The 72089-nt window shown below is 45.9% G+C and overlaps 1 protein-coding gene across 1 annotated transcript; it reads left to right on the top strand.

The window, feature by feature from the left end:
• The first annotated feature begins 16550 nt into the window (after window positions 1-16550).
• NAPB (NSF attachment protein beta) lies at window positions 16551-60963 on the top strand. The gene is made up of 11 exons (XM_038757674.1): window positions 16551-16710; window positions 35660-35739; window positions 38534-38650; window positions 39512-39558; window positions 39688-39765; window positions 44395-44450; window positions 44653-44737; window positions 45263-45367; window positions 45727-45795; window positions 46380-46430; window positions 57357-60963. The coding sequence occupies exons 1-11, from the start codon at window positions 16613-16615 to the stop codon at window positions 57465-57467; spliced, it is 897 nt and encodes a 298-aa protein (XP_038613602.1). The 5' UTR covers window positions 16551-16612; the 3' UTR covers window positions 57468-60963.
• The last annotated feature ends 11126 nt before the right edge of the window (window positions 60964-72089 follow it).

Here is a 72089-nt window from a genome sequence, read left to right as displayed (position 1 = left end):
ATTGTATCTAGTGCTTAGTACAGTACTTGGAAAAAGTCAGTGCTCAACAGATATCAAAATTATTGCTATGACTACATTCAGAACCCATTTATGGCTGAAACAACTGCAGCCCAATATCACATTATAATGATAATAATAATAATAATAATAATGGTATTTATTAAAGGCTTATGAGAAGCAGTATTGCCTAGTGGCAAGAGCATGAGCTTGGGAGTCAGAGGTCGTGGGTTCTAATTCTGGCTCATCCACTTGTCTGCTGTGTGACTTTGGGCAAGTCACTTAACTTCTCTGTGCCTCAGTTACCTCATCTGCAAAATGGCGATTGAGACTGTGAGCCCCATGTGGGACAACCTGATTACCTTGTATTTACCCCAGTGCTTGGCACATAGCATTTAACAAATACCATAATTAGTATTATTATTACTTTTACCAGACACTGTACTAAGTGCCAGGGTAAATACAAGAAAATCAGGTTGGACAAGTCCCTGTCCCATGTGGAGCTTACTGTCTAAATCCCCAATTTACAAATGAGGTAACTGAGACCCAGAGTAGTAAAGTGACTTGCCCAAGGTCACACAGCAGACAAGTGGCAGAGCTGGGATTAGAACCCATGACTTCATGACTCCCTGGCCTGTTCTCTATCCTCTATGCATTTATGCCATAAAGCATAATCCAGCAGTTAGTTGCCCTGTAGCAATCAATTAATCAGTCAATTATATTTATTGAGCACTTACTGTGTGCAGGGCAGTGTACTAAGACCTTGGGAGAGTTCAGCACAACAATGTAACAGACACAGTCGCTTCCCACAGCAAGTTTACAGTCTATGCTTAGTACAGTGCTCTGCACAAAGTAAGCGCTCAATAAATATGATTGATTGGTACAGTGCTTTGATCGTTGCCACTGACATTTAGCCAGCTGGACCTGGCCACCTCATGGAATAATAATAATAATAATCATCATCATCATCATCATCATCATCATCATCATCATCATCATGGTATTTGTTAAGTGCTTACTATGTGCCAGGCACTGTTCTAAGCACTGGGGTAGATACAAGGTCATCAGGTTGTCCTACGTGGGGCTCACAGTTTTAATCCCCATATTCAGATGAGGTAACTGAGGCACAGAGAAGTTAAGTGATTTGAAAATCACCCAGCTGACAAGTGGTAGACTGGGATTAGAACACACGACCTCTGACTCCCAAGCCCACGCTCTTTCCACTAATCCACGCTGCTTCTATAATGGAATGTTTCCAGTAATTCTCTGGCCAGAAACCGTCACCCCAGATGACACTGGGCCTAGAACCCAGGTCTCCTGATTCCCAGTGCAGTGCTCTTCCCACTGACCACTGACCTTTTAGACTGTGAGCCCACTGTTGGGTAGGGACTGTCTCTATATGTTGCCAATTTGTACTTCCCAAGTGCTTAGTACAGTGCTCTGCACATAGTAAGCGCTCAATAAATACGATTGATGATGATGACCAACAGCAGAGTTAATGCCTTTAGAACTGCAGTGTGGGACTCTGGGCTCCTGGTGCAACCCAGAAGGCAGGATTGTTTATTGTTTGGAACAGCTGCATGGGCTGCTGAGAAGCAGATGGCCTAATAGATAGAGCTTGGGCCTGGGAGTCAAAAGGACCAAGGTTCTAATACTGGCTCTGCCACTTGTCTGCTGTGACACCTTGCGAAAGTCACTGCACCTCTCTGTGACTCAGTTACTTCATCTGTAAAATGGGGATTAAAACCGTGGGCATCACTTAGGACAGGGACTGTGTCCAACCCAGTTACCTTGTATCTACCGCAGTGCTTAGTATGGCTGGCATAAAATAAGCGCTTAACAAACGCCATTATTGTCATTAATATTAATAACAGTAAACTGACACCGGCCTGAATATGCTTCTGAGGGCTAGGTGGAGATGGGCAAGGGGCCAACTGGGAACTGGCCCAGAGGCCCGGTTCCCACCTGCACAATTTCCCAGTCTCTTCTTTCTCCATAAATATCCCTTCCCCCATGCTTTCCCACCCCCAAGCCAGACAGATTTGTAATTTTCATTCATCTCTTAGCAATGTTGTAGAGAAAGGATGACTGGTATGTGGCTTCCTGGGTAACTTTCTATTTTCCTGAAAAATGTGATCTAGCCTTTCAATCCGGAAAATGGCACATTTCATTCATCCATTCATTAATTCAATCATATTTATTCATTCAATCGTATTTATTGAGCACTTACCGTGTGCAGAGCACTGTACTAAGCGCTTGGGAAGTACAAGTTGCCAACATATAGGGACAGTCCCTACCCAACAGTGGGCTCACAGTCTAGAAGGGGGAGACGGACAACAAAACAAAACATATTAACAAAATAAAATAAATAGAATAGTAAATATGTACAAGTAAAATAGAGTAATAAATCTGTACAGACATATATACAGGTGTTGTGGGGAGGGGAAGGAGGTAGGGTGGGGGAGATGGGGAGGGGGAGGCAGGGGAGAGGAAGGAGGGGGCTCAATCTGGGAAGGCCTCCTGGAGGAGGTGAGCTCTCGGTAGGGCTTTGAAGGGAGGAAGAGAGCTAGCTTGGCAGATGTGCGGAGGGAGGGCATTCCAGGCCAGGGGGAGAACGTGGGCCGGGGGTCGATGGAGGGACAGGCGAGAACGAGGCACAGTGAGGTGGTTAGTGGCAGAGGAGCGTAGGGTGCAGGCTGGGCTGTAGAAGGAAAGAAAGGAGGTGAAGTAGGAGGGGGCGAGGTGATGGAGGGCCTTGAAGCCGAGAGTGAGGAGTTTTTGCCTGATGTGTAGGTTGATTGGTAGCCACTGGAGATTTTTGAGGAGGGGCTTAACATGCCCAGAGTGTTTCTGCACAAAGATGATCCGGGCAGCAGCGTGAAGTATAGATTGAAGTGGGGAGAGACAGGAAGATGGGAGATTAGAGAGGAAGCTGATGCAGTAATCCAGTCGGGATAGGATGAGAGATTGAACCAGCAGGGCAGCAGTTTGGATGGAGAGGAAAGGGCAGATCTTGCCGATGTTGCAGAGGTGAGACCGGAGGTGAGACCGACATTTCATCTCTCGAGCACTGTATCCCATCCTAAAAGCTTCAGGTTTCATAGCTAATTACCGAGTTATGTACACGGAGGCTTCTGGGTTGTAAAATCAGGACAGGTGTTTTTCTTGGTGGCAGCCACAGCAGAAGGAAGCGACAGTGGTGGGGAAGAGCAAGCAGTGCAACACGATGCAGCCTCCCCCACTGTGAGAGTCTCTGCATCAGCCTTCCTCCTGATGCCATTTTTGTCCTTTCATGCCTGTGTGCTCCTTTCCAGCAGTGGGTGACTCAATAATAATAATAATGGCATTTATTAAGCGCCTACTATGTGCACAGCACTGTTCTAAGCACTGGGAAGGTTACAAGGTGATCAGGTTGTCCCACGGGGGGCTCACACTCTTAATCCCCATTTTAGAGACGAGGGAACTGAGGCACAGAGAAGTTAAGTGACTTGCCCAAAGTCACACAGCTGACAATTGGTGGAGCCCGGATTTGAACCCATGACCTATGACTCCAAAGCCTGTGCTCTTTCCACTAAGCCACACTGCTTCTCAAGCACCTAGTTACAGCAGCAGGAGCAGCAGAGGCAGCAGCTAGGCCACCAAGGCAGGGGGCCGGCAACCTACCTGCCTTGTCTTCCCCTTCCCCTCTGCCACTCTGTGCCACTGATGCAAGAGGGAATGACTCCCTGTCACCATTGCTTCCCTGGCCATTCTGGCCATTCTGGCCTCACACAGTTTAGCGCTCCCACGGGCCCTATTTTGGAAGTTGGGATGGTGGCCTCAAATTTAGGCCTGTCCCATTCAGTGGAGATTATCCAGTCCATACTCTCCCAGAGTCCCTGTGGTTCAGCTTGAGTCAGGGATAGGGGACGGGTTGGAAGAGGGCCAGGGAGGCTTTTGAGGGGCAGCCAGGGTAAGGTGGTTTGAGCCCCTGCATGGTGTAGTGGATATAGCATGGGCCTAGGTGTCAGAAGGTCATGAGTTCTACTCCTGGCTCTGGTCTGCCGCTTGTCTGCTGTGTGACTTTGGACAAGTTGCTTCACTTCTCTGTGCCTCAGTTCCCTCATCTGTAAAATGGGAATTAAGACTGTGAGCCCCATGTGGGACAGTGACTGTGTCCAACCCAATTTACTTGTACCCACTCCAGCACTTATTACAATACAAATGCCACAATTATTAGTATTATTATTATTTGTGTGCTAAATTTATGCAATGCTTTGGGATTCCGTTCTCGCCCAGCCTACCTGTGAATGACCTGCTCAATGCTGATCTACTACCACCCAGTCCACATAATGTCAACCTTCTCACTCTTCCTTGATCTCATCTATCAAACCTTCTCACTGTTCCTTGATCTCATCTATCTCGCTGCTGACCTCAGTTGCCTACTTCTTCCCTCTGGCTTGGAACTCCTTCCCCCCTTCTTATCTGATAGACCTCCTCTCTCCGTATCTTCAGAGTCTTATAAAAATCACATCTTGACGCCTTCCTCAACTTAGCCCTTATTTCTCCTACTTCTCCTCCCTTCTGTGTCACTTATGCACTTAGATCTGTACCCTTTAAACGCTTGATATTCACCCCACCCTCAGCCCCAAGACACTTCTCTTGGTAACCTATTTCCCCTCTAGATTCTAAGCTCTTTGTGGGAAGGGAGCGTGCCTGTTTATTGTTATATTGTACCCTCCCAAGAGCTTAGTACAGTGCTTTGCACACAGTAAGTACTCAATATATATGATTGAATGGATGAATGAATACATTTCCCTGTCTGTATTTATTACAGTGTCTGTTTCCCCATCTAGATTGTAAGCTCCTTGTGGAGCAGGGATCATGCCTACCAACTCTATTGTACTCTGCCACTTGCCTGTTGTGTGACACTGGGCAAGTCATTTAAACTTCTCTCTGCCTCAGTTTCCTCAACTGCAAAATGAAGATTCAATACTTGTTCTCCCTCCTAGTTAGACTGTGATCCCCAAGTGGTACAGGGACTGTATTCAGCCTGATAAAGGTGTACCTACCCCAGTGCTTAGAACAGTAAATGCTTAACAAATACCATAAAAAAGTGCTTAGTACAATGCTCTGCACACAGAAAGTGCTCAATAAATACCACTGAATGATTGCTTCAATCTCCTTCTTCTCACCCCTCTCCAGTTCTTTTTTTTATAGTATTTGTTAAGCACTTATTATGTGCTAGGCACTGTACTAAGCGCTGAGGTGAATGCAAGATAATCAGGTTGATAATTCATGTCCCATGTGGGGCTCACAGGCTTAATCCCCATTTTACAGATGAGGTAATGGGTACAGAGAAGTGAGGTGACTTGCAAAAGGTCACACAGCAGACAAGTGGCAGAGCCAGTATTAAAACCAGGTGCTTCTGACTCACAAGCCCGTGCTTTTTCCACTAGACCACCCTGCTCCTTGTCACTCTGCCTCTTGTATCTGCTTCTCCCAGATATCATGTCCCCTTGGGGAATCACAAACCCAGGTAACTCAATTTCCATGGTGTTTGCCTTGGAGTATTCAAGATCCCTGACATCTCCCCAGCGGCCTATAGCAGAGGCCGATTCTACACAGTATGGCTGCAATTACCATGGCCTTTCAACAGGCTCTATAAATAGTTTCCTTCCCGTACCAAGAATCTGGCCTTCCTGGACTCAGTCCATCCCAGGGACTGCTCTGCTTTGGCACAGACTGTGAGTGCTAAGCAAACTGCAGTGCAGACCGGAGAGGAAAATTTTCTACTTCAGTTTGTGACGAAAATGGACACAAACCCTTTTCCCTTGAAAGAGGTCTTCCCTCTCTGCGGGCACTCTGAGGCTGAAGATTACCCATCACTGTGCTTTTAAAACTGCAGTCTTGTTTAACAAAGAGAGCTTCTGCTTTTTGACTTCAGTGGCCCTCTGATACGGCTGCCATTCTTTCTGTTAGGAATAAAGCTATTTTTTAATCATCTGAACTAATCTTCTCTCTCCTGACTCTAATCTGTGCACTTGAATTCAGTATGCTCTACTCTTTGTCAAAGGGCTAGGGTATTTTCCCTTATTTTGCTGATGACCTCGATTTCACAAGGCTCTGGAGTCAGGCTGAGGTGGTCCCGATCAGCAGCCATTCTGGCTGCAAACTCACTAATAATTATAACAGTAATAATAATCGTGGTACTTGATGAGCACTTACTATGTGCCAGATACTGTACTAAGCACTGGGGTGAGTACAAGCAAATGGGGTTGGACACAGTCTCTGTCCCATGTGGGGCTCCCAGTCTCCACCCCCAGATGAGGTAACTGAGGCACAGAGAAGTGAAGTGACTTGCCCAACATCACACAGAAGACAAGTGGTAGAACCGGGATTAAAGAGACAAATCTCCTAGAGAGGACTGAGGATAAAAGGAAGAATCAGATTGAGGATAAAAAAGGGAATCAGCATGGACTAGTCAAAAGAGCACAGGTCTGGGAGTCAGAGAACCTGAGTTCTACTCCCAGCTTCACCCCTTGTATGCTGTGTGACCTTGTGCAAGTCATTTACCTTCTTTGGGCCTCAGTTTCTTCAACTGTGAAATGTGGATTTGTACAGATTCATGTATTTGTACAGATTTATTACTCTATTTTATTTATTTTACTTGTACATATTTACTATTCTATTTATTTTGTTAATGATGTGCATATAGCTATAATTCCATTTATTCTGATGGCTTTGACACCTGTCTACATGTTTTATCTTGTTGTCCGTCTCCCCATTTTAGTCTGTGAGCCCGTTGTTGGGTAGGGACCGTCTCTATATGTTGCTGACTTGTACTTCCCAAGCGCTTAGTACAGTGTTCTGCACACAGTAAGTGCTCAATAAATGTGACTGAATGAATGAATGGATTAAGTCCTACTCCTTCCTACTTCGACTGTGAGCCCGTTGTGGGACAAGGACTATGTTCAACCTGATGAACTTGTATCTACCCCAGTGCATACAATGCTCAACACATAGTAAGCACTTAACAAGTGTAATAATAATAATAACAAAATGAGAGTCCTTGAATCATTTCCAGGCCCAGGAGCCCCTGTGCCTCAACGCTGGCTTCCCATCCTCTCCTGATGCCCTCCCTTGCCTTTGGTTTAACACTGTGACAACATTCTAGACACTAGCTAAAATGAGAGAAAAAGTGTAGCCTAATGGAAAGAGCACAGCTTCTAATCCCAGCTCTACCACTTGTCTGCTGTGTGACCTTAGGCAAGTTACTTCACTTCTTGGTAGCTGAGATTCCTCATTTGTAAAATGGGGATTAAATCCTATTCCCTTCTACTTGAACTACGAACCCCATGTGGGACAGGGACTGTGTCCAACCTGATTATCTTGTATCTTGCTGCCCTTACTCTCTGTCTTTTCACAGCCATCCCTTTCAATCCCTTCCTGCTCCTCTTTTTGTTTTCTCCTTCATTATGAGCAGGGAACATGTCTGCTAATTCTATTGTATTTCACCCTCCCAAGTGCTTAGTCCATTGCTTCACACATAGTAAGTGCTCAATAAATACGACTGATTGATGTGCCCTCCTCTCTCTCTCTCTCTCTTTTTCTCTCTCTCTCTCCCTAGGCCTGCATAATGAGTAAACCAGGTTCCAAGGGAAAGGCATTAATTTCTCAGAAAACCACGATATCTTCATCATCCTGGAACATTGCCTAAGCTAAGGTGAGAGAAGTCACTCTCCCACGCGATACAGTCCAGAAAGCATAATCTCACAAACAGATGTGTTCCAAGACCCATAATGATGGGAAAATGAAATAACTTAACGGCTTCTGAATTAAAGTGGAAGGAGGAAGAAGGGAGCATCTGGCAATTTCAGGTTATTTTGTCTTCGTTTTGAAGATCTCTGCTACCAGTAGAAACAGGGTCACTTCCTCTAGGCTGAAAAATCCTTGTGGGCTGGGAATGTGTCTACAAACTCTGTTATATAGTGTTCTCTCACGTGCTTGGTACAGAGCTCTGTACACAATAAGAGCTCAACAAATACAATTGATTGATTGATTGCTCTGCTGGATTACCTTCTTTTCTGGTCAGAGATGGATAATAATAATAATAATAATAATAATACTGGCATTTATTAAGCACTTACTATGTGCAAAGCACTGTTCTAAGTGCTGGGGAGGATACAAGGTGATCAGGTTGTCCCACGGGGGGCCTCACAGTCTTAATCCCCATTTTACAGATGAGGTAACTGAGGCACAAAGAAGTTAAGTGACTTGCCTAAAGTCACACAACTGACAATTGGTGGAGCCTGGATTTGAACCCATGACGTCTGACTCCAAAGCCCATGCTCTTTCCACTGAGCCACACTGCTTCTCCATCATCCAGAATCCCTAACTTTTCCTTTGTCCCTTGGGAGTCTTTCCATTCTACTCCCCTAATTTAAACAGTCCAAACTTGCTGAAGACATTGTTCTATTTGACCCATTCAGATTTGTTAGGAAGCAAAATTTTGAGGCTCATTAGTGCACTGATGCTTGAGCCTTTGCCTTTGTTGCTGATTTTTTTTCTCAACTGATAGCTAATGTTTCCACAGGGAAGCCTCTTTGGTCGATAGGATTGAAAGCTGATGAGAATAATAATGATTGTGGTATTTGTTAAGCAATTGCTATGTGTCAGGCACTGTACTAAGCGCTGGGAGGATGCAAGCAAATCCAGTTGGGCACTGTACCTGTCCCATGTGGGGCTCACAGTCTCAATCCCCATTTTGCAGATGAGGTAACTGAGGCATAGGGAAGTGAAGTAACTTGCCCATGGGCACACAGCAGACAAGTGGTGGAGTAGGGATTAGAACCCATGACCTTCTGACTCTCAGCCCGGGGCTCTATCCACTATGCCATGCTGCAGACTGAGCCCTTTCCTCCCAGACTGAGCCCCTTCCTTCCTCTCCCCCTCGTCCCCCTCTCCATCGCCCCCATCTTACCTCCTTCCCTTCCCCACAGCACCTGTATATATGTATATATGTTTGTACATATTTTTTACTCTATTTATTTATTTATTTTATTTGTACATATCTAGTCTATTTATTTTATTTTGTTAGTATGTTTGGTTTTGTTCTCTGTCTCCCCCTTTTAGACTGTGAGCCCACTGTTGGGTAGGGACTGTCTCTATATGTTGCCAATTTGTACTTCCCAAGTGCTTAGTACAGTGCTCTGCACATAGTAAGCGCTCAATAAATATGGTTGATGATGATGATGATGATGCAATCAGTGGTACTTATTGAGCACATTCTGTGTAGAGTGTACCGCAGTGCTTGGGAGAGTACAATATAACTGAGTTGGTAGACCTGTTCCCTGCCCACAATGAGTTTACAGTCTAGAGAGACTGTAGGGCAAGTGGCAGAGCTGAGATTAGAGCCCATGTCCTTTGCCTCTTTCCCCTAGGCCACACAGCTTTCCAGGATATAGAAAGGAATAACATTGCATTAAGAGGCCTTCATTCTCCCTCACTAGACTGTTAACTTGTTACAGGAAGGGAATGTATCTGCTAATTCTGTTATCTTGTACTCCCCAAGTGCTTAATACAGTGCTCTGCACACAGTAAGTTCTTAATAAATACCAATGATTGATTAATTGATCTGAGCTGAATAGTGAATTGATTTAGCCCTGCAACTGTTTTGCCCTGCAGGGAAGTAGAGCTGAGGAGGGCACACCAGTATATGGAAAGGGCAAGAGTGATTTCTCTGTTCTGAAACACCACTTGGTATTTTCCCTGAGAAGAAATGGACTTGGACCTACCTGAGAAATGGAATCAGTGTGGCCTAGTGGAAAGAGCATGGGCCTGTGAGTCAGGGACCTGTGTTCTTATCCCATCTTCACCACCTGCCTGCTGGGTGACCTTGGGCAAGTCACATAATTTCTCTGAGGCTCAGTTTCCTCAACTGAAAAATGGGACAGGGACTGTTTCCAACCTGATTATCTTGTATCTACCCCAGAATTTTGTACATTAACTAGCATATTGAAAGCTTTTAATGAATACCACAGATAGTAAGTGGAACACAAAGCACTTTCCACCCTCACAGAGAAGGACAACTGTGGGGAAGGAAGGGAATAATATTGAGTGAGTTGCCCCGGATGGGGGAGGTTCCTAGGAACCCATTCCCCAAGATGAAGGCAGTACAGTGGATTGAGTGTAAAGAATTAAGAAGACCTCCAAGACAATACCAAGAGACTTGCTGTAAACAGCTGTAGGCAGGGAACATGTCTACCAACTCTGTTTTATTGTAGTCTCTGAGTAGAGTGCTCTGCATACAGTATGATCTCAATAAATAAGATTGTTTGATTGACTGACTGCCAGCTCTAACTGGAAATTGACATGGGTTACTATATAGGTGGAGTTAACCACCTATATGCCAAGCTGTGTCCTCACCATAGAGACCAAACATGGCTAGAGGCCAAGATAACAAGTTTTACTTAAGCCAAGATGACGAGTTTCACTTAGCAAGGGACTCATTTGAATGGTTATGTCAAGTATATGTAACACACAAGCACACACAAAACCTGCACAGTAGATTGTGTGGGCAAAGAAGGAAGTGATCAACTTCTATCATTTCACCCTTTGAGTGGTACTGGCACTGGCACTGGCATGCTTAGAGAAGCAGCGTGGCTCAGGGGAAAGAGCATGGGCTTGGGAGTCAGAGGTCATGGGTTCTAATCCTGACTCCCCCACATGTCTGCTGTGTGACGTTGGGTAAGTCACTTAACTTCTCTGAGCCTTGGTTCCCTCATCTGTAAAAGGGGGATTAAGACTGTGAGCCCCACCTGGGACAACGTGATCACCTTGTATCCCCCCCAGAGCTTAGAACAGTGTTTTGCACATAGTAAACGCTTAACAAATGCCATCATTATTATTATGATCCTCGGGGGAGAAAATGTGAGCCCAGTCTAGAAAGGGGGGAGAAAGACATCAAAACAAGCAAACAGGCATCACTATAAATAAATAGAATAATAGATATATGCATATATACATAAGTGCTGTGGGACAGGGAAAAGGGGGAAGAGCAAAGGGAGCAAGTCTAGCTGACACGGAAGGGAGGGGGAGCTCAGGAAAAGGGGGACTTAGTCTGGGAAGGCCTCTTTGAGGAGGTGTGCCTTCAGTAGGGCTTGGAAGTGGGGAGAGTGATTGGTGGATTTGACGGGGAAAGGCATTCCAGGCCAGAGGTAGAACGTGGGCCGAGGGTCGACTTCGGGAAAGGCGAGATCAAGGCACAGTGAGAAGGTTAGCACCAGAGGAGTGGAGTGTGCAGGCTGGGATGTAGAAGGAGAGAAGGGAGGTGAGGTAGGAAGGGGAAACTGAAGTTGATCTGCGATGGTGCTGTAAGGTCACAAGTTCTAATTTGATATAGAAATGATTATCATTATTATTATTACTATTATTATTATAAGCATTTCCAGGGATTTGTTTTAGGAATTTGTTGATGAAATCCTTATTTAAATAGTTTCCAGAGGCTTGGAAAAACAGGGTAATTATACTAAACAGTCTAGAATACTTTCCTTCTCTGGCTGAATGAAGTACAGAAGTCAATCACCAAAACGTGGTGAAAATTAACTTTCACAAGTCATTGAGTTTAATAGAAGAAAGACTTGCTATTCATGAATTGTTGGTGGCACACAGAAGGAGGCATTAATTAAGGATCCTGTCAACATCTTAGGGTTTAAATTCCATAACTTACACTGTTAAAATTAAACATCAAATCCAATTCTCCCCATTCAGCTCCAGCACCGTGGAGAAGAGCACATTCCTCCTGTGTTCTCCACTAATATCCTAGGGGATCATTTGTTCATTCATTCATCTGTATTTTCTGAGAACCTACTGTGTGTTACTGTTTGTTTTGGTGTTCATTAAGTCCTTTCTCTGTGTCAAACATTGTGCCGGGGAAGATGTAAGATAATCAAGGGAGACACAGTTAGGGGAGTCATTCATTTGGTTTTATATGAGGTGTTTGGTTATCAGCAGGTTAGCCCCTTGCCCTGTACTGTGAGTAGGAGATAACTGGTGCGTCTGATATTCTTGAGTGCAATCAGTGACCACTCTAGCCACAGTCCCTGCCCTACAAGGGATTTAATATAAATAATAATAATAATGTGTGGTATTTGTTAAGCATTTACTATGTGCCAGGCACTATACTAAGCACAGGAGTAGATACAAGTTTATCAGGCTGGGTACAGTCCCTCTCCCACATGGGGCTCACTGTCTCAATCCCCATTTTACAGATGAGGTAACCTGAGGCACTGAAAAGTGATGTGACTTCTTCAAGCTCACTCAGTAGACCAGTGGCAGAGTCAGGATTGGAACCCATGTCCTTCTGACTCTCAGGCCCATGCTCTATCCACTATGCCATGCTGCTTCTCTGAAGGCAGCTATCTCATCCTCTCTTATTCTCACTGTGCCTTGTTCTCACCTGTCTTGCTGTCAACCCCTGGCCCACATCTTAACTCTGGCCCAGAATGCCCTCCCTCCTCAAATCAGCCAAATAATCACACTTCCCCCCTTCAAAACTCTACTGAAGGTTCACCTCCTCCAGAAGGCCTTCCCAGACTAAGCCCCCTTTTCCTCTGCTCCACATTCATTCAATAGTATTTATTGAGCGCTCACTGTGTGCAGAGCACTGTACTAAGCACTTGGGAAGTACAAGTTGGCAACATATAGAGGCGGTCCTTACCCAACAACAGGCTCACAATCTAGAAGGGGGAGACAGGCAACAAAACAAAACATGTGGTCAGATGTCAAGTCATCAGAATAAATAGAAGTAAAGCTAGATGCACATCATTGACAAAATAAATAGAATAGTAAATACGTACAAGTAAAATAGAGTAATAAAGCTGTACAAACATATATACAGGTGTTGTAGGGAGGGGAAGGAGATGGGGAGGGGGAGAGGGAAAAGGGGGCTCAGCCTGGGAAGGACTCCTGGAGGAGGTGAGCTCTCAGTAGGGCTTTGAAGGAAGAAAGAGAGCTAGCTTTGCGGATGTGCGGAGGGAGGGCATTCCAGGCAAGGGGGAGGACGTGGGCCGGGGGTCGACGGCAGGACAGATGAGAACAAGGCACAGTGAGGAGGTTAGCAGCAGAGGAGCGGAAGGTGAGGGCTGGGCTGTAGAAGGAGAGAAGGGAGGTGAGGTAGGAGGGGGCGAGGTGATTGAGAGCCTTGAAGCCGAGAGTGAGGAGTTTTTGCTTGATGCGTAGGTTGACTGGTAGCCACTGGAGATCCCCTCTCCATCGCCCTGACTCACTCCCTTTGCTCTACAACCCTCCCCGCCCCACAGCACTTGTATATGTGTGTACATATTTATAATTTTATTTATTTATATTAATGATATGTATATATATAATTCTATTTATTTATATTGATGCTATTAATGCCTGTTTACTTGTTTTGGTACCTGTCTCCCTCATCTAGACTGTGAGCTTATTATAGTGCTCTGCATACAGTAAGTACTCAATAAATATGATTGATTGATCAATTAAGTAATCTGCCTGAGATCAAGCTATCCATCAATGATTCATTCATTCAATAGATTATGGGTCTGGGAGTCAGAAGGATCTGGATTCTCATCCCAGCTCTGCCACTTGTCTGCTGTGTGACCTTGGGCAAGTCACTTAATTTCTCTGTGCTTCAGTTACCTCATCTGTAAAATAGAGATTAAGATCATGAGCCCCCTGTGGGACCTGGACTGTGTCCGAACATATTAGCATTTTTCCTGGGAACTTGGTGGCAATAGCCAAGGTGTTTGGAGGATGGATGTTCACATTTTAAATGATGGAAATAAAGGTGCCTGTAATTTACTGAAGGTCTGTCTCCCCCAAAAGACTGTAAAGTCCTAGAGGACAGGTATTAGTCTACCAACTCTGTTGTATTGTACTCTCCCAAGCAGTTAGTGCTATGCACACAGTGAAGCTCTCGGTAAATACTATTGATTGATCAAGTGCCATATCCATACCAGACAGGGGACAAACTAGCTAAAAACCAAACTGCCTGGTATAAAACTGGACAAGTGGCCACCTCATGCCAATCATTCTCCCAAAATTACTACAGTGTGTAGATCACTGAACTGAGACCTACTATGCAGAGCACTTGATAGGTGCTCAATAAATACAGTTGTTGATCCCCACATTGCCCCAGACCTTTTCCCTGGTAGATTGTAATCCTAGATATTCAGCCTTGCATATTCAGCCCCATTCCTCTCTTTTCTATTCTGAGGCCATCAGTCAACCAATCAATCAGTGGTATTGATTGAGCACTTACTATCTGCAGAGCACTGGTCTATGTGCTTGGGAGAGCACCATTCAACAGAACAGTGCTCAGTGCTTAGAACAGTGCTCAGGGCTTAGAACAGTGCTCAGAGCTTAGAACAGTGCTTTGCACATAGTAAGCGCTTAATAAATGCCATTATTATTATTATTATAATTAGCAGACACTTTCCCTGCCCAAAATGAGCTTACAGTCTAGAGGGCCATTCCTGGAGAAGCAAGATGGCCTACTGAAAGGGATACGGGTTCGGGAGACAAGAGACCTGGGTTCTCACCCCTTCTGTGTGTCCTTGGGCAAGTCACTTAACTACTGTGTGCCTCAGTTTCCTCAGTTACCATAATAGTTTACCATATTCATTCATTCATTCAACGTATTTATTAAGCACTTACTGTGTGCAGAGCACTGTACCAAGCGCTTGGGAAGTACAAGTAGGCAACATATAGAGATGGTCCCTACCCACTGTTCTAACCACTGGGATAGATGCAAGGTAATGAGGTTGGACACAGTCCCTGTGCCACACAGGGCTCACGGTCTTACTCCCGATTTTACAGATGAGGTAACTGAGGCACAGAGAAGTTAAATGACTTGTCCAGGGACACACAGCCGACAAGTGGCCGAGCTGGGATTAGAACCCACTCCCTTCCGACTCCCAGGCCGGTGTGCTACCCACTAGGCCGTGCTGCTTCTCCTCTGCGAAGTGAGGATGAAATTCCCACTCCCTCTCCTCCTCAGACGCTGCCTGAGAAGCAGCGTGGCTCAGTGGAAGGAGCACGGGCTTTGGAGTCATTGGTCATGGGTTCAACCTCGTCTCCGCCTATTGTCAGCTGTGTGACTTTGGGAGAGTCGCTGATCTTCTCCGTGCTTCAGTTACCTCATCTGTAAAATGGGGATTAAGATTGTGAGCCCCCTGTGGGACAACCTGATCACCTTGTAACCTCCCCAGCGCTTAGGACAGTGCTTTGCACATAGTAAGCGCTTAATAAATAATAATAATAATAATAATAATAATAATGGCATTTGTTAAGCGCTTACTATGTGCAAAGCACTGTTCTAAGCGCTGGGGGGGGGTACAATGTGATCAAGTTGTCCCACGTGGGGCGCACAGTCTTAATCCCCATTTTTACAATAAATGCCATCATCATTATTATTATTATTAGACTGCGTGGGACCGGAGCTGTGTGACTTTGGGAGAGTCGCTGATCTTCTCCGTGCTTCAGTTACCTCATCTGTAAAATGGGGATTAAGATTGTGAGCCCCCTGGGGGACAACCTGATCACCTTGTAACCTCCCCAGCGCTTAGGACAGTGCTTTGCACATAGTAAGCGCTTAATAAATGCCATCATCATTATTATTACTTTTAGACTGCGTGGGACCGGAGCTGTGTCACGATCGGTTTACATGATGACAATTCCCCCCAGCGCCTAGTGGGATGCCCGGCCCCTAGTCCGCGTTTCACGATACCGTAATTACCATTACTATCGTAATAGTAATTAGTAGTAATAGTAATAGTAGTAAGCGACCTTCCTTATAGTGCCCCCCAACCCCCTTCCCGGTCCTGTCCTGACTGACTACCCCACCCCCCACCCCGGGAAAAAGGCCCTTGTTATCACCAAGTTACATTAACGACAACCTCATTCGCACCTACTCAGCCTTCCTGTCCCGCCATCGACCCCCGGCCCACGTCCTCCCCCGGGCCTGGAATGCCCTCCTTCGGCCCATCCATCAAGCTAGCTCTCTTCCTCCCTTCAAGGCCCTACTGAGAACTCATCTCCTCCAGGAGGCCTTCCCAGACTGAGCCCCTTCCTTCCTCACCCCCTCGTCCCCCCTCCATCCCCCGCATCTTACCTCCTTCTCTTCCCCACAGCAACTGTATATGTGTATATATGTTTGTACATATTTATTACTCTATTTATTTATTTTACTTGTACCTATCTATTCTATTTATTTTATTCTGTTAGTATGTTTGGTTTTGTTCTCTGTCTCCCCCTTCTAGACTGTGAGCCCACTGTTGGGTAGGGACTGTCTCTATATGTTGCCAGCTTGGACTTCCCAAGCGCTTAGTACAGTGCTCTGCACACAGTAAGCGCTCAATAAATACGATTGATTGATTGATTGACTGTTGCCGCGCACGCAGAGCGCCCAGCCCCGGGGGACCTTGGGAAACGTAGTCCCGGCCGTTGGCCCTGCCCAGGCGGGCGCGGCCGGGCTGGACTACGATTCCCGGCGTGCCTTGCGGTGGGGGGGGCGCGAGCGGAGGAGGCGCGTGCCCGAGCCGCTGGGTGGTCGCGGAGGAGGCGCGGGTCCCGCAGAAGAGCGGCGTGGGTCGCCATGGACGGTTCGGGCAAAGAGCGGGAGGCCGTCCAGCTGATGGCGGAGGCCGAGAAGAGAGTGAAGTCGTCCCACTCGTTCTTGAGGGGGCTGTTTGGGTGAGCGCTAGCCTACCGGCCTTTTCTCCGCCCCGATCGATCTGTCTACATCTATTGATCTCCCCGACCCTTCCCCATCTCCGCGCCCTGTTCTGCCTTAGCCCCCTTCCTCCATCCCCTGTCATCTGCCATGTCCCACCGGTGGCACCCCCACCCCTGCTCTGGACATCACCGCTCCCCACCAGATTGCCTCCCGCCCGCGCCCCCCACGCCCCCTCTCCGGTCTCTCTCGCTCTTGTCCTCGTCTCGCCCGCCTCCCCCAGCCCCCCCACCCCGCCTCCTCCTTCCCCCATCCTCCCCCTTTCCTCCTCCTCCTCCCCTGCCTCCACCGCCTCCCCCTGCCTCCTCCTCCGCCTCCCCCTGCCTCCTCCTCCACCTCCCCCGCCTCCTCCTCCTCCCCTGCGTCCACCTCCCCTTGTCTCTTAAGCCTCCCCTTGCCTCTTCCTCCCCCTGCCTCCCTCCCCCTTCCCCTGCCTCCCTCCTCCTCCCCCTGCCTCCCTCCTTCTCCTGCCTCCTCCTCCTCCCTGCCTCCCTCCTCCTTCTCCTGCCTCCTCCTCCCCCTGCCTCCTCCTTTTCCTCCGCCTCCCCTGCCTCCTCCGCCTCCTCCTTTCCCGGCTTTCTTCTCCTTCCTTCTCCTCCCCCCTCCTTCCCCCGCCTCCTCCCCCTCCCCCTGCCTCCCTCCTCCTTCCCTTGCCTTCCTCCTCCTTCCCCTGCCGCCTCCTCCTCCTCCCCCCTTACTTCTTCTCCCCCTCCCCGCCCTCCTCCTCCCTCCCTCCCTCCCACCCTTCTCCTCTTTCCCCCACCTCCTCATCCTCCCCCAACCTACTTCTCCTCCCTCCTCCTCCTGCCTCTTCATCCTCCCCCTGCCTCCTTATCCTGCCCCCCTGCCTCATCCTCCCCCTCCCGCCTCATCCTCCCCCTTCCGTCAACTCATCCTCCCCCCATCAACTCATCCTTCCCCCCCGTCAACTCATCCTCCCCCCACCTCCTCATCCTCCCCATGCCTACTTTTCCCTCTGCCACCTCCTCTCCCCCTGCCACCTCCTCTCCCCCTGCCACCTCCTCTCCCCCTGCCTCTCCTCCTCTCCCCCTGCCTCTCCTCCTGCCTCTCCTCCTCTTCCCCTGCCTCTCCTCTTCTCCCCCTACCTCCTCCTCCTCCTCCTCTCCCCCCCACCGCCTCCTCCTCTTCTCCCTCCTGCCTCCTTCTCCCCCTCCGCCCCCTTGTCCTCCTCCCCATCTTTCTCCCCCCCCCCTCCCCGCCGCTTCCAGTTCCACCACCACATCTCCTGCCACCTCCACTCCCCACTTCCTCATTTTCCCAGGCCTACCCCCCAGATTCCCTTGCCCCTGAAATTGGGTACCTTTGACCCTACCTCCTTCCGTTTTCCCCACCCTGCTTCCTCACTCTTCCCAATCTCTTTTCCCTGGGCCCTGTTTCCCAAAGCCTGACACCCCCAAATGGGGGTCCTTGGTGTCCCTGTAAACCCAGTGATTATTGTACCCATGGCTCCAACCTCCCTCCCTGCTCAGGCTGGGGCAGGGATGGACCTGGGCCTGCCAGAGACCCAGCTGGATGAGATCGAGGGCCTTGTATTCATTCATTAATTCAATCGTATTTATTGAGCGCTTACTGTGTGTAGAGCACTGTACTAAGCGCTTGGGAAGTACAAGGTGGCAGCATAGAGAGACGGTCCCTACCCAACAGTGGGCTCACAGTCTAGAAGGGGAAGACAGACAACGAAACAAAACATGTGGACAGGAATCAAGTCATCAGAATAAATAGAGATAAAGCTAGATGCACATCATTAACAAAATTAATAGAATAGTAAAAATATACAAGTAAAATGAGTAATAAATCTGTACAAACATATACAGGTGCTGTAGGGAAGGGAAGGAGGTAGGGTGGGGGTGATGGGGAGGAGGAGAGGAAAAAGGGGGCTCAGTCTGGGAAGGCCTCCTGGAGAAGGTGAGCTCTCAGTAGGGCTTTGATGGGAAGAAGAGAGCTAGCTTGGCAGATGTGTGGAGGGAGGGCATTCCAGGCCAGGAGGAGGACGTGGGCTGGGGGTCGACGGCAGGACGGGCGAGAACGAGGTACAGTGAGGAGGTTAGGGGCAGAGGAGTGGAGGGTGCGGGCTGGGTTGTAGAAGGAGAGACGGGAGGTGAGGTAGGAGGGGGCGAGGTGATGGACAGCCTTGAAGCCGAGAGTGAGGAGTTTTTGCTTGATGCGTAGGTTGACTGGCAGCCACTGGAGATTTTTGAGGAGGGCAGTAACGTGCCCAGAGCATTTATGCACAAAGATGATCCGGGCAGCAGCGTGAAGTATAGACTGAAGTGGGAAGAGACAGGAGGATGGGAGATTAGAGAGGAGGCTGATGCAGTAATCCAGTCGGGATAGGATGAGAGATTGAACCAGTAAGGTAGAGGTTTGAATGGAGAGGAAAGGGTGGATCTTGGCGATGTTGAGGAGGTGAGGTCGGCAGGTTTTGGTGACAGATTGGATGTGTGGGGTGAATGAGAGAGGGGAGTCAAGGATGACACCAAGGTTGCGGGTGTCTAGACTGTGACCCCGTTGTTGAGTAGGGACCGTCTCTATATGTTGCCAACTTGTACTTCCCAAGTGCTTAGTAGAGTGCTCTAAACACAGTAAGTGCTCGATAAATATGACTGAATGAATGAATAAATGAATGAATGAGGGCCTGGGCCAGCAGGAAGGACAAGAGAGGATATTGGCGTCTGTGACCTGGCAAAGGCTGGGCATCTGGAGGGTGGAGGGTGAAGAGATTGCACCGAACAGATGGGAGCAAAGTGTGTCTGCCTAGGCCTTGGACCTCAGGAGAGGAGGACAGATGTCTTTGTCCTTACCAGCTGTCATTGCTGACTTCACCTGTCCCTGGAGTGTGGAATTTGGGTAGTGCTGTCTTGTGGGCTGTAATATGGGGCCTTGTCTTCTTTGGGGCTATTGAGGGGAGTGGGATTATTTTTAATATTCCAGTGTATAAAACAGTTGCAAAAAAATGACTGTTACACTCCCAAGGCAGGGTATACCAGGAAGAGGCTGTAGTTTTATTTTAATTTTGTAGTCCAGATTTCATGTGCGATTGCAGGGGTTTACTGTTAGGCACTTTGGCTCCTGCTTCTGGGGAATAGCATCAGATGTACAGATGAGAAATCTGTGATTTCTCTTTTGAATACCTTTCGTGTGCTAATCGTACTAGCCAGAACATGTCCTTACATGATCTGGAATAACGTAATCTGGGTCTTCAGTATTTACTGGCTTCCTATCGGTCATTTCCTAATTTCAGGAGCCTACCCGGAAACTAAAAGCATCCTAACCCTCGAATAAGGGTTACCAAATCTTTAAAATAGGATCCTTTAAAAAATTGGGCAGTGGGTAGCAGCATATCACCAAGCCATTGAAGTGTAAATAGTGGAAGAGCTAGGAAGATGGAAAACAGTGCCTGCTGCCGGATGATTTTGGTGCTGTTGACTTTATGAATGATTCAGCTGTTTAGGAGAGGAAAAGGTGAAGTTGAATCCTCTTTCTGGTAAAGGTAGAAAAAATCTTCGAAGTAGGGAAGACTGGTCAACCCATAATTCCAGAAATTCTTTCAAAATGTACACCCTGCAAAATTACTGTGCATGTTCCATGATAAAATTTATCTCTGAACTGAGTCTGCACTCTTGACTGGAGGAAGGCCTATGTAGCATTTACCTTTGCAGATGTTATTTTCTTTTAACCATACGGTAAAACCATCAGCATTATAGTTTGCAGATTGATTTTGTAATTTCAGTACAGCAATATTTCTGCTCATATTTTAGCACTTAGAACAGTGCTTTGTAAATGCCATAAAAATATTTTTAATGTACTGTACGTGTTTTTGTATAAATGCAAGGCTTTGAATATTTCCTGCAGAACGTTTATTGAACTCTGTTTGAATTTTTTTTATTGTACTAAATTCCAGCTATTTGCCAGGCATTGTACTAAGCGCTGGGATAGATACAAGCAAATCAAGTTGGACACAGTCCATGTCCCACATGGGGCTCGCAGTCTTAATCACCATTGTACAGATGAGGTAACTGGGGCACAGCAAAGTTAAGTGATTTACCCAGGGTCACACAGCAGACAAGTGGTGCAAGTGGAATTAGTCCCAGGTATTTCTGAGTCCTTGGCTCATTCTCTATCCACGTGGCCACACTGCTTCTCATGGTGCCTTCCAGAACTTAAAATTGTACTTCCTGACCTATGAATTAGTTTTTATTTAAATAACTTAATTCACTGTGTCCCCGGAGAATAGCTTTAATGCTATGAACACCTTGGGAAATGGCAGTGATTTGTTTCCAGTAGCTGCTATTACATTCCAGGTATTTACAAATACTCTGCAGTGATTATGAAGCAGCGTGGCTTAGTGGAAAGAGCACAGGCTTGGGAGTTAGAGGTCATGGGTTCTAATCCCGGCCCTGCCACTTGTCTGCTGTGTGGCATTGGGCAAACCACTTAATTTCTCTGTACTTCAGTTATCTCATCTATAAAATGGGGATGAAGATTGTGAGCCTCATGTGGGACAACCTGATTACCGTGTATCCACCCCAGTGCTTAGAACAGTGCTTGGCACATAGTGAGGGCTTAACAAATATTAATATTATAATTCTTATGTAAGAAGTTTGATGAGCTTTTTTCCTGATTTCTAGGGAGTCTAGACTCTTTCCCTCATCCGGATTCTAGTCCATGCTTACCTTTTTGCAAGTCTCTGGGAATTTTATGGATTACCTTTGTTAGGATGGAGTCTATTTTTACAACATGAATCACATGCCTCCTGATTGGAAACCAAAATGATTTTTTACTATCTGTGACAGGAAACATGTTGAGAACGTAGAATTCAGTATTTTCAAGCATTTGCTTTAGAACAATCCTGTGATTTTTTTTTTCCCCATGATGTCGGATTTGTTCAAAAACTTTGTTTATATAGTTATAGATTAGCAAAATTTGATTGGATTTAAGTTCACAGAAAATGCCTCAGCAAATGAGGGACTTTTGAGTAGCCCTATTGTTTTTAGGGGAAGATAAATTAGCAGGTGTTTATCCTTTCCCTACCCAAGCCCCAAGCCCCCCATCCATTCATTACTGTACCCCACCTACACACATATCTACACCTTCCCATGTATGCTCATCCATTTTTTCTTTCCCCTCTCCCCACCACACCCCCTACACACACCCTCCCTCTCAATGCTCTTCCCTGACACACCCTTAAGTGGCCTTTGGTGTCAAAGTTGTTGCTTCTGATAGTGAAATGTGCAGTGTGTGTATTGATCAATGCATGTCTGACAAACCCTTCCAAGTCATTTGGTTATGAAGAATACACCTTGCCGCATAATTACATTCGTTACCCACATTGCCCACCACAGTGGTATTTCTTTCTCCTTCAGTGTCTCAGTTGGACCGAAGTCTCTGTTCTAAGACAGTCACTCCTTTTCTAATTACTCTTCTCCAAGCTGAACTATATATTAATCAATCAATCGTATTTATTGAGCACTTACTGTGTGCAGAGCACTGTACTAAGCGCTTGGGAAGAACAAGTCGGCAACACATAGAGACAGTCCCTACCCAACAGCGGGCTCACAGTCTAGAAGGGGGAGACAGAACAAAACCAAACATACTAACAAAATAAAATAAATAGAATAGATATGTACAAGTAAGATAAATAAATAGAGTAATAAATATGTACAAACATATATACATATATTCTGGTGCTGTGGGGAAGGGAAGGAGGTAAGATGGGGGGATGGAGAGGGGGACGAGGGGGAGAGGAAGGAAGGGGCTCAGTCTGGGAAGGCCTCCTGGAGGAGGTGAGCTCTCAGTAGGGCCTTGAAAGGAAGAAGAGAGCTAGCTTTGTGGATGGGCAAAGGGAGGGCATTCCAGGCCCGGGGGATGACGTGGGCCGGGGGTCGATGGCAGGACAGGCGAGAACGAGGAACGGTGAGGAGATTAGCGGCAGAGGAGCGGAGGGTGCAGGGTGGGCTGTAGAAGGAGAGAAGGGAGGTGAGGTAGGAGGGGGCGAGGTGATGGAGAGCCTTGAAGCCGAGGGTGAGGAGTTTCTGCCTGATGCACAGATTGATTGGTAGCCACTGGAGATTTTTGAGGAGGGGAGTAACATGCCCAGAGCGTTTCTGGACAAAGACAATCCGGGCAGCAGCATGAAGTATGGATTGAAGTGGGGAGAGACACGAGGATGGGAGATCAGAGAGAAGGCTGATGCAGTAGTCCAGACGGGATAGGATGAGAGCTTGAACGAGCAGGGTAGCGGTTTGGATGGAGAGGAAAGGGTGGATCTTGGCAGTGTTGCAGAGCTGAGACCGGCAGGTTTTGGTGACGGCTTGGATGTGAGGGGTGAATGAGAGAGCGGAGTCGAGGATGACACCAAGGTTGCGGGCTTGTGAGACGGGAAGGATGGTAGTGCCGTCAACAGAGATGGGAAAGTCAGGAAGAGGGCAGGGTTTGGGAGGGAGGACAAGGAGTTCAGTCTTGGACATGTTTAGTTTTAGGTGGCGGGCAGACATCCAGATGGAGATGTCCTGAAGGCAGGAGGAGATGCGACCCTGGAGAGAGGGGGAGAGAGCAGGGGCTTACTGGAACCAGTAAGGAAAAACAAAGGAAACGTGATACATACTTGTTCTCACGAAGACCACGACCAGACTTTTTTTGAAGTTTAGTGTCCAATCTGAAAAGTAAGGGTGAGAATATACTTGGGCTTTAGGTTCTAGAGTTTGGGATACATTTCTCACTTCCAGTCCCCAAGCCAGTCACTGTTGTCTCCACTGTGTGCCACTTCAGTCTGATGTCTTTGCGTCATGTAGACTTCTCCCTATGGCAACTCCAGGGGGTTGCTAGGAAACCACAGCCTCAGTGATGCCCAAACCCATTACAGGAAGTTGTTCATCTTTTAAAATGTGCATTATCTACCAATATTATTACTGATAGCCAAATACTGTATTTCTTGTTTTGAAAGAATTTAAGGGAGCAATAATTTGGCAACCTCAAAAAAAGTGTGATAAAAGGCCAGGTAGTTAGCTGTCTTGCATAGTCATTAATTCATAATTTATTAGACACTATTTGATGTGTTTTTTGAGAATTGAATTCAGGTGGACACTGAACCCTTTATTGGCCTGAGTTTTGATTTTTAGGAAAGAAATATTTTTGGTATGAGACTTTTGCCTGAATGTATTTGTTCTTTGTACTGCCTTTCCTTAAATTGGGGAAAATTCAAACTCCACATAGGTTTCTTTACAGAATTTTGATTTTTCCAAAGTTCTTTTCTTTTGTCTCTTAAATCAGTAAATTAATTTCTGATTAGTAAATTGGTTACATAATTGTGATTTGACAGTTCAACTTGGGTAAAGAATAGTCAATTAAGGAATAGTTTGTCTTTTATATACAGTGGGACTCTCCATGAAGGACATCATATATAGAAATTTCACTTTTGAGTGTACCCAGTTTCATCCTGTGAGGCACTATCAAGAAATGTTAATGGTTTACCATTTTTAATGAAATTAGCCAAAGGACCAGTGCTTCTTGCATGGGAGTGAAAGTAAAGGGTTGTGCTTTGAGATGAATGGGCATAGTCAGAGGCAGATTAAAGTAAACACCCTGAATCAAAGATGCAGGCCTGAGTGCCGATATTCTAACCTTGAAATGGAGCAGCAGCGATGGCAGGAGGTAGAGAAACAACAGTAACAATAGCACTCTTTGTGACAGTTTGCATTGCCGAGAATTCCCATTGTGGATACCATAGGAGGCTCCTCTGGCTGGAATTGCAGTAACTGTGGAGGCACCAAACTTTTCTTTTCACTTACCTTTCTCGCTGTTGCTGCCAGATTCACTCTGTAGAGGGCTTTCCACCATTTCTAATAGCCCTCCCACCATCCACCCCACATTCCTAGCCATCCCAGCCAATTTTTGCCAGCGTTCAGGCCTTGCCGATGGCTGCCCAATTCCTCACCTCTGCCAGCTCACGTAGATCCCTCAATGGGATTTCCCAGGCAAACTAAGCATTTGAAGTTGGCGACACTTGCACTTTCCATTCATACATTTTTACTCATTGATCTCTCTCTATATAAAGATAATAATGGTGTGTACTGACAGATATTTGAGGGCTGTCATCCCTGGTTTGCCTTTTGAAGAAAAGAGATTTGAAATGTTCTTTGTGATTTAAAAAAAACTATATACTTTGGAAAGCCTGTCAAAACATACTGTTGTAAAATATTCCACAGTCTGTAAATCATAAGCTTCTGAAGCAGATTATTTTGAATTTAAAGCAAGAATATTTGATCTAATCATTTGTAACCCTGGGTGAACTATCCTTTAAGGGGTCATTAAAGGATAATGTGTTCTATTGCAGTGGTATAGCTCTTTCTGTAGCTGTCTTCATTTAATTTGATTTATTTCTATAATTTTAGTTTTTTGGTTTTTTGAGAACTGTAAAACAGACATTATGTAAAGGTTTGAGTGTGACTCTCTGGCCCCCAGATCCATTATCACACTACGGGGAGTCGTGAAGGGAAGTGTAAATCCCCTTGGCCTCCACTTATGTCTGAACTAGACATAATCCCACTTACATCCCAGAACTGCTGCCGGACACCTGCAGGCTGCACCCCTGCATTCTATAACAAAGTCTGAACTAGATCCCTTCTCTTCAGGCCAAGTCAGCTCCCTTCCAGTCTCCCTGTTCAAGCTGGACTGGCCCCAAGATAATGGGAGACATGGCTTTGGACACCACCAGTTGCCTGAGCTATTCAGGAGGCTCGGAGCTGGTGACCCAGAAAATTGACTGATTGACTTACTTCAGCAGTGTAGTCCAATGGATAGAGCACAGGCCTGAGAGTCAGAAGAACCTGGGTTCTAATCCTGGCTCCCCTGTTTGTTGTGTGACCTTGAGGAAGTCACTTAACTTCTCTGTGCCTCAGTTATCTCATCTGTAAAATGGGAATTAAGACTGTGAGTCCCATGTGGGAAAGAGACAGTGTCCAACCTGATTACTTTTTATCTACCCCAGTGCTTAGAATAGTGCTTGACGCAAAGGAAGTGCTTAACTAGTAGTAGTAGTAGTAGTAGTAGTAGTAGTTTGTTTTGCATAGGAGCTGTTGTGTACTAGGTGATTTTCTGATATTTTCTCTCTGAATATCTCCATGAAAACTGATCAAGAGAACTGGTAGAAAGAGTGAGCTCATACTTTTCAATTTCCCTTTTGAATGCAGCCACAGTTTTCCAAATGAGGTGCTTTTAGAGACCAGAGGGGCATTAAGTGGACCTATATCATCTGGCTTCATTGTTAATTAATGTTTATGCAGATCTAGGTCTACTGTAGTAATTCATGTTCACTGTTAAGTACTTAGCAGTGCTTTGTGACAAATGAAAATCTCAGAATCAGCTTCTCATCATCAGGCTCCACAGTTTATTTTTCAGTATGGAAGATAGTCCTAGAATAGAACTGATGATTACTGAGTTCTTGTTCTGGCCCTGGCTCGCTCTGTGGACTCTCTCTTGTTCATGCTATTCCCTGCACCAGGAACCCCCTCCCACTCCCCAATCTACCACCAAGTCCTCACTAGACCACAGCTCTCCCCATTTTCAAAGCCGTCCTAAAATCCGACCCCTCAAGAAAGCCCTTCCAAATAAATTCCCCAAACACCAAGGCATATCAATCCAGTGGTCACCTTTAGCAAGTATGAATTTATACCCATATTCAGTTATTTATTCAGCTATTTCATCCTGACAAATTTATGTGACCCTCTGCAATGTTCTTATTCTCTCTCCTGCTTTCACTATTTGTAAATAATTTATGTCTGCCTGCCTACCCCATTAAGTCCCTTGAGGGCAGGGACTGTGCTTTTTACTTCTGGTGTACTTTCAGGCACTTAGTACAGTTCTCCACATATAGTAGATGCTCAACAAATATGACTGGTCGAGTCTCTTCACCACTCTGACCCCTCAGTCTCATCGCCTACCCCCTTGCCCACTTCCACTCTCTGCCTGAAACTCCCTCCCCTTTTGTAGCTGACAGACCATCGCTATTCCCCATCATCAAAGCCAAAATCACATGTTCTCCAATCCCCGTCCAGTCCCCCATTTCACTACCATATTTGTGTTCCCATTATTATTATTATTATCATCATTATTAATAAGTGCTTGCTACATGCTAAGCACTGGGGTAGATACAGAATAAACAGATTGTACACAATCCCTATCGCATATGGCGATCTCAAACTAAATAAGAAGTGTAGGGTTTAATTCCCATTTTACAGATGAGGGAACTGAGGCACTGAGAAGTTAAGTGACTTGCCCAAGGTCACACAGCAGGCAAGTTTCAGAGCCAGTATTAGAACCCAGGACATCTGACTCCTAGGCCCGTGCTCTTTACACTAAGCCACGGTGTTTCTGATAGGTGTGTACCCCTTAAGGACTTTGCTACTCACCCCACCCCCAAAAGCTCTTATATACATAGCTTTATTCTCTGCCATTTCCTCTTTCTGCATTTTATCTTAATGTCAGTCTGCTCCTCTAGCCTGTTAGCACCTTGTGGGTAAGGATCAGTTATGTCTCCTCCCTTATATCGTACTCTCCCGAATGCCCATAATCTAGGGTCCTTATTACCTCTAGTAGGGTTAGATTTGGCCCCTTTCACTGATACAATTGTGACAGGTGTGCTTCAGAGCCTCTTTCAGGGGTGGGCAATTAATTTGGCTTATGAACCGTTTACCATATTTTTTTAAGTAACTGTGGGCCAGCTGAAATGCAGAGCAGGGAGGGGGATTGAACCCTCCGAAGCAGCTACTTGGATGGACCCCTCACTTCCTCAGCCATGAATCCTTTCTGTCTGCAAGCCAACTGTGTAGGAGAGAAGTGAGGTGAGGTAGGAGTGGGCAGGGTGATGGATTGCTTTAACACTAATGGTGAGGAGGTTTTTTTTGATATGGAGATGGATAGGCAACCATTAGAGATTTTTGAGGAGGGGGTTGATATGTCCTGATTGTTTCTGTAGAAAGATGATCTGGTTAATGGAGTGAAGTGTGGACTGGAGTGGGGAGAGGCAGGAGGTTGGTAGGTCTACAAGGGGTTTGATGCAGTAATCTAGGCGGGAGAGGATGAGTGCTTGTATTAACGTGGTAGCAGTTTGGATGGAGAGGAAAGGGCAGATTTTAGCCATGTTGTGAAGGTGGGACCGACAGGATTTGGTGATGGATTGAATATGTGGGTTGAATGAGAGAGGTGTCAAGCCCGCACCTTCTGCTCTTCTGCTGCTATCCTCCTCACTGTGCCTCGTTCTCGCCTGTCCCGCCGTCGACCCCCGGTCCACGTTCTCCCCCTGGCCTGGAGTGCCCTCTCATCGCACAGCCGCCATACTCGCTCTCTTCCTCCCTTCAAAGCCCTACTGAGAGCTCACCTCCTCCAGGAGGCCTTCCCAACCTGAGCCCCCTTTTTCCCCTCCTCCTCCCCATCCCCCCTGCCCTATCTCCTTCCCCTCCTCATAGCACCTGTATATATATATGTCTTCTAGACTGTGAGCCAGCTGTTGGGTAGGGACCATCTCTATATGTTGCCCATTTGTACTTCCCAAGCACTTAGTACAGTGCTCTGCACACCGTAAGCGCTCAATAAATACAATTGAATGAATATGTTTGTACAGATTTATTACTCTATTTTACTTGTACATATTTACTATTCTATTTATTTTGTTAATGATGTGCATCTAGCTTTATTTCTATTTATTCTGATGACTTGAAACCTCTCCACATGTTTTGTTTTGTTGTCTGTCTCCCCCTTCTAGACTGTGAGCCCGTTGCTGGGTAGGGACCATCTCTATATGTTGCCAACCTGTACTTCCCAAGCACTTAGTACAGTGCTGTGCACACAATAAGCGCTCAGTAAATACGATTGAATGAATGAATGAATAAAGTTGTCCCCATTCTTTCTACCAGCCATTTTACAATGCTTGCTGGCGGGCACGGAGGGACTGATTGAGGGAATGTGTACGACTCCATGCAAATCATCACCACTTCTGCAAAAACAACTCAAGTGCACGTGCTACTTCTTTTTAATGGCATTTGTTAAGCACTTGCTATGTGCTGGGGTAGTTACAAAACAATCACGTTGTACACAGTCTATGTCGGTAAGTGCTCCATAAATACGATTGAATGAATAAATGTCCCACATGGGTTCACAGTCTTAATCCTCACTTTACAGTCGAGGTAACTGAGGCACAGAGAAGTGAAGTGACTTGCCTGAGGTCACACAGCAGACAAATGGCACAGCTGGGATTAGAACCTAGGTCCTTTGACTCCCTGGTCTGCTCTCTATCCATTAGGCCACACAGCTTTTCTACTGGCAGTAAGACATTCCTTTCTCCTCTTAGCCCTGCTCAAATAACACTGGTTCGCCTGAATGGCAAGTTAGAAGAGCTCATCTCCTACTGAGAACTCACCTCCTCCAGGAGGCCTTCCCAGACTGAACCCCCTTTTCCCTCTCCTCCTCCTCATCCCCCCCACCCTACCTCCTTCCCCTCCCTACAGCACCTATATATATGTTTGTACAGATTTATTACTCTGTTTTACTTGTACATATTTACTATTCTATTTATTTTGTTAATGATGTGCATCTAGCTTTATTTCTATTTATTCTGATGACTTGAAACCTCTCCACATGTTTTGTTTTGTTGTCTGTCTCCCCCTTCTAGACTGTGAGCCTGCTGTTGGGTAGGGACCGTCTCTATATGTTGCCAACTTGTACTTCCCAAGCGCTTAGTACAGTGCACTGCACACAGTAAGCGCTCAATAAATATGATTGAATGAATGAATGAATGAATGAAATGGTGCACTACTACATTTTCATGGACAAAGTTGCACAAGTGTGGCATAGCTAAAGTCAACACAGCATGTTGTATCAGGAAACAAAAAAAACCCTCTCCTTAAGCTGGTATGTGATAGGTATGTAACTTCCAGACTTTTCGAATTAAAGCATGCTAGCCCTCCTGGATATTTTCTATTTAAAATATTCTGTTGTGTGAACTGTCAAGACTGTTAGGTTATTTGGAGAGTTAGTGATTTCAAGATCAAGGTGACTCATCTGCTTACAGTATCCTCTGAGCCTTGAGTTTCTGGGATGTGCTTCACACACGAAATTCCCTCATGACCAGAAAGCTGGCTACAACTGTCAGAGTAATTGTGGCATCAAGAAGGGTGGCATGGTTTGGGGTACTGTGGGCCCCAAGACTTGGAACTTTGAATGTTTGGCCATTTCAGCCCAAATTTACTTCAAGCCCAGTTGATCTTGGCAGACCTGTCCTGGTACTCGTTGGTCAGTGGAAAGAGCACGGGCTTTGGAGTCAGAGGTCATGCGTTCAAATCCCAGCTCTGCCAACTGTCAGCTTTGTGACTTCGGGCAAGTCACTTAACTTCTCTGTGCTTCAGTTTACCTCATCTGTAAAATGGGGATTAAAACTGTGAGCCCCCCGTGGGACAACCTTGTAACCTCCCCAGCTTTGCACATAGTAAATGCTTAACAAATACCATTATTACTATCATCATTATTATTATTATTATTATTATTACTACTCAGGTAGAATGATTTGTCTCCCCAGCTCAGCAAGACTGGTGAACAAACAGCCTGCAAGTTTCCGGGGACCATTTTTGTCTGTATAAATTCATAGCCTTCAACCTGAGAGGTGGAGGGTAAGGCTATTTTCAAATCCCCAATATCATGTAAAAAATGGCACATAACATCCACCTGTTTTTAGGAACTGTATTAAATATCAATCAAATTTATTGAACACTTACTGTGTGCAGAGTGCTGACTAAGCACTTGGAAGAGTGCAGTATAGCAGAGCTGGTAGACGTGCTTCTTGCCCACAGTGAGCATACAATGTAGAAGGGGAGACAGACATTAATATAAATAAATTATGGATAGGTACATAAGTGCTGTGGGGCTGAGAGAAAGGGTGAAGAAAGGGTGCAAATCCAAGTGCAAATATTGGCTGAATAAACCAAACATGAGTCCATAGATCTCTATTACCTTTTCAAAGATGACACCACTGACTGCAAAATTTACCTCAGGGTACATACGTGGCTGAAGAGGCCAATGCACAACCCACATCACTGCCTGCACACACAAAGAAAGACCTTTGGGCCGTCATTTCTCATTCCATCCCCTGGTGCTGTTTTCACTGTTTCCTACATATGAAACTTGTGCTCAAAAAGCAGTTCCTTTTTTGATTGCAGTGTGGCAGTTGATTCCCACCTTTCACCTGGGATTTAGCCTTGTTTTACTGTAGCATTAAAAAGTTAGCTTTGACATCCTTGCTTTGCTTCCCAATTTCAGCTCACCATTTAGTAACTGTTTGGGTATCCTGCTGTTGTCCATTCTGCTGTGTGACCTTGGGCAAGTCACTTAACTTCTCTGGGCCTCAGTTACTTCATCCATAAAATAGGGATTGAGACTGTGAGTCCCGCATGGTACGGGGGACTGTGTCCAACACAATTTGCTGTATCCTCCCCAGTGCTTAGTTCAGTGCCCAGCATAGAGTATGTGCTTAACAAATACCACAGTTATTATTATTACTTGCATGCCCCACCCAGTTCAGCGGTGTGGAGATGAACTTCACTGCTATGAGAAAGAATAAATTCCAGAGCTGCTTCATCATCTTCATCAGTGGTATTTATTGAACCCTTACTGTGTGCAGAGCAATGTACTAAGCTCTTAGGAGAGTACAACACAACAGAGTTGGTAAACACGTTCATTCCCCGCCCACAACTAGCTTTCATTCTAGCTTCATTGCTTGTGATCCTGCCTTAGCATTTGATAATGAGTATCATCAATGGCATTTATTGGGCACTTACTCTGTGCAAAGCACTGTACTAAGCACTTGGGTAGAAGAGAGGGCAGAGTTAAAGCATGCAAGCATTAACTTGAAGTGGATGAAGCCAACATACATGATGTTTATATTTCTGCCAGTAGTGCTCAGCAGCTTGAGCACAAGAGCGAAGGAGGCCGACTGTGCAGGTGATCCAGGGTTGTGGGTTAGTGGTACGAGATTGACAGAGGGATAGGGGAGCAAGTGAATTGAGTTCAGTAGAGAGGGTGGTGTTGAGAACGTCTGTTTGGTCATCACGAGAGAGTAGTTTGGATATAGAGGCTAAATGGGGCTTCATGAGTTGAGAAAATTGGTTGGTATCCAAAGATAGGATGTCTCTGGAAGGGGGGAATAATAGAGATTTATGGGGAGGAGGTGTGTGGGAGAGGAGGCAAGTGAGGAGGTTGTGGTCAGGTAGAGGAGTTTCAGAGTTGGTGAGGGTAGAGATTATGTAGTAGTTGGAGATGATGAGATTGAGTGTGTGTCCAAGTTGGGAAGTGGGTGAGGTGGGGAGGAGCAGGAGGTCAGTGGAATTGAGGAGTGATACAACAGAAGGTCATCAGGTACATCCTTGTGGATATTGAAGTCCCCAAGGATAAATATGGGCATGGAGAAAGTGAGAAAGGAATCAAAATCGTTAAAGTTGGAGGTAGGACCTGGGAGGTAGTAGATGACAGTTACTAGATTCTGGAGTAGGTGGTAGAGGCGGACAATATGGGCTTCAAAGGAAGGGAAAGAAAGGGATGGGAGAGGAAGAAGGGTGCGAAAGTGGCACTGGAGCACGAGAAAGAGACCAGCTCCTCCTCCTTTCCTAGTGAGTCTGGGGGAGTGGAAGAAGAAGAGGCCCCATCTGGAGAGAGCCACAGGGGGAGATCACATCATCTGGAGAGAGCCAGATTTCAGTGATGGTGAGGAGGAGGAGGGACCTGGACAGGAACAGGTAAAGGATGAAGGGAAGATTCCCCTTGATGAAGTGGGGGTTCCACAGGCCACATTTGGCAGAAGCTGTGGAAGGGTTAGCAAGGGAGGGGACAGAATGAGGGGTGGGGAGGGTTTGGGTGGGTGTGAATTGGCAGGGGCCAGCGCGGGGGGAGAGGGATGAGGGGTGGCAGTGGGACAGGAGGACAAGGATGGGTTGGGGAGGATGGATGAGGGTAGCCCAAGGGGTGGGAAGGAGTTGAATGGGAGCGAGTTGATGGGGGCCCACGCAGGGGGAGAGGGGGACAAGGGGTGGAGCTGGGACAGAGGCATTACAGGGATGGGGTGGGGAGGAGGAGTGAAGGCGATGTGAAGGAAGGAGTTGAATGGGCAGGGATAGTGAAGTGGGAGAAGAGGATTGGGATGGGCTGACAGGCTGATGGATTGGAGAGTCATGGTGGGGTCTGTGAAGTAAGGAGAGGTTATGGAGAGGATCAGCTTAATCAGGTGATACCCAGAGGTGATGGTTGAATTGTCCTTGGGCCATTGAGGGTGAAAAGGCCCTTGACTAGGGGAGCCCTGGGGACATAGTGAATCGTCCTGGTGCTTGGGGAATGAAGAGTTCAGTGTGTTAAAGAATTCTGAGGAGATGGTTGAATTTTCCTAGGGGTCTTATGTAGATAGGTATATGTATATATACACACATATAAATGTATATCTATAAACTATATATTGCAGATTTTTCATATTAATATATGTCTCCCCCTATAGACTACAAGTTTGTGGTGGGCAGGAAGCATGTCAGCCAACTTTGTTGTATTGTACTCTCCCAAGAGTTTAGAACAGTACTCTGAACACAGTAAGCACTCAGTAAATACTTTTGATGATCATCATCATGTCTGCTGTGATCTGAAACCACACAAAAATTCTGGGAGCATCTGGTTACAAATAAGTTTTCGGGAGTTGACCTGGTACTCTGACTGTAGGATATGGCCAGCAATGTAGCATATGAGATTCTTGTATAAATTCCCATACTCTGATCTTTTATCTTAATAATAATAGCAATAACTGTGGTGTCTTTTGAGCACTTATGAGCCAAGCATTGTCCTAAGTGCAGGGGTAGATACAAGATAATCATGTTGGACACAGTCCCTGTCCCACATGGGGCTCACAGTCTTAATCCCCATTTTTCAGATGAGGGAACTGAACCACAGAGAAGTGAAGTGACTTCCCCAAGATCACGCCGCAGACATGTGGCAGAGCCAGGATTAGAACCCACATATAATAATAATAATTATGATATTTGTTAAGCACTTACTATGTGCCAAGCACTGGTCTGAGTGCTGGGGTAGATACAAGGTAATCAGGTTGTCCCACGTGGGGCTCACAGTCTTATTCGCTCACAGTCTTATTCCCCATTTTACAGATGAGGGAACTGAGCCACAGAGAAGTGAAGTGACTTGCCCAAGGTCACACAGAAGACAAGTGGCAGAGCCAGGATTAGAATCCACATCCTCTGGACTTCCAGCCTGTGCTCTTTCCACTAGGCCACACTGCTTTCTTCTTTAGAATGGTGACATCTTGGAAGTCCTGTGGTATCAGAGTTTCAAATGTTTAGAATGAGCTCATGTAAGATACCCCCTCTACGCTTGTAAATAATTCACAGTGGCAGGACACTTTGTTCTTGGCTCTGAGTGCTGCTGCAGCTCCGTCAAACACTGGGCCAAGCGCCGCGTCTTTGCATGTTGGATGGTTTCTCTATTTCAGAGGACCTCATCTCTAGTAGTAGAAGGTGGTTCCACAACAGATTGGGGCATTTTGTGCTACTGCCTGTTAACCAGGTGAAATCCTTAAAGATGATGCAACGAATGAGCCGTTTATAGAGGCTCCTGACGGATCGTGTTCATAGTTGAAATTACTTGGTCTCCCAATCTTTCTACCAGGAGGCAGCTCTGGGGAAGAGGGAGGTGGGATTTTCCATGAAGCTCCAGAGGACAAAGAGACTCAGACTGATTGTGGACACGCGGATAATGGAGGGGCTGTGCTTGCAGGGAGAGTACTGTCCATCGGATGATGCGCTCATATGTGGTGTCCTCCACAACCAAAGTGGCTCCGTCCCAGCTTTCCCTTTGTATCCGCCAGGACCACCAGGGGCAGAGAGGAGGTGGAGGAGCTTTGTGGTTGAAGAGGGACACCTGTGTACGATTTCCCCCGCTGGACCAGGGGACCCAAGAGGAGACGGAGGGGCTGTGTGGGTGAAGGAGTACTGTCTGTATGTGTGATTTCCTCTTTTGGACAGAGGGACAGAGAGGAGGCAGAGGGGCTATGTGAGTGAAGGGGGGGGGCCATCGGTGCCCAAGGTTCCCACCCCCGGATCAGGGACCAGAAGAGAAGGTGGAGGGGCTGTGTGGATGAAGGAGTCAAGAAGTCCTGGGTTCTAATCCCAGCTTTGCCTCTTGCTTGCTGGGTGACCTTGGGCAAGTCACTTAATTTCACTGTGCCTCAGTTTCTTCAAGTGTAAAATGGGGTTTAAATACCTGTTCTCCCTCCTCCTTAGGCTGTGAGCACCTTGCAGAACAGGGACTGGGCCTGATCTGATTGTATTGTATCTACCCCGAGCACCTAGCACTGTGCTTGGCACATAATAAGCGTTTAACAAATAGCACCACCATTATTATTTTATTATTGTTATTATCATCATTATTATTATTTTTAGATTTTTCCCTCAGTATGTCTCTTGAGTCTCGACAAGTTGCTAACCAGATTTCCGGCTCCAAACAACCCTGTCTTTCTGAGTCCTTGAGCTTCTTGTGGGCAGGGATTGTCACTCTTTATTGCTGTATTGTACTTTCCCAAGAACTTAGTACAGTGTTCTGGGAAGGAAGGAAGGGAAAGGGAAGGGGAAAGGGAAAGGAAGGGAAAGGAAACGAAAGGATGGACCGACATTTGGGGAGTGGGACTATTCCACTAACATTGAGATGCTGAAAAGTGGTTTACTGTGTGAGGATTTGAGTAAAGGTGAAACTTGCTGCAGGAAAATCATCTTCATAAATCGTGGCCACTTTGTGTGATAAATCTGGTTCCCATTGCAGTAAAAATCCCAACTTAACCTTTTTTTTAATATTCTTTTTCAGAGGAAATACAAGAGTAGAAGAGGCTTGTGAAATGTACACCAGAGCTGCAAACATGTTTAAGATGGCTAAAAACTGGAGTGGTAAGTATAGGGTGGCTTGTTTTCAAAGAATTTGGGACAAATCTAAAAGAATGTGGATTCATTCATTCAATCTTATTTGAGTGCTTACTGTGTGCACAGCACTGTACTAAGGTCTTGGAAAGTATAATTCAGCAATAAAGACAATCCCTGCCCACACCATGCTTACAGTCTAGAATGTGGATAATGACAGTGTACTGTGTGCCCCAGAGAAGCAGGGGCTTTGCATAAATAAACTCAAAGTTCCACTGTGATAGGAACCAGAGAAGTGCACATGGTTACATAGGTTGGCTACATGGTATGTAGCATGGGAAATAGGTTTGGCAGGAATTAGCAGGTGAACAATAATGAACAGATAAAAAGAACCCTATTAACTCTTAACGTAGGTTTCAGGATTCTGGAGCGCAGAGATAATGCCTATTCAATACTGTAAATCCCCCTAGTACAGTGTCTTGATGTCGGGTTCCTTGATGATGTTATTTAATGTTGATGAGAAGAAAAATTAATTGGATTTTAGAATCATGGGAATAACTTTTACTTCTTGAACTTTTTTACATTTAAGCCATGCTGGTATATTGAACTTGTATATTAGGAGAATACAGATAGGGGAAAAATGGAAAATGAGTGTGTGTTGATGGACCGAGCTGAGAAAGAACAAGGTCAAGGAGAAAGAGGACAAGAACAAGGAGAACCAGCCCAGAACTGGGAGTCAGGAGTATTCTGACATCATTATTTGCCTGCTCTGTGGCTTTGGGGAAGTCATTGAATTTCTCTGTGCCTTAATTTCCTCAATGGTTAAATGTCGATTAAAATACCTGTTCTCCCCTTTATTAAAGAAATGGTATTTGTTAGGCCTTTACAGAAGGCGGAGCCAAGATTAGAACCCAGGTCCTTTGTCTCCCAGGCCTGTGCTTTTTCCACTGGGCTGTGCTTCTCCCGCCCTCTCAGACTTGGGAGCCCCATGTGGGACAGGGACTATATATGATCTGATTGTATTTTATCTACCCCAGCTCCTAGCACAGTATTTGGCCCAGGGAGTTTAAGAAATATCACAATTATTATTATTATTATTCCTCACTCTGGTACTGTGCCATCATTGTGAGCCAATATGAGGCACTGCTCCTTTATTCATCTCCCTTCTCTGCCCTCCATAACCCACCTCTAATCCCTCTCTTGATCCTCCATAAAACAAACTCCTATTTTGGCTAACTTTATTACCCTCCGAAGCGCTGAGGACAATGCTGTGTCATAGTTGAGATGTTGATCATGATGCGTGGCATAGTAGCAAGAGCCCGGGCTTGGGAGTCAGAGGTCGTGGGTTCTAATTCTGGCTCCGCCACTTGCCAGCTGTGTGACTTTGGGTAAGTCACTTCACTTCTCTGTGCCTCGATTACCTCATCTGTAAAATGGGAGTGAAGACTGTGAGCTCCATGTGGGACAACCTGATTACCTTGTATCTACTCCAGTGCTTAGAACAGTGCCTGGTACATAGTAAGCACTTAACAAATACCATTATTGTTATTATTATCATCGTTATTATTATTATCATCATCGTGATGACCTTCACTTTTGTTTAGAGAGTAGTCCTTATTTTTCCCAGAAGTTTCTCTCATTTATAATCTAATATCTATGGATTTTGGGCAGTCCTTGCAGGCATAGTGTTTCAAAGACAGTTCATGACTTTTTGCATAAATTGCAAACTTTCAGGAAATGTTAGCATGTCTGCAACAATTTTCTGTTCAAGCAACAAAGCTTCAAATGATGTTGTTTTTAGAGGGATATATGAGCCTCTGTTTTGAGGCCTAAATATCTGTGCTTTGTCACCAGGACTCCCAGCTAAGTCCTGCAGATGGTTGATTACTACATGGTGTCTTAGACATTTCTGAGTATTCTTAGATGATTAAATCAAATCTCACCCTAATGTAATGGTTAGAATGATTCTGCACTTCACACAGTTCCTACTCCTAGAGATCATTTGACCTCAGCACATGCTGTCTGCCAGGTTAGCCTGTTTTCCTCAAAATTGGTCTGGGTAAAGCGTGGGCTTGCGGAAAAAAAATTGCACTATTTCCCTTTAGAACCAAGATGTTGTTATACTGTGAGATTTGGATATGCCACCCAATTTTATAATGCCAAGAGCAGAGTAGTCACCTGAGAAGGAAATGAACGAGCTTTTATTGTTGCATGAAGGGAGGGAAGAAACTGTCTTGTTCGCTATGGTGTTGTATTTTAAGATGGGACTTGCATCCACTAGACTGTAAGCTGGTTGTGTGCAGGGAAAATGTCTACGAACCCTGTTACATTGTACTCTCCCAAGCGCTTAGTACAGTGCTCTGCACACAGTAAGTGCTCAATAAATATGATTGATTGATTCCAAAAGCAGAGACCCAGTGGAAATGAGCATTTGAGTACCAGACCAAATGAAGACAAGCTTGCTAGGGGACGTCATCTCACCCCTTGTTAGATGATTCTCTGAAAGGGCTGGGTTGGTTTTGCGACTGCCCTGCCTCGATGAACCTTTGCTAAATTCAGTAAAGCCTCATTTGATTGACTACATTTATCTCTCTGTCCTGAGAGACAGTTTTTGTTTGTAGCAGCATATGACACTAATCATTCTGCATTCATTGGGATATATTCCTGATTATTTTGTCTCTACCCCAGCACTTAGAACATTGCTTAACACAGCAAGTACGTAATTAATACCATAATAATACATCTATATGATTTGCGAGTATGAATATATATATATATGCACATACAGGGAGCCGTGAAAATTAAACATTATTTTCTTTCTTAGCTGCAGGAAATGCATTTTGCCAGGCAGCAAAGCTCCACATGCAGCTCCAGAGCAAGCATGATTCTGCAACTAGTTTTGTGGATGCTGGGAATGCATACAAAAAGGCTGACCCACAAGGTAAGGCACGCAAGATACTTTGGACTCAAAGGTGCCCACCTGACCACAGAATTGTTTCCCACAGCCATTTTGCAGGAAGAGGCTCAGTGTGGCCAGGACTGACCATTTCATGTTTCAAGCCTGTGGCTCCATCCCCCACTATATAGTCCCTTTACAGACCCGAAATATATGTATCTGGTCTACAGCCATAGCCACTCTTGGAATAAAGTGAGCTACTAATTCCAAAAAGGATCACTGAGCTATCTCGTCCTTTGCATAATTTAGTGGATGAGCATTCATTCATTCATTCAATCGTACTTATTGAGCACTTACTGTGTGCAGAGCACTGTACTAAGCAGGTTCATGAGAGGCTTTCCTTCTAGTTCCCTTTCTGTGTCTGTTTTCTTGTCCTTTATATTTGTCAGGGTGGGTGACTCCTTGCCCCTTCTGCTCCTTAGGATTGTCTGTCGCTATCTCCTGCTTCTTCAAAACACATCTGAATTTGGCTCAAAGAAACAGGGCTTTTGACTTTGACCTCTCTTTCTGAAAATGCTTTCAATCATGCTGGGTCTGCCAGGCTTGAATCACATGGTGTACTGATGCTAATGGATCGATGATGTTGAATATGAGACACAGTGACCTCACCCCCTTTTTTGGTCATTATGACACATTGTGCCTTATGCTCCAAGTCTGACTTTTAAGGATACCAGTAGCTGAGGCCAAGAGAGGCAAAGCCAGAATGTTGCCCTATCTTTCCCTGTCCTCCCTCCACCCCCAAGAATTTTTCCTTATTGAAGTTCTTGTAACAACCTAGCAGAAAATGCTTTAAGTTTGTTTGACTGAATGGATTTCTCATTGTTTTTCTTAAACGCTTCACTTCAGAGGCTATTAACTGCCTAAATGCAGCCATCGATATTTACACAGACATGGTAAGCAACTGCATTGATTGCTTGGAGTTGGGGTGGAGATAGTAAGCTGGTTCCCCTTTTCCTTTGATCTTAAACGGATTTGGTAGGGATGGTTAAACCTGTGCCTCTCTTTACTATTTTCCTCCACAGGGAAGATTTACAATTGCTGCCAAACATCACATTACCATTGCAGAGATATACGAGACTGAACTGGTAGACATTGAAAAGGTAGGCGTCTTACAGTTCTTTGCCGAAGTGTAATCTATTTCATCAACAATGGTGAGTTTGAGCCTTCCCAGACAATAAAAAAAGCCTTTCCCTAGCATATGGAGCCATCTCAAATTGAGACATGATAGCAACTAGCCACCTCCCCCTACAATTAGATTCAGTCATTCAGTCGTATTTATTGAGTGCTTACTTTTTGCAGAGTACTGTACTCTTCCTCTCCCTACCGTTAGATCTTATGGAGGTTTCTTTCCCTCCTTTCATCTCTCTTGTGAGGTCAACACAGAGATGGTTTATTAAATCTGATGTTAAATGTTGAAGAAGCTGGCTTTAGGCAGTAACTGCCTTTTTCTGGACTGATTTGTTTCTATTCCTGCTTGTCTCTGGCTTGGCGACAGCCATCTTCCAAAGTGCAGCAGTCATGTACTTTCATTCATTCAATCGTATTTATTGAGGGCTTACTGTGTGCAGAGCACTGTACTAAGCACTTGAGGGAGTACAGTCTAACAATGAACAGAAACATTCCCTGCCCACAATGAGCTTACAGTCTAGAGGGTATGCACTTCATACCACTTAAGTGAGGCAGAGTTCCCAGCCTGGATATACGAGTGAGCCATTTTCACCAGTTTGTCTGGGTGCCATTGTTTTTCTCCTCACTCTCTTTAAGGGCTGTCTTGAAAATTTCTGATATCTGTTTCCCTCGGGAGGAGTGCAGGGAAGCTTTTATAGATCTGTGTCTGCATTTCACCTAATGAAATAACACAGTCTATAGGAACTTTTCTAATGATTGGTTTTGTAGTGATTAGCCGTCATTTGACTTCTACATTCCCCCCATTCACGAAGAGTTCATTCAGTGGTATTTGAGTGCTTACTCTGTGTGGAGCACTGTACTAAGCGCATGGGAGAGTACAATACAACAAGAAATAGACACATTCCCCATGTAATACCATCAGTCTGAAGCGACTTTGTTAAAATTGTCCAGTCTCTGCAGTGTGCCAGTTGCCCCAAACTACTAAAGTGCATAAGTAGTCCAGCACCAAAGTAGCCAGAAGTGATCCTAAATGACCATGTTGGCAGCTTCTTCCTTTCCTCCCCTCTCCCCATCTACCCCTCTTCCCCCAGTGGCAACATCTGTGGGAGAATGGGAGACACAGCTGACCTGGAGCTTCAAGGTACTTAGGAATTTGCAAAGAAATTAGTTGGACAGGATCCCTTCCCTCCAAGAGCGTATAGTCTGTGGGGAGCAAACATCAGGGGGAAGAAACAATTTCCATGTAAATACTTAATTACCAATGGTCAAAACCACCAGAACAGGAAGAAGAATTGAGGTCTACCTGGGTCTCCCATGGCAATGTTTTGAGCCCTCTCCAAATCCTGGATCCACTGAGCACTTTTCAGTGTTTTCCTGTTCCCTTTTGAATTTCTCTCCAAATCTCAGTGGCATCTGAGGACTGCCAGCCTCTTCAGGAGAATCAAGGCTCCTGAAGGGGTTCAGGATTTCAGTCTTGCCTGGTTTCCAGAAGCTGAATTGGGCTCTCTGGATGATTCGTTTCCTGTGCCCATTCTCCTCCAATTCCCTAGTGCTGATAGTGTGGAAAAGCCTCATTGTTATTTTTGATAGAAGTAAATATACTTCTCTCCTCACTCTCCTCGACTCCCTCCAGTCTGGCTTCCGTCCCCTACATTCCATGGAAACTGCCCTCTCAAAGGTAACCAATGACCTCCTGCTTGCCAAATCCAACGGCTCATACTCTGTCCTAATCCGCCTCGACCTCTCAGCTGCCTTCAACACTGTGGACCACCCCCTTCTCCTCAACACGCTATCTGACCTTGGCTTCACAGACTCTGTCCTCTCCTGGTTCTCCTCTTATCTCTCCGGTCGTTCATTCTCAGTCTCTTTTGCAGGCTCCTCCTCCCCCTCCCATCCCCTTACTGTGGGGGTTCCCCAAGGTTCAGTGCTTGGTCCCCTTCTGTTCTCGATCTACACACACTCCCTTGGTGACCTCATTTGCTCCCACGGCTTCAACTGTCATCTCTACGCTGATGACATCCAGATCTACATCTCTGCCCCTGCTCTCTCCCCCTCTCTCCAGGCTTGCATCTCCTCCTGCCTTCAGGACATCTCCATCTGGATGTCTGCCCGCCACCTAAAACTCAACATGTCCAAGACTGAACTCCTTGTCTTCCCTCCCAAACCCTGCCCTCTCCCTGACTTTCCCATCTCTGTTGACGCCAATACCATCCTTCCTGTCTCACAAGCCCGCAACCTTGGTGTCATCCTCGACTCCGCTCTCTCATTCACCCCTCATATCCAAGCCGTCACCAAAACCTGCCGGTCTCAGCTCCGCAACATTTCCAAGATCCGCCCTTTCCTCTCCATCCAAACCGCTACCCTGCTCGTTCAAGCTCTCATCCTATCCCATCTGGACTACTGCATCAGCCTTCTTTCTGATCTCCCATCCTCGTGTCTCTCCCCACTTCAATCCATGCTTCATGCTGCTGCCCAGATTGTCTTTGTCCAGAAACGCTCTGGGCATGTTACTCCCCTCCTCAAAAATCTCCAGTGGCTACCAATCCATCTGTGCATCAGGCAGAAACTCCTCACCCTCGGCTTCAAGGCTCTCCATCACCTCGCCCCCTCCTACCTCTCCTCCCTTCTCTCCTTCTACACCCCACCCCGCACCCTCCGCTCCTCTGCTGCTAATCTCCTCACCGTACCTCGTTCTCACCTGTCCTGCCATCGACCCCCGGCCCTCGTCATCCCCGGGCCTGGAATGCCCTACCTCTGCCCACCCGCCAAGCTAGCTCTCTTCCTCCCTTCAAGGCCCTACTGAGAGCTCACCTCCTCCAGTAGGCCTTCCCAGACAGAGCCCCTTCCTTCCTCTTCCCCTCGTCCCCCTCTCCATCCCCCCATCTTACCTCCTTCCCTTCCCCACAGCACCTGTATATATGTATATATGTTTGTACATATTTATTACTCTATTTATTTATTTTACTTGTACATATCTATTCTATTTTATTTTGTTAGTATGTTTGGTTTTGTTCTCTGTCTCCCCCTTTTAGACTGTGAGCCCACTGTTGAGTAGGGACTGTCTCTATATGTTGCCAACTTGTACTTCCCAAGTGCTTAGTACCGTGCTTTGCACACAGTAAGCCCTCAATAAATATGATTGATGATGATGATGATATACCAAATGGCCATTTAAACCACTTTTTGTATTCTTTTGTTTCAACAAGAGTCACTGATGCAATGTTCAGCCTATGCAAAGTGCCTTATTTTGTAAGAGGTACGGTGTGTTTATCTGAAAAAGGCTCTTCTAAAATTGAAGTAAGGTTTGTCATGGCAGTATAGGCAGAGTTTTTGGACACTTTTAAAGGCATTTATGTGTTCTTTATTTCATGGTAGTACCAAGATGGTGTGAAAGGATTTGATGATAAAATAGGGAAAAGGCTTCTATATCAGCCTGATGAAAACTCATTTCCTCTTGAAGTGACTAATTAAATCTTCAGTTTTGCAAATTATTCTGGAAAGTAGCCTCACCCCCACGTTCTTAGCCCAGTCCTCCTACCCGTTAATGAAGTTGGTATTTGCTAAGCGCTTACTATATGCCAGGCATTGTTCTAAGCACGGGTAGATACAAGATAATCAGGTTGGATACAGTCCATGGGCCAGTCGTTCATGGGGTTCACATCATTAATCCACATTTTACAGATGAGGGAACTGAAGTACAGAGAAGTACAGAGAAGTTAAGAGACTTGTCCAAGGTCATGCAGCCAACAAGTGGCAGAGCCAGGCTTAGAATCCATGTCCTTCTGACTCTCAGGCCCATACACTATCCACTAGACCACACTGCTTACCCAGGCTCTTTTCTGGGCCTCCTCTTCCCTCACTCTGATCTCTCCCACCCTGTCTTCCCCATGGTCCCATGCTTCCCCTCTGTTCTATATCTAGTTTTGAAAATTGCTTTTCTTTCCTACATCTCCAGTGCAATGGACTTCACTCCCGCTGCCACTTTCACCCCTCCAGCCCTTTCACATCTGGCAGTCTCCACCTTCTAAAGGCTGCAAAGTCTGCAGGCAAGACTGGGACAGCCTGGGAGGAGGGAAAGTGGTGGAGAGGAGAGTGAAAGAGAAGGTCACCTGCTGTTCCCCCACCCTTCTTTTCTGCTGTTGTGCCACTGCCCCATGGTGTGCCCTGATCCAGCCCTGTCTCCCTCCTCGACTGCTGTGCAGCCCCAGTTTAGGGAACCACCAGCTTCCAGCGGGGCTAAGCAGCAGAAGCCGTCATGTTGCAGCTGCAGGAAGAAAAAATGTTACAAGACTAGATAGAAAACAGGGGGCTTGGGAAGACGAAGGGGAGGTGTTTGCAGAGCAAGGAGGAGAGCCACAAAATGCCAGGAAGAGCAGGCTGAGGCTATACGTATTCGCTTCAGGCAGGGGCAGGGACAGGGCCAAAAAGCAGTCAGTCGTATACTTAACTTCTGAGGTTTCCAGAGAATGAATACCATGCCCCTGGGTAATGGGGGAAAATCAACAATGGGATGTAGAATACTCTCTGAAAACTACTTTGTAATGAAAAATAGATTTTCATGAGCAAGATGTTTTGAGACTAAACTTTGGGTTTGGTTTCAGGCTATTGCACATTATGAACAGTCAGCTGATTATTACAAAGGAGAAGAATCCAACAGGCAAGTTTTCTCTGTGGAGTAATCAGTCGAAAGCATGATGATCAACGTATTTTTTTTATTCTGTCCTGAAGCTTTGTGATTCTTGAGGTGCAGTATTTGACCAGCGAGGTCTATAAAATGACAGTATTGCAGAGGAAGTCCTTTCATTTTCCTCGGTTACTATTAGAATGTTACTTATTTTAACTCTAGCTCTTGATTCCAGTTCAGCCAACAAGTGTCTGTTGAAGGTGGCAGCATACGCTGCCCAGCTAGAACAGTACCAGAAAGCCATTGAAATCTACGAGCAGGTCAGTGCATTTGCCAGAATTGCTAATTCTAGTTCCTACTGTTTCCCACTATCTTGAAACGGTCACTCTTGTATTCATAGATTGACTGTACAGTTGTAAAAGTGGGCTTCATCAGTTCTGCCCGTTCCTATCCTCTGTTGGGGCCAGAATAAATTTAGTGTCCTAAATCAATCCATCACTCTGTGGTATTGAGCGCTTACTATGGGCAGAGCATTGTACTAAGTGCTGGGGAGAGTACAGTGCAGCAGAGTTGGTAGATATGTTCGCTGCCCACATGGAGTTTACAGTCCTAAAGTAGTCATGTATAGAAAGGAGCACCTAGAGCATGTTTTAATGTGCACTGTTTGCCAAGATGAGTGTGTCTAAACATCTCTGCTAAGCTGCTCTGTTCATTCAGTCATATTTATTGAGTGCTTACTGTGTGCTGATCACTGTACTGAGTGCTTGGGAGAGTACAAAATAACAATAAACGGACACATTCCCTCCTCACACCGAGCTTACAGTCTCAGTTCTCTTCACATCTAGGTTGGGACAAACACCATGGATAATCCACTGCTGAAGTATAGTGCAAAGGATTACTTTTTCAAAGCAGCCCTCTGCCACTTCATAGTGGATGAATTGAATGCCAAAGTAAGTAGCCCCTAAGCCAGAAATCCGAATCTGGCTTCTCCGTCTCTACAATGTACAGGCAGGGATATACTGCTGACTGCTTTGGGGAATCCATGGACTCCATCTGTGCTCCCCATATTCCCATTTCCTGAAGGGAGTTAGATTGCAAATGTATTTTATTTTAGGCTGAAATAGAGATGGCCGAGATGCACTATTAGCTCCTGACATGCCAGGGTGTGGGTTTTAAATGACATTTTACTGTTCCGTTTTTGGTACAAGTGAAGACACATGGTTACATAAAACAGTGTAAATTGACCTCTGGTTCACAATTTAACAGGATTACCATGGAAACTGATTTAAGGATGCCCTTTCATTTTCAGCTGGCTCTTGAAAAATATGAAGAAATGTTTCCAGCCTTTACGGATTCAAGGGAATGCAAATTATTGAAAGTAAGTAAAATTGATGTTAAAAAGCTAATGTAGCTGTTGTTGCAGTGCAGCCTGGTGGTTCCAGGACTCTGAGGCACTGGGTCTGAGGGTGTGACATCAGGTTAGGGGCAGGTTACAGCTTCTGTGTTCTTCATTTTCATTTAATTTTGACCTCAGATGGAAAATGATTCTCAAACAGACATGTGTCAGTAAAACTTTTAGAAGCCTGAAGCTAGCTGAGTGGGACATAAGTGCACTGTATTTAGAAAAAACTACTGAAAGCTAATTTTCTCACACTTATAGGAATGTTGACAGAAAAACAGAAGAATGTGTTTTTCATCTATTCCATTTCCACCATTTTCCCGTATTACTTGGCAATTTCTACTTAGACTGTGAGCTCCATGTGGAGCAGGGACTGCGTCTGACCAGATTAACTTGAATCTACCTTAGGGCTTGGAAAAGTGCTTGACTCATACTAAGTGCTTAACAAATACTGTAATAATCATCATAATAATAATTTGAGAGTTTATCACCTTATGATGCACTGAGGAGACACTGAGGAGTTTTAGGCTGCTGTTCTGATGTCTATATTTTTATGTTGTCAGAAATTGCTGGAAGCTCATGAGGAGCAGAACAGTGAAGCTTACACAGAAGCTGTAAGTAGTTCTTTTATTTTATACTTCTGCATCTGTAGCAGGTGCTTCAGAGTGGGAGTTGCTGAATCTATTATTCCCCCTGTTTTTTGATTACAGAAATGTTAGTGAACAGTAACACCAACAATATGCATCTCTCCTGTTGTAAGCAAATGTCTTGTTCAGAGAGATTCTTCTCACCCTTTAAATAGATTTCAGAAATAGCATAACTCAGTGTTATTACTGTTTGGCTGGCTGTTATTGCATATGTCCCAAATTGTAATACAGTGTAGCTTCTGTTTTAGATTTAATTTTTTTGTCCTGGTAGTTGTTGTGAATTCCTTTGACCTATGTGCTCAGAATTTCTCTGAATCCAAGCCAAGGATTTTAGAACACTTATCGCCCCTTAAAGCACAAAAATGAAACAACAGCAACAACAAAAAAGTCAACCCTTGAAAGAGCAGTCTAAACTTAAGCAATTGCCCTCAAATTCCCTAGCTGCCAAGGCCACTTCATTTCCTATCTCCTTTCTCCTCCACTTCCTTTGTTCCTGCTTTCCAAAGTACTAAGAAAGGAGGGGTGGGAACACTAAGGCCAGAAACTATCAGAGAACCAACAGGGTCTTCAGTCCCTCTTTGATTTTTCTCTGGTTTAAAATCTATGGCACGTGACTCCACCCACCTTACATCTCTTTTCTCCCAGTGCCCATTCAAGCTGAGCTTCCAGCTGCCTCTTATTGTGACTCCTGTAAATAAAGGAGACCCAGACAAAGGGAGGTAGGTAGACTGTTCAAGCGGAGAAGTACAGGGAAGTGAGCATCAGAGAAGCAGTGTGGCCTAGTGGAAAGAGCCTGAGTCTGGGAGTCAGAGGACCCGAGTTCCCCTGCGATATGTGTGACCTTGGTTCAGTTTAAAAAATTCTATTGAAAAAAAGTTCTATAGAGACAGGAGACAGGTGATAGGGGAGGCCAGGAGAGGGTGGGGATCTGTGATGGTTCCCCATTGGGGTCTTCAACTCAGGGTGTGGGGAGAAGAGGGAGTGAAACGATCGCTTTTCCCTTCTCTGTTCCCCAGCAGGGTGAGGTTAGATGGCTGAAGGTGTGAGCATCACTCATTCAATTCAGTTGTATTTATTGAGCGCTTACTGTGTGCAGAGCACTGTACTAAGCGCTTGGGAAGTACAAGTCAACAACATATAGAGACGGTCCCTACCGAACAACGGGCTCACAGTCTAGAAGGGGGAGACAGACAACAAAACAAAACATGTAGATAGGTGTCAGAATTGTCAGAGTAAATAGAATTATAGCTATATGCACATCATTAACAAAATAAATAGAATAGTAATAGAGTAATAAATCTGTACAAATATATACAAATGCTGTGGGGAGAGGAAGGAGGTAGGGGAGAGGAAGGAGGTAGGGCAGAGGAGGGGGATGTGGAGGAGGGGGAAAAGGGGGCTCCGTCTGGGAAGGCCTCCTAGAGGAGGTGAGCTCTCAATAGGGCTTTGAAGGGAGGAAGAGAGCTAGTTTGGCCGATGTGTGGAGGGAGGGCATTCCGGGCCAGGGGACGGCAAGGGGTTGACGGCGGGACAGGCGAGAACAAGGCACAGTGAGGAGGTTAGTGGCAGAGGAGTGGAGGGTGCGGGCTGGGCTGTAGAAGGAAGGGAGGTGAGGTAGGAGGGGGCAAGATGATGGAGAGCTTTGAAGCTGAGAGTGAGGAGTTTTTGCTTGATTCATAGGTTGACAAGCAACCACTGGAAATTTTTGAGGAGAGGAGTGACATGCCCAGAGTGTTTCTGTACAAAGATAATCCGGGCAGCAGAGTGAAGTATAGACTGAAGCAGGAAGAGACAGAAGGATGGGAGATCAGAGAGGAGGCATCCCAAGATTCCCCTTCCCTCCCTTCTCCCTGCAACCCCTCGAGGCCTCTCTGTCCCTGCAACCCCTCGGGGCCTGGGCTCCCCCTGCAGGGCAGTGACTCCTCTAATGCTAACCTTCTCACTGTACCTTGATCTCACCGCTGACCCCCCGCCCACATCCTACCTCTGGCCTGGAACGCCCTCCCTCGTCATTCATTCATTCATTCAGTACTGTTTATTGAGCGCTTACTGTGTGCAGAGCACTGTACTAAGCGTTTGGGAAGTACAAGTTGGCAGCATATAGAGACGGTCCCTACCCAACAGCGGGCTCACAGTCTAGAAGGGGGAGACAGACAACAAAACGAAACATATTAACAAAATAAAATAAATAGAATAGTAAATATGTACAAGTACTCGGTGAGGAGGTTAGCGGCAGAGGAGCGGAGGGAGCAGGCTGGGCTGGAGAAGGAGAGAAGGAGGTGAGGTAGGAGGGGGCGAGGTGATGGAGAGCCTTGAAGCCGAGAGTGAGGAGTTTTTGCCTGATGCATAGGTTGATTGGTAGCTATTGGAGATTTTTGAGGAGGGGAGTAACATGCCCAGAGCATTTCTGCACAAAGATGATTTGGGCAGCAGGTTGAACAGCATGAGCAGATTGAAGTGGGGAGAGACAGGAGGATGGGAGATCAGAGAGGAAGCTGATGCAGTAATCCAGTCGGGATACGATGAGAGATTGAACCAGCAGGGTAGCAGTTTGGATGGAGAGGAAAGGGCGTATCTTGGCGATGTTGCGGAGGTGCGACCGGCAGGTTTTGGTGACGGATTGGATGTGAGGGGTGAACGAGACAGCGGAGTTGACGATGACACCAAGGTTGCGGGCTTGTGAGACGGGAAGGATGGTAGTGCCGTTTCACAGTGATGGGAAAGTCAGGGAGAGGGCAGGGTTTGGGAGGGAAGATTAGGAGTTCAGTCTTGGACATACTGAGGTTTAGATGGGAGGCAGACATCCAAATGGAGATGTCTTGAAGGCAGGAGGAGACTCGAGCCGGAAGGGAGGGAGAGAGAGCAGGGGCAGAGATGTAGATTTGGGTGTCATCAGTGTAGTGATGATAGTTGAAGCCGTGGGAGCGAATGAGTTCACCAAGCAAGTGAGTGTAGATAGAGAACAGAAGGGGACCAAGAACTGACCCTTGAGGAACCCCTACAGTAAGGGGATGGGTGGGGGAGGAGGAGCTTGCAAAAGAGACTGAGAATGAACGGCCGGAGAGATAAGAGGAGAACCAGGAGAGGACAGAGTCTGTGAAGCCAAGGTTGGATAGTGTGTTGAGGAGAAGGGGGTGATCCACAGTGTTGAAGGCAGCTGAGAAGTCGAGGAGGATTAGGATAGAGTAGGAGCCATTGGATTTGGCAAGCAGGAGGTCATTGATGACCTTTGAGAGGGCAGTTTCAGTGGAATATAGGGGACGGAAGCCAGACTGGAGGGGATCGAGGAGAGAGTTGGTGTTGAGGAATTCAAGGCAGCGCATGTAGACAACTCGTTCTAGGAGTTTGGAAAGGAATGGTAGGAGGGATATGGGGTGATAACTAGAAGGTGAGGTGGGGTCAAGAGAGGGTTTTTTTTAGAATGGGAGAGACATGGGCATGTTTGAAGGCAGAGGGGAAGGAACCGGTGGAGAGTGAGCAGTTGAAGATGGAAGTTGAGGAGGGACGGAGCGAGAGATTTCATAAGATGAGAGGGAATGGGGTCAGAAGCACAGGTGGCCAGAGTAGCACTTGAGAGGAGGGAGGAGATCTCATCTGAGATTAATGCTGGGAAGGATGGGAGAGTAGCGGAGAAGGTTGAGAGCCAGGGGTTTGGAGAAGGAGGAGGAGTGACTTTGGGGAGGTCAGACCTGATGGATTTAATTTTATTAATGAAGTAGGAGGCCAGATCGTTGGGGGTGAGGGAAGGAGGAGGGGGAGGAACAGGGGGCCTGAGAAGGGAGTTAAATGTACGAAAGAGCTGACGGGGATGATGGGCATGGGTGTCAATAAGGGAGGAGAAATAGTTTTGTCTGGCAGAGGAGAGGGCAGAGTTAAGGCAGGAAAGGATAAACTTGAAGTGAACGAGGTTGGCATGGTGTTTAGACTTTCGCCAGCAGCATTCAGCATCTCTAGCATAAGAGCAAAGAAGGTGGACAGTGGCTGTGATCTAGGGCTGTGGGTTAGTGGTACGAGAGCGGCAAAGGGAAAGGGGAGTGAGGGAGTCGAGCTGAGTAGGGACGGTAGAGTTGAGAGCAGTAATCTGATCATCAAGATTGGGTAGAGAGGAAAGGGAGGCGAGGTCGGGTGTGAGGTGTTCAGAAAGATGGATGGGGTTGAGAGAGCGGAGGTCTCTGAGATAGTAATATGGATTTACAGGGGAAAGGAAAGTGAGTGAGGAGGCAGGTGAGAAGGTTATGATCAGAGAGAGGGATTTCAGAGTTGGTGAGGGTGGAGATAGTGCAGCAGTAGGAGATGATGAGGTCAAGGGTGTGGCCAATTTGGTGAGTGGGCGAGGTGGGGTGGAGCAAGAGGTTGGCAGCATCAAGGAGAGACAGAAGGAGGGCAGCAGAGGAGTCACCAGGGATATCCATGTGGATGTTGAAGTCTCCGAGGATCAGAGTGGGCATGGAAAAGGAGAGAAGGAAGGTGAGGAAGGGGTCATAATCGTTAAAGAAGTTGGTGTGGCCGGGGGGGGCGGTAGATGACGGCTACAAGAATCTGGAGGGGGTGGTAGAAGCGAATAGTGTGGGCTTCAAAGGAAAGGAAGGAAAGGGAAGGGGGAGGAGGGATTGTGCGAAAGCGACATTGTGGGGCGAGAAGGAAACTGACATCTCCTTTTCTGGTGAGTCTGGGGGAGTGGGAGAAGAAGAGGCTTCCACTGGAGAGAGCAGCAGAAGAGACCGTATCGTCCGGAGACAGCCATGTTTCAGTTAGGGCGAGGAGGAGTAGAGAGCTGGAAAGGAATAGGTCCAGGGTTCATTCATTCAATTGTATTTATTGAGCGCTTACTGTGTGCAGAGAACTGTAGTAAGCGCTTAGGAAGTACAAGTTGGCAACATATAGAGACGGTCCCTACCCAATAGCGGGCTCACAGTCTAGAAGGGGGAGACAGAGAACTTAACAAAATAAAATAAATAGAATAAATTTGCACAAATAAAATAGAGTAATAAATACGTACAAGCATATATACATATATACAGGTGCTTTGAGGAGGGGAAGGAGGTAAGGTGGGGGGGATGGGGAGGGGGACGAGGGGTGGAGGAAGGAGGGGGCTCAGTGTGGGAAGGCTTCCTGGAGGAGCTGAGCTCTCAGTACGGCTTTGAAGGGAGGAAGAGAGCTAGCTTGGCGGATGTGTGGAGGGAGGGCATTCCAGGCCAGGGGGATGATGTGGACAAAGCGGGGGTTTAAGAAGCCCGCCCTGTCTCTCACGTCCAAGGGACCCTCCACGTTGAGGGAGATTTCCGGATCCTGGGGCTGTCCCGGGAAGGTCGTGGTCTTCGGACTACTGCAGCTGTTTTCAGCCTGATGAAAGGAAGCTTACCTATAACGGAGAGGGGGTTCCAGAGGCCACACGTAGCAGCAGCTGTGGAGGGAGGGGGAAGGGTGAGAGGGGTGGGGAGGGTTTGCATTGGGATGAGTTGGCGGGGGCCTAGGCGGGGAGAGTGGGAAGAGGGGTGGCGATGAGAAAGGAGAACTGGGATGGTGTGGAGGAGGGGAGGGAGGGGGCTGGGAGGGAGGAGTTGAGGTTTGGCTCTGGTACAGAGGGATCCTGGGTAGGGGTTGAGGGGGAGGGGTGGTGGGGGGGGGAAGGGAGGGAAAAAGCTGGGTGGGCAAGGGGAAGGTGAGGATTGGGAATGGCAGTTGGGAGCAAGGGAATTGATAGTTCATGGTGAGGTCAGCAAGGTAAATGACAGCACAGCGAGAGGTTAACCATTGAAATGCAGAAGCAATAACACAGTAGCAATGATATAAGTAGGTGATGGCATCACAGAGGGTAGTCAACAACATGCTATGGCAATGCCACTTCAATACTTTATTTTTTTTTATGGTATTTGTTAAGCACTTACTATGTGTCAAGCACTGTTCTAAGCGCTGAATTGAAGGCACATCTCCTCCAAGAAGCCTTCCCTGACTAAGCCCTCCTCTCCTATTCTCCCACACTCTTCTGCGCCACTCCTGCATTCATCCTCCCTCCCATCCTCACAGTGCACACGGTTATATCTGTATATATTTGTAATTTATTTATTTATTTATTTATCTCTCTGTCTCACCCTGTAGACTGTGAGCGTGTTGTGGGCAGGAGTGTAACTGTTCGTTGATATATTCTACTCTCCCAAGCATTTAGTACAGTGCTTTGGACACAATAAGCGCTCAATAAATATGATTAAATGAATAACCATGAATTTATGAAAAGATAAAGGGATGAATTTTAATTGGGTTGTATGTTGACTTTGGAACAGTAAGGGAGGCAGTGTGGTCTGATGGAAAGAGCACAGAACTGGGAGTCAGGAGACATGGACTATAAGGTCCATGTGGGCAGAGAACAAGGCTACCCACTCTATTATACTCTCTCCCATGCACTTAGTAAAGGGCTCTGCACACAGTAAGTGTTCAGTAAGTATCATTTATTAATTGATAGTATCAGCCTTGTCCCTGCTGTGTGATTACCCTGTGTGGATAATCATTTACCTTATCTGTGCTTCAGTTTCCTCACCTATAAAATGGATATAATATCCCTTTTATATCCAGCGTGGCTCAATGGAAAGAGCACGGGCTTTGGAGTCAGAGGTCATGGGTTCAAATCCCGGCTCTGCCAATTGTCAGCTGTGTGACTTTGGGCAGGTCACTTAACTTCTCTGGGCCTCAGTTACCTTATCTGTCAAGTGGGGATTAAGACCGTGAGCCCCTGGTGGGACAACCTGATCACCTTGTAACCTCCCCAGTGCTTAGAACAGTGCTTTGCACAAAGTAAGCGCTTAATAAATGCTATTATTATTATTATTATTATTATCATCCTTGTTCTCCCTCTCTCTTAAACTGTGAGCCCCATATGGGACAAGGGACTGGGTCCGATCTGGTAGTTTATTATCTACCCCAGCGCCTAACACAGTGCTTGCTTCATAGAAATCACTTAATAATTACTTTTGTTATTATTATTATTATTTACAAGGGTGACTCAGTTCTTAGCAAAAACACATTTTGTGGTATGTTTTCTCCCCTTTGTCTCCTCTGCGTATTCCCCCTTTATGCTACCCATTGCTCCACTCAGTAAAATAGTTCTCCCTCTTGTGCGTGCTTGTTAAGGAGATAACTGAAAGGAGTCAGCTGGAGAACAGTCATGTTTTCTTCTGTCCCATCCTGTCAGCAATTGGTGTTCATTCATTCATTCATTCAGTCAATCGTATTTATTGAGTACTTACTGTGTGCAGAGCACTGTTCTAAGCGCTTGGAAAGTACAGTTTGGCAAAAGAGACAATCCCTACCCAACAGGCTCACAGTCTAGAAGGGGGGAGACAGACAACAAAACAAGTAGACAGACATGATTACTATCAATATAAATAAATAGAATCATAGCTATATGCACATCATTAATAAAATAGAATAATTAATATGTACATATATACACAAGTTCTGGGGGGCGAGGAGGGGGTTAGAGCAGAGGGAGGGAGTCAGGGCGATAGGGGAAGAGGAGCGGACAAAAAGGAGAGCCCAGCCTGGGAAGGCCTCCTGGAGGGGTGAGCTTTCAGTAGGGCTTTGAAGGGGGGAAGTGAGCTAGTTTGGTGGATGTGAGGAGGGAGGGCATTCCAGGCCGGAGGTAGGATGTGGGCCAGGGTCGACGGCGGAACAAGCAAGAATGAGGCACAGTGAGGAGGTTAGCGGCAGAGGAGCGGAGTTTGCGAGCTGGGCTGTAGAAGGAAGGGAGGTGAGGTAGGAGGGGGCAAGGTGATGAAGAGCTTTGAAGCCAGTAGTGAGGAGTCTTTGCTTCATATGAAGGTTGATAGGCAACCACTGGAGATTTTTAAGGAAGGGGGTGAGAAGCCCAGAGTGTTTCTGTAGAAGGATAATCCGGGCAGCAGAGTGAAGTGTACACTGAAGTGGGGAGAGACAGGAGGTTGGGAGATCAGAACCAGACACCAGGTTGGGTTGGGACATCATTCTGCTCCCAATTAGCTTGGCTTTTAGAAAGTCAGCAAGTTAACCTTCCACAGACAATAGCCGAGTCTTCCAGAGCAGATCTAATGGCAGCTTCCAGAGAACAGCCCTAATGTAATCTGACTTGTTGGCCAGTTAAAACTGGGGGATTTGATAGGATTCCTCTTTGTCCCAGTTAATTATGGAAAGGTTGCACAGTGATAATAATAATAAAAATTTTAGTATTTGTTAAGCACTTACTATGTGCAAAGCACTGTTCTAAGCGCTGGAGAGGATACAAGGTGATCAGGTTGTCCCATTTGGGGCTCACAATCTTGATCCCCATTTTGCAGATAAGGTAACTGAGGCACAAAGAAGTTAAGTGACTTGCCCAAAGTCACACAGCTGACAGCGGCAGAACTGGGATTTGAACCCATGACCTCTGACTCTCAAGCCCATGCTCTTTCCACTTAGCCACACTAATGAGACCCTGTAGACATGGCATCTGCAACATTGGGTTGCCAGTATGCCTCCTGATTGGCCCAGAAATGCATAATTGACAGCTACTTCCCGAGGGTACTTGTAATGCTGTGCTGCCTGCCTGGACACTGGAATCTGGACAGTGTCTTGGGCCACTTGGATGCCAGGGGTGAGGAGAAACAGGGTATACTCATACCTTGTATTTATTGAGTGCTTACTCTTTGCAGAGCACTGTACTAATCGCTTGAGAGAGTACAATAAAAAATAGCTGGTAGAAATATTACCTGCCCAAAAGAAGCTTACAGTCTAGAGAGGGAGACAGACATTAATATAAATAAATTACAGATACATACATAAGTGCTGTGGGGCTGAGAGAGGGGTAAATAGAGGGTGCAAAGATGACACAGAAGGAAGTGGGAGAAGAGGAAATGAGGGCTTAGGGAAGGCATCTTGGAGGAGTTGCACTTTTAATACAGTTTGAAGATGGGGAAAGTGATCATCTGTCAGATATGAAGGGAGAGGAAATTTTCAGGCCAGAGGCCTGACAAAACTGAGGAGTCTGTGGCAAGATATCCAAGATCAAGTTACAGTGAGTAGGTGATACTTAGAGGAGCGACATGTTGTAGACTGGGTTGTAGTAGGAAATCAGGGATGTAAAGTTAGACGGGACAAGGTGATTGAATGCTTTACAGCCAATGGTAAGGAGTTTCTGTTTGATGCAGAGGTGGTTGGGCAGCAACTGGAGATTTTTGAAGAGTGGGAAAATATGGACTGGAGGGGTTTATAGAAAAATGATCCAGGCAGCAGACTGGAATGTGGGAAGACCTGGGAGGTCAGCGAGGAGGCTGATGCAGTAATCAAGATGGGATAGGATAAGTGCTTGGATTTACATTGTTAGCAATTTGGATGGAGAAAAAAGGGCAGATTTTAGCGGTGTTTTGAAGGTTGAACCAACAGGATTTGGTGACAGATTGAATGTATGGCTTGAATGAGAAAGATGAGTTAAGGAAACACCAAGTTACGGGCTTGTAAAACAGGAAGGATGATGGAGCTGTCTACAGTGATGGGAAAGACAGGATTTGGGTGGGAAGATGAGGAGTTCTATGTTGGACATGTTAAGTTTGAGGTGTCAGTGGGACATCAGAGTAGAAATATCTTGCAGGTAAGGAGAGATGTCAGAATTGGAGAGTTGATCATCCACATGAAGATGGCAGTTGAAGCTATGGGAGTGAATGAGCTCTCTCTCTGAGTGGCTGTAGATGGAGAACAGAAGGGGACCCAGAACTGAGCCTTGGGAGACTTCCACATTTGGGTGGGAGGCAGAGGAGGAGCCCACGAAAGAGACTGAGAATGAACAGCCAGAGAGATGAGGAGATCCAAGAGAGGGCAGTGTCAGTGAAGCCGAGGTTGGCAAATGTTTCCAGGAGAAGGGGGTGTTGACGGTGTCAAATGCAGCTGAAAGGTCAAGGAGGGTTAGAATGGAGTAGAGTCCGTTGAATTTGGCAAAGAGATCATTGGTGAGAGGGCAGTTTTGGTGAAGGCCAGGGGAAGGAAGCCAGATTGGAGGGCCTCAAGGAGAGAAGTGGTTGAGAAGAGGTGGAGGGATTAAGTGGAGGTGGAGGGAGTAACTCACTCAAGGAGTTCAGAGAGGAAAGGTAGAAGGGAGATGAGGTGATAACTGGAGGGAGCCTTGGGGTCCAAGGAGGGGCTTTTTTAGGCTATGGGAAACATGACCTCATTGTGGGCAGGGAATGTCTGATTTTTTTTTTTTGTACTCTCCCAGATGCTTAGTACTTTGCAGGCAGTAAACACTCAATAAATACAATTGAATGAATGAATGAGCATGTTTGGAAACAGTGGGGAAAAAGCCATTGGAGAGTGAACAGTTGAAGATGGCAGTCAGGGAGGAAAGAAGGGAGGGAGCCAGGGATAGGGTCGGAGGTACAGGTGGAGAGGGTAGATTTTGAGAGGATGTAGATCTCCTCTTGAAATACCACAGGGAAAGATGAGAGAGTTGAAGAGGATGGGAGCTGGCGAGTGGGAGTAGATTTTGAGAGGTGGGAGATCTCAAGCTCGTCATCAGTTGGGCAGGGTTACTGAGATTGCTGACCTGAGACTATGGAGCTAAACTGTAAACTCCTTGACAGCAAGGATCGTGTCCTCTAACTCTACCGTACTTTCCCGAGCACTTCCTACAGTGCTCTGCATGAAGTAGGCACTCAGTATGATCAAGATTGATAGAACACCACCCTGCCTTCATCGTGCAGTCTTCAACAATCCTCGGGTTGTCTCCCAGCAACATCTGACCCAAACAGGATTTTCCGCAGCAAAATTGCTTTCAAGGAATATACCCCATCTGTGCAGACATGATCCCCGGGTTATGCAATGAATGGTTCATAGAGCTGCCATTTTGTATTCATGTTCATGAGATTGACTCTCATTCATCTACTCTCATCGTAGGTTAAAGAATTTGATTCAATATCTCGCCTAGACCAGTGGCTCACCACTATGTTGCTTCGCATCAAAAAGTCAATTCAGGAAGAAGGGGAAGTCGAGGGGGACCTGAAGTGAATTATCTGTGAACCCTGTGGCATGTGCAGTCTCACTATCCCTCCTCTTCTGTTTTGTGTTGACAGCCAAGGGCTATTACAGGTTCCTGATGAATGGCTGTGTTTTGTTGCTTATGAACCAAATGATTTGTGTATTGTTTAATATCTGTCTGTGTTGTTGTAACCTGGGTGAAAACAAAAAACTCAAAATGTCATTTGTATGCGATTTGACAGTAACACCCATTTGTCAAATTTCCAAGATCGCTGCAATAAATGTGTTGTTTTATTCTCGGGAAAGTAAATGATCCAAGTTAAATTTTTGGCTGCTGCTTATCAACTGAATGGAGGGCTTTGACACCTGACTCAGTTTTTTGGATATCTTTGGCATAAAATAGTGGCACATTAGCATTTTGGGCTACTCTAAAACACTTTTGAAATTATATTTTAATGAAGGTTTTTAATGGGCCAAGAACGAGCTTAGACAACTGCGTTATTCTGTACTTCCCCAAGCACCTGGTACTATGCACTGCACCAAGAAATGAATTTGGCTTTCAGTTTTTACGGAACTATCGTAAAGATGAGGGTGAGCTGTTCCTATTCTTTAATTTTTATGTACCCAGTGGACATGCATAGAGACTAATAGCATCCTGAAGCAGCATAACTTCTTTAAATGAATGGACACCCATCCAGGTTTTCCTACAAGATTAGCATCTCATCTTCTGTTGATTTAGAATTTAATCATGTAGAAGATGTTGAAATGCAGATTCTTTTCTTGTAGAGATTTTCCCACTTAATTTGTGTCAGAAATCACTTCCCTCTCCAAATTTAAAGAGGTTTTAACGTGCAGCCTTTTTTTAATTTTCCCTTTCTGGTTCACCTGGACCCAGGTTTAGTTCAGGTGAGTTGGGATGGGGGTTGTCTATTTTGTCTGGCTTGGAGTTAGAGAAGAATGGATTTGTTGATTAGTGCATCATGTAAACAGATGTTTGTTGAGGACTTCAAGGAAAGCTCATTAGGAGGCTACTAAACATTTGTCAGTTGAAGCCAATTTAGCAATATTTCTTATATTCAGTTACCAAATCCATAAACATTCCTAGCAGTAGGTGTGAGTAGCAGAGATTGAAACACGTTGTTCAGAATGTTTTTCTCTTTGATCTCTGAGCTGCTTTCAAACTGGAAAGAGGCTAGCGCCATCCATGCTGGTGTTCATTAAAGACCTGGGCTTTGTGAGGTTGAAGGGCAGAAGCCATTATGGAGGTAAATAATATTGGCCTCTTTAGCCAATTCAAGTTTAGTTTAGCAGCGTTCCATTTTTCATGATGTAATGGGATCTGATGACTGTATTCCTTCAATTGAAATAGCGTGTAACCCTAGAAAAATGAACTTACCTTTAGGGAAACCTCAGGGGAGACCAAAATATGGCCACACAAGTTGGGAAAGAATGTCTTTTTTTTTAATGCACACTGGATATTTATCCTGTCTCTTTACTTGGCAGGGTCTTAGCCTTCTGGTTACAAAATAAGCATTAGAGCACTTGCCCTTCCCCCTTACGTGGACGTTTTTCCATTCAGTGCCAGTTGGAGGCATTCTTGATCCAGTTCAACCCTTTTGTTCTGACACCTAGATAGGGAGGGCGGGGGTCTGTATCTCAGGGAAACTTGACTAGAAGGGCAGAGCAGAATGTTTATCCCAAAGATGTTGAGAAGCAGAAATAAGATCAGATTGAGTTTTTTGACCCTGAAATTAAACTGTAAAGTTGAAATACAGAACTGAAAGTTGCTTATCTAATGACCTTTAAAACCAAGTGCATGGTAGTTTGAAGGTGAAATTTTAGCCATCATAGAGCTGTTATATGTTTCAGGGGAGGTGAACCCCACTAAAATCTCCAGGAGACCCAAGTCTGTCTGCTTCTGGCCACCACGTTCCTCGGGCATGCCTAAGGAAGCTCCAGTTTAGTTGTGTCCCTTCTGTGTTTTCTCAGGTTAGCAGTGAAGTGCCAGTGGGTACTTCACATGTCAGGTTTGAGACACAATTAAATCAAACCCTCCTAAAGAAGCACGTAGCCATGTTCCACAGGGAACCAGCCCCTCATGGGGCTTGGAAAACAGTTCCAACTCAACAAAGAATGGTTGAAAAGCCCAATTCTTTCTGCTTTATCAGACTGGGTCACAGCCAAATTCTAATCCTAGAAAAAAGGACAGATTCTGGCTTAGTGCTCAGCCAGGAACAGTTTCATTAGCTTTAAGCCCAGAGCACCCACCCTGAATATCTGGAGTCTGCCTCAGTGCCTGGCACATAGTAAGCACTTAATATCATCCTCATCATACTACTATTAGTAGTAGTAGTAGTATATCCAGACATACTTTTCAGATGTTTCAGCTGGCATTGCCATGGGTTAAGGATTCTGCTGGGATTTACAGGCTTTTGAACAGTAGCCAGACAGGCTCTAGACTCTCTTCACTCACCCGTGATGAAGTTCCTGGAGGGATTGGATCTCCTGTCCTCTTGAAGCCCAGGGAAGAAATGGGGACCAGCCCCTACCGTTTTCAAGTACCAGAGGCCAGGGACCATTACTAGTAGGTTGTCATTAAGTAGCTCTGCTGTCTTCCTTCAAGGTCCCAAGGTTGTGTTGTTCACCGGCAGTGAACAGAGGAGCTGCTGCTGCCTTTTTCATTTGTACTTTGAATTTGTAAAGGCTAGTATTTCTGGTGTTGAGCAATACCTGCTTTTTGATCTGCTCCTGGCAGGTGGCTGACTGCAATCAACTGGAGTTCCCTGTGTCAGAACAAATGATAAGAGTTCTGTGTCTGACCCAGAATAACCAGAGAGGAAGTGTTTGTATTAATCCCAAATAGCCAGACTACAGTGTAAAAGAAATCTGGCTACTATCCCAATAAAAAAGGGAGTAAGGGAAGGAGTTAGGTTTACCAGATGCAGATAGCGTTCTTTTCAGTGTAACTATGTTTTAGTTTAACAGTACAATAAAATTTTAAATAAACTTGAGAAATCTTATGTTTGATCATTTGAAGTTGAGGAGTAACATTTCTTGTTTTTTTGAAAAGCAGTGCTTTTGTGAAAGTGTTTTTACAATTGGTCTGACTTTGGGTGTTTACTTTTTTATTTATCCAATAATCTGAAAACAGTATTTTTGCACAGTTGTGATATGCATAAATGAACTTTGATGTGTCAGTGTAACTGAACTATAGGTACTAGCTTTTGTGATGAGTCCTGTTCCTTCTTTGCCGTTGTACACATATGTCTAAATGCAAAACCTTTGTGACTTTTGTACAGTAGGCTAATGGAGCATGCCCTCCCCTCTTCTAGAATCCACCCATGGGCTAAAATGTGGCCAGAGCCGAGTGTACCTGTTAGAGCACTGGAGCTGTCGCACTTAGTGGTTGTTTCCTTCCTAGGCCTGAACCCTCTACTATGATACTATTTAATAAGAAATTTGCCTTGTCAGGAATGGAAACTGTTTAGTGGGAATCTGTACAGTAATAAAGTGAAAGTGACAATTCGTTGTGATGTGGTCATTTACATAGAGCAACTGGCTTCCAGGTGTAAGAGGGTAATGGGATGCTACCATTAAACATTTAATTGAGTCACTTAGTACAGTGTTCTTTTGACAGTAAGGGCTCAGTAAATACCACTGATTGATGTACAGCTATGTGCTCTGCACATAGTAAGCGCTCAATAAATACGATTGATGATGATGATGGCCACCATCTTGGGTCTTTACCAACTCTTACCCAGCACCAAGGGTTGAAGGACAGCCTTGGCTGAGGAAAAGCTTTTGCTTTGTGCAACTGGAGCTGCTTAGCTGGCTAATACTAAACAGAGACTAAAATTGGCCCTCCTACATTCAGACCAATTCAAGGAAATGTAGGACTAGGAATTCCAGACAATCTGGTTGATAGCTGTGAGAAGCAGTGTAGCTTAGTGGAAAGAGCTTGGGTCTGGGAGTCAGAGGACTTGGGCTCCAATTCTGATTCCTCCATTTGACTGTGTGACCCTTGTCAAGTCATTTAACTTATCTGTTCTTCAGTTGCCTCATCTGTAAAATGGGGATTAAGACTTGGATCCTATGTGGGAGAGAGTCTGTGTCCAACCCAGTTATCTTGTTATCCTGTATCAACCCCAGCGCTCAGAACAGTGTCTAGCACATACTAAGTGCTTAAATAGATTTTTTTTAAAAAGCCCCAGTAATCATGGCCAAACCAGTTTTCCAGGCAGAATGGCCAAACTCATGAAAAATGTTACAAATTAAAAAGAATAATAGTCACAGACCGTGAGCCTGTTGTTGGGTAGGGACTGTCTCTATATGTTGTCGATTTGTACTTCCCAAGTGCTTAGTACAGTGCTCTGCACACAGTAAGCATTCAATAAATACGATTGAAAGAATGAATGAACAAAGATTGAGGTTTCAAGCTGCAAATGCAAACCTTGGTTACCAGTGGTTTCTCAGTGTGCTTCAGAGAAATGGATGAAAAGGCTTTAGATAAATATAACCCCAACAGTTCAGCCCAGCTTCCTTTTCACCCCAGGTAGAGATACCTCATTATGTGGAAGTGTTCTGGCCAGATCCAGGGAAGAAGCAGCCAGAAATAGCAGAGCACCATCCAACACGCTCTTTTTTTTTTCTTCCATGTTCTCTTGAAGGAAAACTGCTCTTGCCAGAGGGCTGGGTGGAGATTATAAGCTCCTTGTGGGCAAAGATCCTTCTACCCATTCTGTTTTATTGTACTTTCCCAAGCATTTAGTATGGAGCTCTATGCAAGAATGCATTCAAATAAAACTGATTGTTGCATTGTACTTTCACCCAAGCATTTAGTACAGTGCTCCACGTGCAAATACCACTGATTGATTGTAGCTCTTTAATATTGTTAGAAAAACCGAACACCCTTCAATGTCCCACCAACTTCTGGTAGGTGAAGCAATCCCTATTACACCTTGGGTTCTGTAATTCTTCCAGCCCTTTTCCCCTGCAGCAACTTTATAGCCAGGGCTGTTTGCCGGGCTCTTCAAGCACAGGACTTTGGCTGTGCCCTCGCTATCTAACAGGCTGTCCGCCCTGCAAACAAAGTCACTAGTTCTACAGCTGCATAGCTTCAGTTCCAGCACCACAGTGAGGGACTCTAACCCCATGCCGACCCCCACCCACATGTGATTGCACCCATCTCAATGACAATCTCATTTGCCCCATCTATATATTGTGAAAAGGAGAAGGGGGTGGGAGAGACAGGACAACAGTTTAGCTTCATTTTTCTAGGAGCCCATGACTGCCAATCTCTTGCCCATGTCCTCCCTCTGGCCTGGAATTTCCTCCCCTTTCATATATGACAGATTGTCACTCCTACCTTCAAATCACATCTCCAAGAGGGTTTCCCTAAGCCCTCATTCCCAAAGTCTCTGTTCCTTCTGCATCACCTTTACCCTTGGATCTGTACTATTTAAGCACTTGATATTCACCCCACCACAGCCCTTATGTACCTATCCATAATTTATTTTAATGTCTGTCTCCCAATTTAGACCATAAGCTCCTGTTGGGCAGAGAACATGCTTACTGAACTCTGTTCCACTGTACTTTGCCAAGTGCTTAATACAGTGCTTTGCATATGGAGAGCCCTCAAATCCCACCGATTGAGGTCTTCCTTTCAAAAATTTTCCTAAGACTACCATAAAACTCCTAAGTACCTGTGCTGGGCAGCAATGGCATGGAAGAGAGTAGAGGGCGGAGACTCAAGTTTACTGCACGGAAAGAGGCAATGTTAAAAAACTTTCATATTTTTACCAAGAAAACCCTATGGATACACTACCAGCACAACGCAGTTGGAAGTTGGGTGTTCTAGGGGAGATGTATCCATGGAGTTGTTATGGGTCGGGGACAACTCAATAGCATAGGACAAGATAAGACAGTTCACACCTAGGCATGCATATAGACCCTGCCAGACAACTGGGTTTGAGTCCAAAGTTTTGGAAAGCAATTTATAAAAAACTAAATTGATCATGGTTAATGTGAAGGCCAAATGAAGTATCAATTCCCCCAGCACCCTATCAGCACTTTTAATTGACCAGATTAGTTCATGTCATTGTTCACTGAACCTGAGTTACAAAAATTGAATTAGCTAGGAAACAACCAGTAAGTATCAAAAGTAGATATTTCTCCAAATGCTTTGATCTTCTCTAAGAAGCCCCAGGATGGGGTGCTGTTTAATGGGATGGCTTGCTCCCACCTCCCTCCAACTTCTGAATAGTGAGAAAACCCCAGATGGCAATGATTTTTTTAAATTCACTCAACATCCTTGAGATCCAGAAGCAGCTACTGAGAATGCTGCCTGCAGTTTCAGCCCTGGTGGTACAGACTAAAAGAACAGACTGAGCAGAGCTTGTCCTCTCTCCTCAAGCGTTCCCCGACTGCTGTTCAGCCCCAAAGCTAAAAATCTCTAGAATCAACTGTTACTAGGAAACTTAACCACTTTGCTCTTTCTTTAGAGAGGATAAGAAAATATGTTCACTTCCCCTCCATTTGACACAAAGGGTCAGTTGAGGTTAAAAAAAAATCTAGCAGCAACATTCTTACCTGTTTCAACCTTCCGGTGATGAAACTAGGGTTTCTCTCTGAGAGCCAAAATCTCTTGGGAGTTTCCTTGGGTGGGTGGGAACATCTGTCAGCCTGTCAGGCTTGGGAAGATAATAATAATAATGGCATTTATTAAGCGCTTACTATGTGCAAAGCACTGTTCTAAGCGCTGATGCTCCCTCCTCTGTGCAGGGAAGGCTATGGATGAGCCTGCCTTGCTCACATTCCATAAAATCAAAATAACCCCAACCACTTGGCAAACAGTGGGTGAAAAAGGAAAGACACACTCTGTGGACCAAAGATTTCATTGCTCTGACACTTTCAGATATGTAGATCTAGACCTATATATCCGAGTCGATGGTCATATGTTAAAGCAACACACATTCATGACATTTTGATCTGAAATAAGAAATGTATCAGTGAACTAAATGAAGCTTGGCAAAAGCAATAAAGCCATATTTGATAGCGTTCAAACAAACATAGCAGCAAGGGGTGGAATGCAGCTGGTAAAGTTTTTGCTTTTTAAGATCATCTTGAGAATAACCCACCTCCCTCCTAAATTTTGGCTTAATTTATTCCAATCTACCTCGGCTGAGTATTGAGTTATGATTCTGCAGACTTGGCTGCTCCACCAAGAATCCCATGGTTGTTTACAAGTTTCTTATCCCAGGACTTGAAAAGACTAGCACGCCAGGCCTCTCTCAAACACGACTGGCCCCTTTATCTCCTTTTGGGGAACCACTTCCAGGTAATGGGTGAGTGAGCCAGCTTCTCTGATGAGGCCAAAGGCCCCCACTCTGGGTTCTTTGGTAAAAATGACACCCTCCCCTCCAGAAATTGGAGCATCCAAAAATGCAAATTACCAGCCAAAACTTAATTTCAAAGGTGAGGAGGGAAAGGTCACATTTTCCATGAGAGGGGTGAACCCAGAGGGCCTCTTTTGCCCTCTCAGTGAGAAGCTACTTGAACTAAGCAGAGGCTGTTCAAGGACACCCTCTGGCAGACCGCCCAGATCTCAGGGCCAAAGTGGGTGAGGGGGAGGGGGCCTCGGCCATTCAGGACACCTCTAGACACAGATCCCAAGAGGAGGGAAAAGGACAGTCGTTAGCTCACTCGTGGAAAGTGATGCAGAAGGTTTCCAGGTACATTAGATGCAAGAAGTATGTTTTTAAGAGGCAGATGGCTGAACTTGAAAAAAAAAACAACCTGAATACTATACCCTAGAATAACTTCATCCTTCCCTTCCACCTTTCGGGGTCCCAAAACAAGAGGTGGCACCCCAGGTGGGAAAAGGGAGTCATGCAGACCAGCACATGGACTGAGTCCTTTTTTGAAAGGTTCTCCTCGAGCTGTGCAGGCAGAAAATCCTCGTCAGGAAAACCGGCTGGTAATTCACAAGTGGCCCAGCCTCCTGCTGCTGCTGCTCCTACTGGCCACCGCTGCCAAGGCCATGACCGACTTCCTTGGTGGCCCCGAGGTGGTTGGGGTGGGAAAGGGGGAGGTGGTCCTCCCCTAAACCTAATCCATGTTCACCAGAGCCTGAAGCAGGGGCTGAGTGGAGTCTGTTTGGGTGTGCAGAACAGTCAGGTACCCTAGAGTGGTGGCTAGGAGGGTCTCCTGGTGGCCATCAGCATCCCCTGACTTATAGCCCGGCTCTGCAGTGGGATGACCTCGTCCAAGGCTGCCAGGCTCCCTGTTAACTGCAGTCAAGTTTTGAAAATGGCCATTTTCTCTCAGAGTATGGGAGACACCCATTGTTGGATAGGGACTGTCTCTATATGTTGCCAACTTGTACTTCCCAAGTGCTTAGTACAGTGCTCTGCACACAGTAAGTGCTCAATAAATATGATTAAATGAATGAATGAAATGCTCAATCTTTTGTTCTTCATCAATCTTTGAGGCTCCATCTACAGTAACAAGGAAAGACTTCCAGGATGTATTCTTATCATGTATCTACAAAGTAAACAAAAGAGTAATGCTCTTTTAGGAGGACAAGGCATAGCTTTGGGCAGTAAATCCTGACATCAAACTGCGCCTCCTTTCTACTGGAATTGGCCCAAAATAGGCCCCTCATCCACTGAGTCACAAACATTTTTCCAATGAAAAATTTCAAGATCTGGAGGTGGGCAAAATCATATATTGAATAATCCCAAGCACCCACTACAGTGCTCAGCTCACAGTAAGTGCCCAATAAATACTGATGAAAACAATGACTTTCCTGGCCTTTTTTGCACGGGGACAAAGGCCAAAAGGGAGCTGAGCAGAGAGGCCACGTGGTGTGATGTGGACCACAAGATAACCAGGGCCTGACCAGTCAGGCTCTCTGTTCTGTTTCATTCAGTCATTCATATTCATTAAGCACTTGCTGAATGTGGAGCATTGTACTAAGCACTTGGGAGAGTAAATGCAACACTGAACAGACCCGTTCCCTGCCCACAATGAGCTTATAATCTAGAGGAGACAGATATTAATATAAATAGATTACAGATATGCACATAAGTGTTGTGGGGCTGGGTGGGGGGTGGTGAATGAAGGGAGCAAGTCAGACGGGAATGGGAGAAGAGGTAAGGCAGAATTATTCAGGGACATTCAAGAAGACCTCTTGGATGTGAGGATGCTAGAAAACTATGCATTAACCAAAATAGTTGGAGAGGGGTTTGCTTCTAAAATCCCCACTCTTCCCTCCAAAATGCCCTAGCAGTTCAAGTGTCCTCTGTGGGAATGGCTCCTGAGCCTCTCCCCAAGGCGTTTCTGAATTTTTAAGAAACACAATTTAAAAAATCAAAAGAGAGAGAGATAGAGAAGAGCAGACACCCTACTGAAGTGTGCCTTCAGAGGATGGACTTGTTGGTGAAGGTCCGGCCACAGGCATTGCACATGAAGGGCTGCTTGCCGATGTGGTGATGGTGCTGCAGGGCGTTGAGCTGGGTGAACTGCTTGCCAAACTGATCACAGCAATATAGCCGTTCCCCTGAAATCGGAGCAGACTCCACTTTGCTGATTGCCTGCATGCAGGCAAAGGGGCAGTCTGGTGGACCCCAGTGGGCCAGCGGGGTCTTGAGGGGCTGCCCCTTTTGTGCCACAGGCTCAGGGCCAGAATGCCAATGGGAAGTGGGCTGAAGAGTGGGGCTGCAGAAGGAAGCTGGGAAACGGATCTCATGGTCCTCAGTTACTATGAAACAACTGTAACTTTCTACCGTGTCAAACACTGTTCTAAGTGCTAGGGTAGGCCCTGCCCAAGAAGGTCCCTCACTAAAGGAGAATTCACGTGATCATGTCTGCTATCAGAGGCATGGCCACAGTTCCCTGCAGCCCTGTATTGCAGGGGGGAAGCAGGGACAGCCCAGTGAGAGGGGACCCACCCGAGGAGGAGGGAGGTGACGGAGCATTCATTCATTCATTCATTCAATCATATTTATTGAGCGCTGACTGTGTGCAGAGCACTGTACTAAGAACTTGGGAAGTACAAGTTGGCAGCATATAGAGACGGTCCCTACACAACAACAGGCTCACAGTCTAGAAGGGGGAGACAGACAACAAAACAAAACATGTAAACAGGTGTCAAAATCGTCAGAACAAATAGAATTAAAGCTAAATGCACATCATTAACAAAATAAATAGAATAGTAAATATGTACAAATAAAATAGAGTGATAAATCTGTACAAACATATATACAGGTGCTGTGGGGAGGGGAAGCAGGTAGGGCGGGGGGGGGATGGGGAGGAGGAGAGGGAAAAGGGGGCTCAGTCTGGGAGCAGGCCCAAGGAGGTGGGACAGAGGGTCTGAGCCCACTGTAGCAACTGCCACTAGGTGCCCCCCTGATCCTCAGTGGGAGGCCCGCTGTAGGGGATCAGTGGCAGTGGCGGGGAGGAAGCAGTAGGGAAGAGGGGGATGCTGGGGACTCCTCTATCTCCCCCCACCCTCCGCATTCCCTCCTTCAGCTACATCCATTTTTCCTCATTACCTTTCTTCCCTAAAAAAGTATATAATTTTGTTTCAACAGCTCCCCTACCCCAATTCCAGGACAATAGCCCTTCAGCCAAGTCAGCTCTAACTTCTTCCTGGATTCCCAACAGCAGGAGAGAGACCATCCTGAAGCACTCCTTGACCCCATCCCAACCCCATAACCCTAGGCCAATGCCCTCAAATGTCTTCTGTGGCCTAGGGTTGTCTCTGACCCCTACTAGGCCCACACTCCCATTTCTGTACAGTCCAAGAAAACCTCTTCTTCCCCCAAACACTGTCAATCCATAAAAATTGTTACATTCCGATTTCAAACCTGAATTTCAATTTCTTCCTTTGTGTGTGGATTGGGTCTCTGTGTGGTTCAAAGAAAGAATAACAATAATAATAATAAGACTACTGATTGTGGTAATTGTTAAGCACTTTCTGTGTACCAGGCACTGTGCTAAGCCCTGGGGTAGATACAAGTAAATCAGGTTGGACACAATCCCTGTCCCCCGAGGGGCTCACAGTCTCAATCCCCATTTTACAGATGAGTGAACTGAGGCCCAGAGAAGTGAAGTGACTTGCCCGTTCCCTGCCTGTTCCCAAGAAATCTGCTGTGCAGATCTGATACAGACAGACAACTGCCCAATGGGCTCATGGCCCTCCTGCTCCCAGTTATACATTACTGGAGAGTTGGCCTCCCTTGCTAGATTGTAAGATCCTTGTGGGCAAGAGCTTGCCTGTGCTTAGTTTAGTGACCTGCATGCGGTATGTGCTCAAATGTTACGGGTAGATTTATTTCCATCATCCTTTCAGCCACATCGATGAATTCCTTGGTAATAAGGCCTGGACCAAAGATTCAAACCCCACTATCTCTCCCTAACCCTCTAGTGTTAAATGGAAAGGATGGAAATTCTTGCCACACTTCTCCTTATCTCACTCCCTCTTCTCCCACTCCCTTCTGTGTCACCTTTGCACCCTTTATTCACCCCTTAGTCCCACAGCACTTATGTCCATAGCTGTAATCTATCTATATTAATGTCTCCCCACCTCTAGACTGTAAGATCATTGTGGCCCGGGAACACATCTACCAACTGTGTTTATATTGTCCTCCCCCCAGTGTTTAGTAGAGGGGGAGAAGATGCAGCATGGCTTAGTGGCTAGAGCCCGGGCCTGGGAGTCAGAAGGACATGGGTTCTAATCCCAGATCTGTCACTTGTCTGCAGTGTGACCTTGGGCAAGTCCCTTCACTTCTCTGGGCCTCAGTTACCTCATTTGTTGTATGGGGATTGAGACCGGGAGCCCCACGTGGGACAGGGACTGTGTCCAACCCAATTTGCTTGTATCCACCCCAGAGCTTAGCCTTGCACATAGTAAGTGCATAACAAATACCACAGGTATTATTAGTAGTAATAGTACAGTGCTCTGCACACAGTATGTGCTCGATAAAAACAACTGATGGATTTCTTCTGCAGTCACTGGCTCACTCACTCTGAGAGCAGGTGCCAAGAACTCCATGTTGCTGCCAGCACCACCAGCTAACCGGGGTTTGTGAGTCTGTTTGTTGTCTCAGCAGAGATGTGAGCACTGGGGTTGGATGGGGGAAATGGGAAGAGGCGAGGCAGCAGTTGTTGTCTGATAGTTTACATGGTACCATGCTGCTCCCCTGACTCAGCCTCCCCCCTCATCCTAGGGGTGTCCCACACTGTCATTCTGTCCCCTGCTCCACACACAGAGGTTCTCAAACCCTCTGCCACAATGGAAAAGCTGGTCTTGGCTAACAATTCATTCAATCGTATTTATTGAGCACTTTCTGTGGGCAGAGCACTGTACCAAGCACTTGGAAAGTACAATTCAGCAATAAATAGAGATAATCTCTGCCCACAATCGGCTCATAGTCGAGACAGGCATCAAAACAAATAAACAGGCAACAGTAGCATCGTTACAAATAAATCGAATTATAGATATATACACATCATTAATAAAAATGAATAGAATTATAATTATAAATATGTACATATATACACAAGTGCTGTTGGGCAATCAAACAATCAAATCAGCCGACTGAAACCTATTTTCTTCAATTGTTCAATTTCTTAATTGGCTGGAGATTTTTGTCTGACAGCTTCTTGTGGGCAGGGAACATTCCCATTAAATCAGTAGCTTACTCTCCCAGCATGTCCAACAGTGCTCACAAGCCCGCAACCTTGGTGTCATCCGCTTAGTACAGTGCTCTGCACATAGTAAGCGCTCAATAAATATGATTGATTGATTGATTGATCCTCGACTCCGCTCTCTCGTTCACCCCACACATCCATTCCATCACCAAAACCTGCCGGTCTCACCTCCACAACATTGCCAAGATCCACCCTTTCCTCTCCATCCAAACCACTACCTTGCTGGTTCAATCTCTCATCCTATCTTGACTGGATTACTGCATCAGCTTCCTCTCTGATCTCCCATCCTCCTGTCTCTCCCCACTTCATTCTATACTTCACTCTGCTGCCCAGATTATCTTTGTGCAGAAACACTCTGGGCATGTTACTCCCCTCCTCAAAAATCTCCAGTGGCTGCCTGTCAACCTACACATCAAGCAAAAACTCCTCACTCTCGGCTTCAAGGCTCTCCATCACCTCACCCCCTCCTACCTCACCTCCCTTCTCTCCTTCTCCAGCCCAGCCCGCACCCTCCACTCCTCTACTGCTAACCTTCTCACTGTACCTCCTTCTTGCCTGTCCTGCCGTTGACCCCCGGCCCACGTCCTTCCCCTGTCCTGGAATGCCCTCCCTCCACACATCCGCCAAGCTAGCTCTCTTCCTCCCTTCAAAGCCCTACTGAGAACTCACCTCCTCCAGGAGGCCTTCCCAGACTGAGCCCTTTTTCCTCTCCTCCTCCCCATCCTCCCGGCCCTATCTCCTTCCCCTCCCCACAGCACTTGTATATATATTTGTACAGATTTATTACTCTATTTTACTTGTACATATTTACTATTCTATTTATTTTGTTAATGATGTGCATATAGCTTTAATTCTATTTGTTCTGACTATTTTGACACCTGTCTACATGTTTTGTTTTGTTGTCTGTCTCCCCCTTCTAGACTGTGAGCCCATTGTTGGGTAGGGACCATCTCTATATGTTGCCGACTTGTACTTCCCAACTGCTTAGTACAGTGCTCTGCACACAGTAAGCGCTCAATAAATATGATTGAATTAAAGAATGACTGCTCTGCACACGGTAAGTGCTCAATAAATATCATTTTGTTTTCACCTCATTCTCTCCTCCCAACTACACCCTCCTTGCTCTCACGCATTTATAGCGCATACTTTACAGAGATGCACATAAATGCTGCAGGGCAAATATTGAATATCCAAAAGTCACAGGTCAAAGGAAGGGTGTAGACGATGCAGAAGGGAGAAGTGGGTCGGAGGGGAGGGAGAGGGCTTGATAGGAGAAGGCCTCTTGGCGGAGTTGCGATCTTAATAATGCTTTGAGGGTGGGGGTGGTTCTGGCATATGTGAAGGGAGAGGGAGTTCCAGGCTCAGGGGAGGCTGTGGGAAAGGAGTCGGGGGCAAGATAGACGAGTTGGAGGCACAGACACTAAGTAAGACGGCGCCCCATCGACCCCTGGCCCACGTCCTCCCCCTGGCCTGGAATGCCCTCCCTCTGCCCATCCTCCAAGCTAGCTCTCTTCCTCCTTTCAAGGCCCTACTGAGAGCTCACCTCCTCCAGGAGGCCTTTCCAGACTGAGCCCCTTCCTTCCTCTCCCCCTCGTCCCCCTCTCCATCCCCCCATCTTACCTCCTTCCCTTCCCCACAGCACCTGTATATATGCATATATGTCTGTACATATTTATTACTCTATTTATTTATTTATTTATTTATTTTACTTGTACATATCTGTTCTATTTATTTTATTTTGTTAATATGTTTGGTTTTGTTCTCTGTCTCCCCCTTTTAGACTGTGAGCCCACTGTTGGGTAGGGACTGTCTCTATATGTTGCCAACTTGTACTTCCCAAGCGCTTAGTACAGTGCTCTGCACACAGTAAGCGCTCAATAAATACGATTGATGATGATGATGATGATGACTGTCTCTATATGTTGCCAACTTGTACTT

This window comes from Tachyglossus aculeatus, chromosome 1 (genome assembly GCF_015852505.1).
Source record: "Tachyglossus aculeatus isolate mTacAcu1 chromosome 1, mTacAcu1.pri, whole genome shotgun sequence".
Lineage (NCBI taxonomy): Eukaryota > Metazoa > Chordata > Mammalia > Monotremata > Tachyglossidae > Tachyglossus > Tachyglossus aculeatus.
This window is presented reverse-complemented; position numbering and strand designations above follow the sequence as displayed.

Coding starts and splice junctions, on each gene's coding strand:
- NAPB (XM_038757674.1), top strand. CDS start 16,613: ATGGACGGTTCGGGCAAAGAGCGGGAGGCCGTCCAGCTGATGGCGGAG. Junction 39,766..44,394: donor AACTGGTAGACATTGAAAAG/GTAGGCGTCTTA, acceptor GTTTGGTTTCAG/GCTATTGCACATTATGAACA. Junction 44,738..45,262: donor CCATTGAAATCTACGAGCAG/GTCAGTGCATTT, acceptor CTTCACATCTAG/GTTGGGACAAACACCATGGA.